At 44.9% G+C, this 70,498-nt stretch overlaps 8 protein-coding genes across 8 annotated transcripts; 4 read left to right on the forward strand and 4 right to left on the reverse strand.

Annotated features, from left to right (window-relative positions):
• Positions 1-2,618: 2,618 nt before the first annotated feature.
• LOC133379389 (histone H4) lies at positions 2,619-3,037 on the reverse strand. Its single transcript, XM_061614532.1, has one exon. The coding sequence runs from the start codon at positions 2,983-2,985 to the stop codon at positions 2,674-2,676; it is 312 nt and encodes a 103-aa protein (XP_061470516.1). The 5' UTR covers positions 2,986-3,037; the 3' UTR covers positions 2,619-2,673.
• Positions 3,038-5,804: 2,767 nt separating this feature from the next.
• LOC133379387 (histone H2B 5) lies at positions 5,805-6,357 on the reverse strand. Its single transcript, XM_061614530.1, has one exon. It carries the CDS (start codon positions 6,240-6,242, stop codon positions 5,862-5,864), a length of 381 nt encoding a protein of 126 aa, XP_061470514.1. The 5' UTR covers positions 6,243-6,357; the 3' UTR covers positions 5,805-5,861.
• Positions 6,358-6,650: 293 nt separating this feature from the next.
• Positions 6,651-7,150, forward strand: LOC133379382 (histone H2A type 2-C). The gene has a single exon (XM_061614525.1). It carries the CDS (start codon positions 6,702-6,704, stop codon positions 7,089-7,091), a length of 390 nt encoding a protein of 129 aa, XP_061470509.1. The 5' UTR covers positions 6,651-6,701; the 3' UTR covers positions 7,092-7,150.
• An 88-nt stretch (positions 7,151-7,238) lies between these two features.
• On the forward strand, positions 7,239-9,305 carry LOC133379381 (histone H3). The gene has a single exon (XM_061614524.1). It carries the CDS (start codon positions 8,831-8,833, stop codon positions 9,239-9,241), a length of 411 nt encoding a protein of 136 aa, XP_061470508.1. The 5' UTR covers positions 7,239-8,830; the 3' UTR covers positions 9,242-9,305.
• A 13,779-nt stretch (positions 9,306-23,084) lies between these two features.
• LOC133379384 (histone H2A type 2-C) lies at positions 23,085-24,163 on the reverse strand. The gene has a single exon (XM_061614526.1). The coding sequence runs from the start codon at positions 24,100-24,102 to the stop codon at positions 23,713-23,715; it is 390 nt and encodes a 129-aa protein (XP_061470510.1). The 5' UTR covers positions 24,103-24,163; the 3' UTR covers positions 23,085-23,712.
• Positions 24,164-28,055: 3,892 nt separating this feature from the next.
• On the forward strand, positions 28,056-28,490 carry LOC133379388 (histone H4). The gene has a single exon (XM_061614531.1). The coding sequence runs from the start codon at positions 28,110-28,112 to the stop codon at positions 28,419-28,421; it is 312 nt and encodes a 103-aa protein (XP_061470515.1). The 5' UTR covers positions 28,056-28,109; the 3' UTR covers positions 28,422-28,490.
• Positions 28,491-28,584: 94 nt separating this feature from the next.
• LOC133379386 (histone H2B 5-like) lies at positions 28,585-30,330 on the forward strand. Its single transcript, XM_061614528.1, has one exon. The coding sequence runs from the start codon at positions 29,893-29,895 to the stop codon at positions 30,271-30,273; it is 381 nt and encodes a 126-aa protein (XP_061470512.1). The 5' UTR covers positions 28,585-29,892; the 3' UTR covers positions 30,274-30,330.
• On the reverse strand, positions 28,801-29,514 carry LOC133379385 (histone H2A type 2-B). Its single transcript, XM_061614527.1, has one exon. The coding sequence runs from the start codon at positions 29,470-29,472 to the stop codon at positions 29,083-29,085; it is 390 nt and encodes a 129-aa protein (XP_061470511.1). The 5' UTR covers positions 29,473-29,514; the 3' UTR covers positions 28,801-29,082.
• Positions 30,331-70,498: the final 40,168 nt, after the last annotated feature.

A 70,498-nucleotide genomic window follows, 5' to 3' on the forward strand; every position in this document is an offset into this window, starting at 1 on the left:
TTTTGTTTCATCGCTCTCAGCTCTGGGGTATACCATGGAGCCGTACGAGCTCTACACAGGAGAGGGTGCTCAGGAGCAATCATGTCAACCGCCCGGGTCATTTCTGTATTCCACAGTTCAACCAGGGTTTCGACAGGAATGCCAGCCCTATCAGCCAGAAAACTCTCCAGAGCCCTTTGGAAACCATCTGGATCCATTAGTCTCTGGGGGCGGACCAACTTAATAGGTCCCCCACCCTTGCAGAGGGTAAAAGCCGCTGTAAGTCTAAACTTCAGCAAGCAGTGATCTGTCCAAGACAGAGGAACTAATGTAAGGCCCCCCACATTCAGATCACCAATGCCATGTCCAGATGCAAAAACCAAATCTAGAGTATGCCCTGCTACATGTGTTGGGCCAATGGCATATTGAAACAGTCACATGGTTGACATGGAGACCATGAAATCCTGAGCCGCCCCGGATAAGGTGGCCTTGGCATGGATGTCGACATTCCCCAGAACCAACAGTCTGGGGGATCTTAGCAGTACACCCGAAACCACCTCCATCAGCTCAGCTAGGGAGTCTGTTGGGCAGCGGGGTGGGCGGTACACCAACAGAATCTCCAGTCTGTTCCGCTGACCCAACATAAGGTGCAAACACTTCAGACCAATAGTCACCTGGACAGGGTACCTGCAGAGGGAGATGGAACTCCTATAGACCACAGCAACCCCCCCTCCCCGACCTTCAGGTCTACCCTGATGCTGGACCAGGTACCCTGGTGGACATAGCTGGGAGAGACTGACTCCCCCCTGCTCACCCACCCAGGTCTCAGTTATACATGCCAGATCGGCTGCCTCATCCACAATTAAATCGTGAATCCCTTAGAATAATAAATAAATAATCTAAGAAACCAAAGAGGAGATTGAAAAAGATGTTCAGTTATTGGAGGCAAGCCTGCCCCTCCCATGACTAGGAAAATTAAAACACATTATGAAAAAGTAGCAATATGAGTATACAGGATAAGAGAAATTACGGTCATTGACTCAATTTGCTCCTGTTTTAAAACAGGAGTACAGGGCTGAGGAACCTGTGGCCCTTCAGATGCTGCTGGATTACAAAACTTTCATCATCCCTAGCCATTGGCTGTGCTGGCTGGGCCAAGGGCAATAGCCAATCAGATATATTCTCATCCAGGATGCTCCATCCTACACCCATACCACTAGTTTCCCGTTTTTCTTTTCCAACTGACAATATCCTTACTGTTCAGAGTTTACTGCCCAGGGCTGTGCATGTGCATGAGAACAAGTGAAAGAGATTTGCTGTACTTCTTGTGGTTCCCTCGATACCTCCCTGGCTCCAGTCTTTTGGCACACACCAGCTGAGTTGCTGTTAGAGGAAGTTTGCCATGTGTTTCTAACATGTATACCCCTACCCATCAATGGCCAATTGGCATTCCCATGCAGTACACATAGACCTGGAGATAACACTGCACAAACAAATAAGCTGTATCTGTATAAACTGGCAGCACTCAGTCCTATCTTTCAGCCTAAGAACAAACTTTGGGAAATAGAAAGCTTGCAAAAAATATATGTATCTCGTGGTAGCACACTAATTTTTATTTTATTTGTTAATTCATTTATTCTTACATTTGTATCCCACCCTTTCTGCCTATGCTGATAAGCAGATCAAAAGACTGGGCTTCTGATGAGGAAGAGTGTGAAACTTGCTACCATGCCTCCAGCTAACCAAGATAAACACTAAGAGAGAATTACTTTGCAAACTAATGTGAAGTCATCCTCTGACAGAGGCTTCTGACAGTGCAATCCTAAACATGTCTACTCAGATGTGAACTCCACTGAACTCAATGGGACCTACTCCCAGGTAAGTGAGCAATGGATTTCAATGGAGGGAGTCCAGGGACATCTCAATGCTTTTCACTGTTTCTTTTGCAAAGGCAGGCATCTTTGGAGATATTGCCCAGGGACTGCCTCAGAACTACTAATCCCAAAGTGCTTTGCGTTTCTAAGCGACAAAATGACACTCAAGTAAAACTGAGTCTTATTGGTCACAGACAGCACCAGGTCACACAGAGGCAAACAAAGGATTTGAGACAAAGGCTGGTGGAAAATAAGGCTTACCATATTTTCTATTGTTCCATAGGTTATATAATGCTGGATGTCAGTGTCAAACAAAACCCACGTTTTAGCTGAGCCCTGGAGAAAACTCTATTCCTGTTTTTAAACCCGCCTGTCTCACAAACCCAACTGAATCCACACAATTTATTTACTTAAATTTATTCACTGCTCCGTGATTAGACACATCTTGGAAACCCTATTCCATAAAAGATGAATGAGGGGAGAAGCACCCTTTTCACAGATGTACAAAAGGTCCAGCAGTTTAACCTAAGCTACTTAGGGCTGTAACTGTATATTTTCTCCTAGAAATCCTGCTGAAAAAAACAAACAGCAATATTCTTACACAAACATGGTTAGAAGGGGGGGTGTCACAAAAGGTCATCAGCTGCTTTTCATTCCATTATTCTACTCTTCATTTGTGTCTATTAAAAATTAAAGTATGGAGAGAGTAAGTTTGCATTTACTAGCATAGAATTAAGAAAGTTCAGCTTTTTTATGAATTAGTGGGTGGCCCTTAAAAGGGCCTTTGGATTTCTTTGTTACGTTGACAGCCTGGATCTATTTAACCGCCAAATCCGTACAAGGTACGGCCTTGGCGCTTCAAGGCATATACCACATCCATGGCAGTCACGGTCTTTCTCTTGGCGTGCTCGGTGTAAGTCACGGCATCCCTGATGACGTTCTCCAGGAAAACCTTCAGCACACCGCGAGTCTCCTCGTAAATCAGCCCAGAGATACGCTTGACTCCTCCACGACGAGCTAAGCGGCGGATAGCAGGCTTAGTAATGCCCTGGATGTTATCCCGCAACACCTTGCGGTGGCGTTTAGCACCTCCTTTCCCAAGCCCCTTCCCGCCTTTACCGCGGCCGGACATTCTTCTACCAGCTCCAAAAGAAAGAACCAATGAAGCAATGAGAAGCAGCAAAGAAATCGGCAGACTTATATAGTGTGAAACCCGACCAGAATGAAAACTGACCGTCTAAGACGTAGGTATTACTACCCACTGTGCCTAAACCTGCTATAGGAAGCTGCGCCTCAGATTCCTCCAATAAACAACGGAAGATTTTCAAACTGGCCAATCAGAAGCCACCGTTTCAAGCTAAAAATTTGGCGCCTTTCCATTCTTTCTGAGTCTGCGTAGAAGATATTCCTTTATGTTGCCCAGATGTCGTATTGTGAAATTACGTTCTTCCCCTACCCACTCAACAAATAAGAGTTGGCTGCTTTGGTATGGTTCACGTTTTAGCGGTTAGCGATATCTCCTCTCCCAAATAGCGTAAGAGAGATCCGAATACAGTCCAAGACGGTAACAATACTAAGTACATGGAAATGGATACAAAACTGACTACTGTACTGGAACTCTTTGGGTCTGTCTCTGTCTCTGTCCCCCACCCCACCCGACCCGATTGTTGTTCCACCTTCTTCGTGCCACTTTGTTACAACAAAACACATTGTAAAACTGTTGCAAGATAAAAATGACTAAGAAAGCCCTTACTGAGAAAATCGGTTTTCTCTTCTTAGCATCATAAATAAAGTTTAGAAATGAGAGCAGCACGGTCATTTCTTAAATGAGCGAACATGTGTTTATGTGATAAATTATTTAACTGGATACATGTAATTATTAACGTATTGAGCCACAAACGCCATCTTGCTGTAAGTGATGCTGTGGTGCACCGAAGAAAACAGACGATTTCTTGCAGGACACCTATGGACATGTTTTCAGTGGACACTGGCATGTGTCAAATTTGAGTTGAAAATGGCCCCCTTTTGACTGCAGTGTGATTGAATCCAAACGTACTTTAGAACATGAATGGAGGAAGGGGAAGCCTTTATGAACCTGATTCCCTCTTGATGCGTCTGGTTTTGGAGACCCAAGTATATTATATAGAATATTAGTTTTGGAATAGCAAGATGCCTATTCAGATCTCCGATCAAGCCTGAAAATCATTTGGTTGCATTGGTAAGACCAAATCTACTTTATAGGGCTATTATAGTAAAATGGGATAACTGCCCACACACTTCCTTAGAAGCCTCAGAAAAGCAGAATACCTTTGAGGTAAAGGCAGATAAAACCATTTTTTGCTTAGATGTCATTGAGAGTGACAGACACTAACAATGAGGACTAGCTTAATTTGGAGGTTTTAGTTCCAGAATTTGAAAGTACTGCTCTATCCTTGTTTTTAATACCATTCTCAGCTTGATGCACACACAGATGCATTACTCAGTAGCAAGAGCAACATACTACACCTTAGTCAAGGTTTTCTTCATCAGATGAATTGGGGAAGGCAAGCAAACCCTCTTATAATTTTATAGAAGCATACTACCAAAACGGTCTTTGGGACTTGCAACTCATCTTTATCATTGAACATCCACCCAGCCAATAGCTTTCACATTAATATAGAAATTTTAGTAGCCTTAGACTTAAGAGTGGAAACATGCACCTGTAATAGGTGAAAAACAAGATATCAAGGCATTTTTCAGTAATAGTTGTGTGTCCAAAATGACACCCAGTGGACACAAAAATTGCCAAAACGAACCAAGAACACAAATGCAGACTGGAAGCAGTTGAAACAGTGACTAGAGATATAATAACTTAGCGAAACTGAGTAGTAACAGTAGAATATAGGGGCACATTGCACAATAATTCTTATCACCAGTCTTTCTGAAAAACTTAACAAAATCTCTGGTTGGATGCCTGGTTCTCTGTATCTTCACTCTTTTTTTCATAAGAATTCTGCTACAGCATGGCATGGATCATAAGCAGCTGTTTTTAATTTAAATTAGCTTTTCGATTCATGTATCTACTGGTGAGTGGGCAGACTAGTACGAGATTTTGCTAGGCTAATAACTTGTGCAAATGCATTTGCAAGGCTGTATATATTCCTTGGAGTTTTGTTATTGTTTCCCTACTTTTTGCCTCAGTCCAAATGTCAGGGCTTATACACGGCAGAGAGGCTTCTACAGGCAAGTCACCTGGATGAAAAAATGGCCACCCAGTAACAATTTCTTCTAAAATGCCTTGCAATATACCCAGAACTGTATATCCCTGTCTATTTAGGACTGCGTCCCATGTATCTGACAAAGTGGGACTGTGATCCACAAAAACTTACACCATAATAAAACGTTAACGCTCTCCAAGATACCACAATTTTGCTACTTCTTGAAATTATTACAGAACAATCACGGTTATAATGTGATGTGCTAAAATAAATATAGCCATTAAGTCACAGACAGCCAGAAGTTGTAGATGACTTTATCAGGAATGTGTTTGTGTGTAAACCAAAGGCCTAGCTATCTAACACAGAACTCAGAAGCTTCTTTATTCACCAGAAACTCCCAAATTGAATGTTTGGCTAAGGCCTTTATTAGGCCTTTATTGGTACTTTAAAACAATGCACGTAACTTTAGGAATTGGGGTACATCTGTGTATTTGGCTTAAGCTGTTTCACCAGAGCATATTGAGTATACCAGTTGTTTCTCCCTGCCATACCTAACAATATCTAACTTTGATTTCACATATTATGGGATTTCACGTTAACATAAATTCTAAATCCAGGCAGAGGGATGCTTAACAAGGAAAAATAGTCTTGAGGAAGGAAACCAGGTAGTTACAAAGTTGAAGTTCAACATTTGAGGATCAACATTCATGTGAACTTAAGACGGAAAGCGACTCAAACTTTTATGAGAAAGTGGGTGGCTCTTAAAAGAGCCTTTGGGTTCTTGGGTTCTTCGCTAAGCAGCACGATCTGCTTACTTGGAGCTGGTGTACTTGGTGACAGCCTTCGTGCCCTCTGAGACAGCATGCTTCGCCAATTCCCCAGGCAGTAAAAGACGCACAGCCGTCTGGATCTCCCGGGAAGTGATGGTGGAGCGCTTGTTGTAATGAGCCAGGCGAGAAGCTTCTCCCGCAATACGTTCAAAGATATCATTCACGAATGAGTTCATGATACCCATCGCTTTGGAAGAAATGCCAGTATCAGGATGAACCTGCTTCAATACCTTGTAGACGTAGATGGAGTAACTCTCCTTCCTGCTCTTGCGGCGCTTCTTGTCTCCCTTTTTCTGGGTTTTAGTTACAGCCTTCTTCGATCCCTTTTTGGGAGCGGGAGCAGACTTAGCTGGCTCAGGCATGCTGAACAACAAAAACGGCTTTAATCGCTAAACAAAAAAATACTCCGATAGCACCTTCTTCAGCTCAAAAAGTAACTAATCTCGATGGAGTGCAAAAAGAAATGCAGTGATGGCAGCCTCAGCCTTTCCTCTATTTAAAGGCCTTCTATGCAAATGAAGGTTGCCAGACTGCAACATTCCTGTTGGCTACTGAGTCTCCTGATATCATCCCCGTTGCGCGCGCACATGCAAATCATAGGACTGTGATATTCCAGTTCCTATTGGAAGGATAAATTTCCACTCCTCTGATTGGTCAGATCGATATTTTTTTTCCATTGGTTGTACACGGCTAATGCCGGATCAACCAATCAGAAATGGAATTTTCAGGTGCTTGGAAGGCATAAAAGGTCCCCTCTTCGGTCTTCAGTAATCAGTGCTGATTTGTTGTTTTGGTGTTCTGCGTGAGTTAGTAACGGCATAATGTCTGGTCGTGGCAAGCAGGGAGGTAAAGCCAGAGCGAAGGCGAAGTCTCGCTCATCTAGAGCCGGTCTCCAGTTCCCCGTTGGCCGTGTTCATCGTCTGCTCCGCAAGGGCAATTATGCTGAGCGCGTGGGGGCTGGGGCGCCAGTCTACTTGGCGGCCGTTTTGGAGTATTTGACCGCCGAAATCCTGGAGCTGGCTGGCAACGCGGCTCGGGACAACAAGAAGACGAGGATCATCCCTCGCCACTTGCAGCTGGCCATCCGCAACGACGAAGAGCTCAATAAACTTCTCGGCAAAGTGACGATCGCTCAAGGGGGTGTCCTGCCCAACATCCAGGCTGTCCTTTTGCCCAAGAAGACGGAAAGCCACAAAGCCAAAGGAAAATAAAATTCGGGCAAAAAAAAAGCACCTTGAACGCCGAACCCAAAGGCTCTTTTCAGAGCCACCCACAATTTCACATAAAGAGCTGAGTCAAAGGCTTTACAACTTTTGAAGCAAACAAAGCTGTGTTGATGTGTAACGAGGCGAAGTTAAACTGACATGCCTAACTCAAGTCCAATATAATTTTAACCCACCCGGATTTGTATTCCGCATATCCTTCAACTCTAGATAAACCACAATTTTTCATGCTAATTTTGTAATGTGTCCCTGTTGAGAAAGGTGTTGCTTAATGGTATGCTAAGAAATTTCCTGGTGATTTTATTTGTTCTCTAATACTATCCCGCTTATATTTCACCTTTTCTCTGAGAAGCTTAATGTGGTACATGGTTTTCCTCCATTTTATCTTCACAACAACCCAGTGAGGCAGGTTAGCTTGAAAGACTGACTGATCCAAGGTCACCCAGTAAGCTTCATAACAGTGGGGATTTGAATTCTGGTCTCCCAGGTCTTAGTCCAACGCAGATCATTACATCACAATGGCTTTCACAACACATTGATGAGCCCAATCCTGGCTATAGAATGGCGACGTACGATGATCAGGCAATCCGAACACACTCCCTTTTTATATTACAACTATGAAGCAGAACCCTTGGGTGCCTCTGCACAGACATGCTGGGGGACGATACGTAATTGGCATGCTATGGCAATGCCTCGTTCCCAGACTATCGGGCTTTAATGAGCCTGAGGAACACTTCTGTGTATCGCGAAAGCTGGCATACAGTATTAATAAGCATTGCTTATTAATTACAAAAGTAGTTTTACTGACCTCGTAAACAAAAGGTTTGCCATTAGAGATGAGGGAGGAGGATTCTTAACCAATCATTGCGTAGCGCGGGATTTTTTAAGCCGCTTTTTTGCCGTTAAGCTCAAAGAAACCTATTCAATTCTGCGTCTCAAAAGCTGTTGCTAGTTTAATTCGTTTTGCAAACGTCCCTTTTATTCATGTCCACTCTGCGGGAACTGATAGCTCCTAATTAGTCTCTATGACTGTAACGCAAAGATGACTTACCCAGGAGCAAGTTCCATCGAGTCTGAGTTCTTTGGGACTTCCGTGTAAAAGTGTACCTTGGGAGATCGTGCTTGTGGAGGAAAGAGATTGCTTTTGACCTCTCAGATAACTAGACTCTTGAGTTATTTAAGTTAGTCTTGATGTTCCAACAAGCAGGTGAGGTATGAATCTTGATGTAAATATGTAAGACCAATGTTTTTTAAAAATAATTTTGGAAAGGGTCTAACTTAGCGCCGCATTTTTAAGCATTTCAAGTCTCCTGAGGGAAACCAAGAACATTTCTTTCAAATAGTTTTTCAGGGTCCTTAAGCACTGACCATTTTCACACACAATTATTTATATGGGGACTATTCAGTTTTATTCTCGCAACAAACCTGGAAGATCGGATAGGCTGAGAGAAGGGGATTGAACCCCCACCCCCGGAACTTCCCAGGCAATGCATTTAGGACAGAAACTGGAGAAGTTTTAACGGCGGAAGTCGTGGGAGTGAGACAATAGCCCTAGCGTCCAATCCCTTCCAAGCGCGGGAAATTCAAACTCTTAAGCCAACACTTTAACCGTCTCGGCCAATCAGGAGGGGAGGATTTTGCTATAAATTCTCTGCCTCCAAGGAACTTTCGTCGTTCAGGCTAGCGCTGGAGAGGTGTACTGCGGTTTGTTTGCGTGAGGAAGGGCCATGGCGCGTACTAAGCAGACGGCTCGCAAGTCCACTGGAGGAAAAGCTCCTCGCAAACAGTTGGCTACCAAGGCTGCCCGGAAAAGCGCCCCTGCCACGGGTGGAGTGAAGAAACCCCATCGCTATCGCCCGGGTACCGTAGCTTTGAGGGAGATCCGTCGCTATCAAAAATCTACTGAACTGCTAATCCGCAAGCTTCCTTTCCAGCGTCTGGTAAGAGAAATCGCCCAGGATTTTAAGACTGATCTGCGCTTCCAAAGTTCCGCTGTCATGGCCTTGCAGGAGGCTAGCGAGGCTTACCTGGTAGGTCTCTTCGAAGACACCAACTTGTGTGCCATCCATGCCAAGAGAGTCACTATTATGCCTAAGGATATTCAGCTGGCACGCCGCATCCGCGGCGAGAGAGCCTGAGGCCCTTCCCACGCTGGTACAGCCGAAAATTACAAAGTAACCCAAAGGCTCTTTTAAGGGCCACCCACAGTCTCGGTAAAAGGAGCCGCTGTTACTTAGTGTCCGGTGTGTCCACAGCATGGACTTTGCACGATGTGTTCACAAGTGGTGTGTGAAGTCAAGCACGTGTGAACAAAGGAAAGGTTATATATGTAACTTTCAATTGCAGTGTGGGTGGGCTTGGCATAAGTCCAGTATATTTTAAAAATAAAATCATCAGGTCAGCCATCCCAAGCCTGGTGCCCTCCAGATGTTGACTACAGATCCCATCAGCCCTAGCTAGCAGGAAAAGGCTCCAGTTTAGCTATGGCAGATGGGAGTTGCAGCCCACTGGAAACTGATTCGTGGACTGCTATCTGTGCTACCGGACATACAGTGCCTGTTCACCTAGAAGCCCCTCTGAGCACAGACTTACTGCCAGATAAATGGGTGTAGGATTTTAGTCTTGGGGAAAGCTTTGAACTGGAAGTTCCCTAGTTTAACTAGCACTTTAAGTGTGTGTGTGTGAAAATAGGATTACTGTTTTTAAAGATGCCCCAGTTTAATCAGGCAGCATACTTCATACTGTCGCTGTTATTAAAAATTAGCTAAGGAAAGGAAGTACTGTACCTCCCCTTCATCTGCTATATATAATTTTGCTAGATCTCTTTGGCACTGTTTATGAGCCCCAAACCTTGCAGCTTTAGATTTTCCATGGACTTGAGCACCTTTGGATCAACAGTCAGTTCCAGGTCAAGGCACTCATTGGAACATTAGAGAACTGGAGGACAGGGGGAGAAAGAATCATATATATACCTTTACTCTACTGGAACAAGGACAGTACCTTTGTCTTATCTTAAATATTTTGTAAGCCCCCCCTGAGAACTTCACTTGGTTGGCGAAGTATAAATACTCCAAAACAATAAATACATGTTTTAAAAATCATAATGATTATAAAAATTGCAGTTGGCAACCAGTGTCTCCTGAAGAAGCATGATCCCTTTTCCTTAGAGAGGAGGGATGCATATTTTGAGATGTATGGCCCCTGTGTACATCCTCTTTAAAGCAGTGCATCTTGCTTAGGGTATACTGTTTGTATCCAAAAGAAAACAGATACAATCTTAAAATCAACAGACTGGCTAAAACGCATATGGTCAACTATAATTTCTTCAGCTGGGTTTCAGCTAGTGTGTTTGTGATTGTGATTCATTTTGCTTTTAGTCCACCTTTCTTCCCCAGCATACATCGGGTTCCCTTACTCAGACACTGACCAGACCCAAACTTGCTTAGCATCTGCTGAATGTTTTCTGACTAAACCCTGGGGCCGTGAACTAATCAGAAGAACTGATTTGTAAATATAATTTTTAATATTGATCATAGCTGTCTCACTACCCTTTTTCCAAGGAGCTAAGATGATTATATAGGAATTATGAGGAAACAAGATAACTGTGATTAGGTTGAGACAGACTGGTCCAAAGCCCCCGTCTTCCACACACACCCCACCTAACTGACTATCTGAACTCTGTCAACTGTTTAATATTGTTGCTTCCTCCCTGCTAGAACAAGATCAACAGAGCATGTCTTGTTTCTGTTATCTGGGCTGATTGTAGGTGTTGCCACCACTCACTGTATGCTCAGAGGCACATGTTACCAAATTCTTCTAAGCTACACAGCAAGTGGATTAGACTGTAAAATACCAACCCAAATTGTGTTTGCATTTTGACAAATTTGTAGGGCAGTACAATATCTCAGAGAGGAGGTCAGGTCTCCTGCTCTCTTGCTCCCCTGGTGCATTCACTATAGCTGCTCAGTTTCCCTGCTTTTTAAAGTTTGATACAAATATCTTTTGGCTATAGGTACATTCTTAAACCACAAGGTTTTTTGCCTATTAGTGAATTTCTTTGCTTTTTATCTGGGAGGTAAGAAATGGGATCCTCTGCAAGTCTGCTGAAAATGTATTGATCATTTGCATGTTTATTGAGTTCAGTGGGATTTACTCCCCTGCAGTCATGCTTAGGATAGGTGAAACTGACCACAGGGGATGGGGAGGAGAGGGAGAGGAATAGGCCAGAGGGGAGGTGGAGGGCAGGTTTGATCATTTGCATGTTTATTGAGTTCAGTGGGATTTACTCCCATGCAATCATGCTTAGGATAGGTAAAACTGACCTGGGGAAGGGGTGAGGAGGGCAGGAATGGGAGGGGAGGGAGGAAGGAAGGGGGAAAGGAGGAGATTGGATGGGTGGGCACTGAGCATAAGGGAAGCCCCTTTCCTTTCCAAAAGGAAAACATTGTGAACTAGGGTTGCTAGGCTCAGGGCCTGAGAATGATCCTGTATCTTTAAGAGAAGAGAAAATTCAACCAAGTGCAGGTTTTCTTACAACAATGTAATGGGAAAAACCACAAGATGGAATTCTCCCTTCCCCCTCCACAATTTTTAAAGGTACAGAAGACCTCTTGGTTGACAGAGAAAATGAGACTGATTCATTTTGGTTCCCCTGCCCCCTCTTTTCCTCAGCTCTTTCTATGTAAATGAGTACTTTGCTTGTAACACTTGAAGAAACAATTTTCAGAATACATAATACGTAGTTTTATTTTTTAATAAGTTTTTAGATGTTTTATTGTTTGTGTTTGCCACCATGGGCTCATTTGGAAGGACGGGCAAGATATAAATGTAATAAGTAAATAAGCATAATGTTGACAATGTCTTCTGTTTTTATTGTGTGGTTTTCCCTGCTCCTCATAAACTGGCAAAACTAAAGAGATGCTATGTTCAGCAGCTTGAACCTCCGTTTATAACAAAAATAAATTTAAAAAGTAAATTCGATTTGTAATTATTGCCTGGGTGAATTGTTCTTCTAATATACCAAATGATAATTGTAGGGGCAAACCAAGGTATTCATAATACATTTTATGTTCCTAAAGTACAAAGTGACTTTTGATCTTTAAAGGGTGCTTAAAAAATAAGTATTGCATATCTTACAAAAAAAAATAGTTTTCCAGGGGGGGGAAATGGGGGGAAACGATTTTCAGAATACATAATAATTTTTTCCTCCATGGCTTCAAAATGTCCAGAAATGTTACATCTCTACTCCTGATTGTCCCACAGTTTGCACACTGGTTTAGCTTTTTCACAAACTAAGGCACTTTCAGTGAAGTGGCAACAGTACTTTAGAACGCTGTATTGAAATCAGACCAGGAACCCCCCATTTTGATATTTCATTGCCTGCTGAAAACTGCTGGAGCTGCTATGAGAATAGTACACCATTTTGCTTCTAAAATACAAACCATTGCTTCAATCTGTAATGTGGGCACCCAAGGCCTTGAATCTGAATGCTGCTCTGGCAACTAGAGGATCAGAGAGCCACTTCAGATTTTTATTTTATTTTAGGCTAAATAGCAGAGAACTGCCAGTCACTAGAAGCCCAGTAAATTTCCACTTATGGCCAAGGAACTACTTGGTTGGTAGCCGGAGGAAAGAACTGCTCTTTGATTAGCAGAAGTTCTCTCTCCAGAGAATTTGAAATGCTCTCCCCCCTCCCCCATGAGCTTTGCATTTCTTGTGTTTGAAGGACTGGAAAACTAAATCGAAAACATCCCATTGGAGACATCCTGTTTTAAATGGAGATCCACGAGGGACTGAACAATTGTAGGCTAGGATGTAATTATTGTTTTGAGACGAATAAAATGGTTGAAGCTGGTAGATACCAGCTTCTTGAATAGATTTGGAAACTTTTACTGTTACCTTCATCTAAAACCATTCCACTGCATATGCAGCCTGAGAGATGAATTTAATACCCTCCCAGCTCCCCCTGCTTCCTGCGAACTATCTCCAGAAAATTGCTGTCTCTTTTGTGTCTGATGTTATTTATTCATTCATTTGTAGAAGTATTTACATACCACCCTTACAGAATTTCAGGGCAGTGTACTGTAATATGAAAACATTTTTTAAAAAATTAACAGTACAGAACAATCATTAAAATGACTGGCTATTCAAAAAGATTTTAAACAACTGCATAGGCCAGTTGGCATTTTAAAAAGTCTTCAAGAGATGCCTGAAAATCCCAAGCAAGGACGGCTGCCAAATCTCTGCTGGAAGAGTGTTCTACCGCATGGGAACAGCAACACTATGGGATTTTAGAGATTACTTCCAAGGTTAGTATACATACATTAGAGAACTTCAGGTTTCAGCCTCCTACCTGAGGTCTCTTTAGATTCTAAAGCAGGTCGCTTGCACAGGTGATCCAACAGGCTTTAGCTCTGCCACCCATCAGGTTGATTGCACACTGGTAGTTGTGTCCCTACCAGACCTACACCTAACATCACATACATCAGGTTTGGGGGAAATGGCTTTGCAGGCCCAATTTGAACCCCTGGAGGGCCAGGTTTAGCCCACAGGTCATGGCTTCCTGCTTTAAAGGTTTAGCCACCTCTTGATACCATATGTTGTGCAGGGCTGGCTAACTAAGAATGATACATGTGATGACTTTTGAGAATGTCTGATATGATATAAATACTAACAGCACAAGCCTAACTATGTCTACTCAGAAGTACGTCCAATCGTACTCACAGGAAAGTGGTGTTAGGATTGCAGCTTAAGTATATTATCATTGTCTCTAGTAACAAATTCAAGTGGCTGAGTACATGCCAGGTGGAAAGCAAAAAAAAAATGTGGCAACGAAAAAATAAAGTAGTGGGATCTACATATTCAGAGGATGCCCTACCTAAGTATGCAGAAGTGCATAGGACTGTGAACAGAAAAAAAATTACATTTTAAAAAAATCCAGAACTGGCTGAAAAGAACCTATGAACTTACAGAATGCTGGTGGCAGTTAAGCCTACAGAGAAGTCTTCCCTAAATTGGTGCCCTCCCGATGTTGTTGGATTCCAACTCCCATCAGCCCCAGACAGCATGGGCAATGATCAGAGATGAAGAGAGTTGTAGTCCAGCAACATCTGAAGGGTACCAGACTGGGAAAGACTGCCAGCGAGAGACAGATAAAAGGTCTAAAGCAGGAATTGAGAGCCCACAGCCCTCAAGAGTTGCTGGACTACAACTCCCTTCCTCTCTGACCATTGGGTTGTGCTGGCTGAGGCTGATGGGAGTCCAGCAACATCTGAAGGACCATCAGTTCCTCAGCCCTGGTCTACAGAAATCAAGCAGATAAGACTGTGAGTCTATCAATGAAGTCTATGGCTGAGCGCAGTTTGGGTCATAGAACAGTTGTGTGTCAACTGAAAACAAAAAGAGAAATGAAGGGCAGAGGAAGACAAAGAGCTGACCTGCATGAGCCCCAACACCTAATTCTAAGTATTCTGGAGGGGGGAAGCATTAGGGCTGCGAGGATGCCTTAGCCATCCTCTGACCCCACACTGTAAAATTTAGGTTGGGGCAAGCAGCTCTCTACCACAGTGTTTTGCAAACAGGCCTTGGCCTCAGTGCCACAGGCCGCCCAGTGCCTTCTCACTTGCCTGCCCCACCCCCTAGCCATGCCATAGCCTTTTGGTTGGATCAAAGGCTTTTGGGAGCGCCAACTTTTCTGCATGCTGAGTAAAGGTGGCCACGAGACAGAGGAGTTAGCAATAAAGTAATAATTTGGAAATAGAAATGAAAGGGTTAAGAGAAGAAAGCTATCCTAAGAAGATGAAAGTGGACCAGGGAGGAGGGGTGACAAACAGGCAGTTTGGGGACAGGTGAAAAAGTACAAGTTGAAAGTGAAAGGAGGATGGGAGAAGAAGAAAGTACAGAAGGTGGGTAAAAACATTTTGAGAAGCATGTGTAGGGGAGAGAAAAATCTGTCTCCACTTAGAGACTCTGCATCAGCAAATTCTGCCTAAGATGGGAGGCTGAGTCATAACTCTTGAGCAAATGTCTGTATTTGGCTTGAGGAAAGGTGAGCTATGGAACTCCTTGCCACTAGGAAAATGCAGTGGTAAAATTTTCCAAAAGTGGATTAGCTATCAGTAAATGCTGGCTGATGATGTGAAGTTCTGCTTCCATCTGCAACATGTTGTGACTGACTTTGGCCCTGCACTTCTATTTCATGACTGGTGGGTCTCTAATTTTCAGCTATCTCAAATGGGCCCTAGGGCAGGGGTGCCAGAAAGTTCCTCCAAGGAACTCAGTGGGAGGAGTATCTATTTTAGTCTTACGAACTATGTTGCAAGGTTGGTTAGGCTGAGAAATGCTGATTGTCCCAAATGTTATGACCAAGTAGGGAAACCCTGTGAGCCTGGCTTTTCACTACTGGAGAGATTCATTAAATATATAAGGGCAGGGGACATAACTCAGCCAAAGCTAAGCATAGTTTTGTACCCCAATAGCATTAACAGAGAAGATTCAAGTGCCTTCCAGATGTTTTTGATTACAACTCCCATGAGCCCCAGCCAGGTGGGATGATGGGAGTTATAGTCCAGAGCATCTGGAAGGTACCAGGTTATAGAAAGCTAGACTAGTTATTTAAACAAATGTTATATACCACTTTCTTGAAAAAATCTACAATATTCATTAAAACATTAAAAACAAGTTACATTTTAAAAATTAAAAAATCAGCTATTTTAAAACAATTATTAATATTGCACGCTAAGATTGCCTGGGTAGGCTTGCTGAAACAAAAAAAAAGTGTTTAGCAGGCACCGAAAAAAGTAAAATGAAGGTGCCAGCCGGATATCAATGGGCAGGGAGTTCTAAAGTGTTGGTGCTGCCACATTACACAATTGTTCATCCGCACTTGCAAAAAATTGTTTTGCAAGTGACAGTTCCACAGATTTAAGTGGTAATTAGCCCCTAATGATTCCAGTGTGTCTTAAAAATATTCTGTCTGAACTTTACTCTGGCTGAATTGGACAATTTGAGCATATGTAAAGCTCCAAAGATGCATCAAGGGTGGGATTCTCCACTCATGCATTTCCCATGACTACCTATGCGCATCAGCTTCTCATACTATATATAGAGGTCAGGTGCTCCCAAAATATCCATGGAAGTAGAAAAGTCAAGAATAGTGACCAGAGGTAAAGGATAAAACAGATGTCCAGGAGAGGGGATTTTTGTGATGGTACAGCTTCTCTCATCCCTGCGCATCTTCTCCCCACCCATTTTAACCGTGCAAGAACCCCTGACCTCTTTTTGCACCTGCTTACCCAATATCACCGAATCTGAAAGACAAACAGTATTTTTATTTTTACAGTTGTAGACTTTATGCCTCAGTGTAGCTTCCTGTATTTTGAAGAGCAGCTCCAATAAAAAGATGCCCTCTTGCTTGATGAATTAGTGTTTGTGCTTCTTTCCCTTCATTCCCATTTGGCCATTTCAATACAAAGCAGTTAAGTAAGGCTAGTAGACGTTTTATTGGTCATACAGCCTCCAGCAGGTTAAACTCAGTGGAATGCCTTTATTACAGTTCCTCCTCGCCCCCAGAGAGCTAGTGTGGCATAGTGGTTAAGGTGTTGGACTACAACCTGGGAGACCAGGGTTTGAATCCCCACACAGCCGTGAAGCTCACTGGGTGACCTTGGGCCAGACACTGCCTCTCAACCTCAAAGGAAGGCAATGGTAAACCACTTCTGAATACCGCTTACCATGAAAGCCCTATTCATAGGGTAGCCATAAGTCAGGATTAACGTGAAGGCAGTCCATTTCCATTTTCCTTGCCCCCAAACCAGTTGCTCATTAACAGCTGTACTTTAAACCCAAAATCGCCTGCTTTCCCAGAGAGGGAGAAAAAGTAGGCTACAGGAAACAAAATATACACACAAACACCTCGCTTTCTCATTAATTTATAAAAGGTCTCTCTAGGCTAGTGTCAGCAGCACCTCCTTTCCCTTGTAAAAGGTGAAATATTCTTCTGCTCCTTTGTGCAAGGGCAATTTCCAAAAAGACCCCTTTGTGTTTGGTTGCATGGGTGTGTCTCTGACTTCACATCTTTTATGCTTATTCAAATTCATGACGCAACCCTTAAGCATAGGATAACCTGTGTAAACACATCCCTGTGGAGAACTCGCAACATTGTAATTTTGATGTTAAGTCAAGAACACTCCAAAGGCGGCGGCTGCTAACCTAGCTCCATCTGAGTAAGGGGATCAGACATATTATAGAGTGGGGGTAACTAGTGAAATACACAGGATTCCTGCCAGCATAAGGGGGGCAGCAACCCAACCCAATTTTCCTTCTTCCTAAATACATTTTCCTAAATGCTTCTCTAGCTAGAAAGTTGACAAACAGTATTCCAATGACAGGAAAAGGTGAAAATGTCTATGGTAGAGGAAGGTTTGCTGCTTACTACATATCAACCTCCACAACTATTTTTGTTTCCTGTATTTATGGGAAGAAGCAACTTTTGGAAAACCTAAATCAGTAGCTTTTTTTTCTACACACACATTTCTGGTTCAGGGTTTGGATAAGACCCCTACCTACCTCACTTCCTCATAAAATACTTTTACTTCAGGAGACTGGTGCTAGTAGCGAAACCTTTGGATGCCATTCCATGTAGTTGACAGAAACAAGTCTATAGCATCAAGGTACCACAGCCCAGCATAACGCATGTTTTGACCTAGCTCCCTTAAAGCCTACCCAAAGAAATCGTGATATGTCAGTTAAGTCTAGAAGTGGTGTGTGATGCGTCCTTCCCTGGCTCTCCCTGTCAGGTTCCTACCTGCTCGTGGTTACTGCCTGTCTCTAGGCACCACCAGGGACTCCACCAGTCCAGACCGCTCTCTCTTATGATTTCTCTCCCCGCTCTAGCACAGATCTCAACAGATCCCCCTGCTAGGCAACCACCAGTAACGTCCCAATACTAGTATTCCCAGAGACTCTGAATACTGGTATTGTTATTCTCTTCACCGCTGCCACCATTTGTTACAGTTCCCCTTCAGCCTTGGTCATTACCTTACCCTCCCTTCTGGTCTGTGAAACCCCAGCCAAGGATCAGGCCTTTGGTAAACCAAATTAAGTATTTATTAAAGATAACAAAGCTAACAAGATTAACAAGATTAACAAGATTTCTTCTTAAGGCACATAAGCATATGGTTTTACTCAATACTAATCCGAACTCCACCTCCCTCCTGGTAAACAACTCTCTAAACCCCACCAAGCAATCCACTCTTTCTCTTCTCCCCCCAGATTCCACAATTTACCACCTCACATTCACCCAGATTTACCTGTCATCCTTTCATTTATACTGTCAGCCATTTTAAACATTCAGCCAATCATCAAGCATTCTATTGCCCGTTCACTCCCCCTCCTCTTTCACTACTTACCATGTATACTCTAAACAGCCAGCACTTACCATATATACACTAATATATAGGAACATCACATTTCCCCCCCCTTAAACAACGGCAGAGTATTATTCCTGTTCCAGGATTTATACGTCGCGTTAACAAATAAAAGTCTCTATGGGGAAAATGTCTTTCTTTGTTCCTCTGTCTGGTCACGTCACTGCAGTCCCAGCCACTCATCGGCCAGTACATTGTCCTTGCCTTTGATGAACTGGAAGTCCACTTGATAGTCCTGTAGGGCCCAGGACCACCTCTGCAGCATAGTGTTATGGTTTTTCATAGTCTGCAACCATAACAAGGCCCGATGATCCGTAGTCACTGTGAATCTTCATCCCCACACGTATGGGCGCAACTTGTTCAGTCCCCACACGACCGCTAGGCACTCCTTCTGGACCGACGAATAGTTTTTCTCCCTCGGCGTCAGCTTGCGACTCAGATACGCCACTGGATGTCTGGTGCCTTCTCTCTCCTGCAGCAAGATGACTCCCAGCGCCAGGTCCGACGCATCTGTAGCCACGATGAATGGTTTCTCATAGTCTGGTGCTATTAATATGGGTCCTTGGCACAAGGCTTGCTTCAGCAGATCAAAAGCCTTCTGACATTCATCCGTCCATACCACACGCTCAGAACACTTCTTCTTGGTCAATTCATGCAAGGGGGTTGCTATTTCCCCAAAATTTCTCACAAACTTCCTATAAAAACCAGCCATACCCAGAAATGCCCTTACTGTTTTTTTGGTTAAGGGGATCGGCCACGCTTGTATTGCCTCCACCTTGCTCCATAAGGGGGTGATTTTCCCACTCCCCACCTTATGTCCTAAATAGATTACTTCCTTTAGTCCAAACTGGCATTTCTTAGCTTTTATTGTGAGGCCTGCTTTTCTTAAGGCCTCCAATACTGTTGTCAGGTGTTGGACATGCTCAGGGACCGACTTGCTAAAAATGGCCACGTCATCGATATAGGCCACTGCAAAATCTGACATGCCTCGCAACACAGTATTGATTAGCCTCTGAAATGAACTTGGTGAGTTCCTTAGTCCCATGGGTAAGGTCACAAACTCATATAACCCATCTGGTGTACTGAAGGCAGTTTTGGCTCTGGATTGCTCATCTAGTTCCATTTGCCAAAATCCTTTACAGAGATCTAGTGTAGAGATAATGGTTGCTGCCCCCAATAACTCTAACATTGCGTCTACCCTAGGCATAGGATACGCATCTGGGACAGTAATTTTATTGATGAGCCGATAATCAATGCAAAACCTTGTCGTTCCATCTTTTTTCGGAACCAGGACAATACTTGAGGCCCAGGGACTGATGGATTCCCTGATCACTCCTAATTCCAGCATATCTTCCACCTTCTTTTTGATCTCATTCAAAACTTTCCCATTCGCACGGTACGGAACAGATCTGATTGGGGCATGATCTCCAGTATCAATGGAATGTATAACTATACTGGTTCAGCCAGGTTTGTTGCTAAAGAGATTCCTATAGGTTTTCAAAACTCTCAGAATCTCTTCTTTTACTTCCTCCTCTACCTCCTCGGACCATTCCACTTGATCTACCCCTCCTTTGTCTTTGCTTTCCTGTACCAAATCTGGAAGTTCAGGCCCACTTCCCTCAGGGAATAAGGTAACTTGCAACACCTGTGCATCCCTGGTATGGTAAGGCTTCAACATATTTACATGAACCACTTTGCTTTTGTTTAATTGGTCTGTGGTGATTACATATGTCACTGTGTCAAGCCTTTCTCTGATGGTATATGGTCCTTCCCAGTTAGCCTGTAATTTGTCATGTTTCCTGGGTATGAACGCCATAACCATATCTCCCACATCATACACACGTTCTCTGGCTGTTCTGTCATACCAGTAACTTTGCTTCTCCTGTGCATGACTCAAATTCTCTTTCACTAGTTCCATCATTTGTTTCACTGGTTCACATTCATCCTTTCTCTCAGCAGGCATCCACAGTCTATATAAAATCCCATTCTCACACACAACTTGATTCCTCAGTTTGTCAGTGAAAGGAATCTGTTGGGTCAGCGCTTGTTCCTTTACCTGCTTCAAACTGATATCTTTATGCAACTCTTCCCTGAATTGCTCTGCTTCTTCCCCAGAGACCACTTTACAGTTTGTCTTCTTCAGCAGGCCTGCTAGTGGTTGCTATGGTGACCTGAGGCTGGTTAACAGATTCCACCCTGTTTGTTTCAACCCCCCTTAATATGGCTTCTTTTTCTCTGCCAATTTGCTGTCTGGTCACTACATAGATCTTTCATTGGGCGCCCATTACATCCCTTCCCAGTATTACTGGTTCTTGTTGCTGGGCATTAATGCCTACTTTATATCGGCCCTCTCAGCCTCTCCAAGTCATTTCCACCAGGGCCACAGGCAAACTTTCTGGTTGACCCCTCACTCCTTGGATAGTCACAGTTTCCTGAGGTAATATTACCTCAGATTTTATTAAATCTGGCCTCAGTAACGTCTGAGCGGCACCAATATCAAGCAATGCCCAATAATTTGCCCCTTGTACACTCACTTCCTCTCTCAGACTTGAATCAAGGTCTGTTACTTCTGTCCAGTTTATCTGGCAAAACTGAACCTTTTTCGCTGTTTCTAAAGCCTTGGGCTCTGTTTTCACTGCCCTTGTCTGAGCAGGATTACTAATGGGGTTGGCAACCTCACATTGAAAACGTAGGTGCCCCGGTCTACCACATTTGTAGCATAATTTCTCCTCCATGTTAGGGTACACAGATCCACTCTGGGGTGTCCTGTGCCCTTCAGATTTTAATGGAGGACTCACTCGCTGTGGTACCACATCCTTTCTGCCACCATTATATGGTTTGGGTTTAAACTCTCTTGATGTTTTCCCCACCCAGCCAGTTCTGTTGGAGGCAAAGTGATCCGCCATCTCTGCGGCCTCCTGCACCGATGTAGGGGAACGGTCTTTGACCAGGAGCCTTATTTCTGGTGGTAACTGATGGTATAATTGATCCAGTATCATGAGGCTTTTCACCTCTTCCACTGACTGAGCTTTGGCACTACTCATCCACTTTCCAAATATATCCATCAACTTTGCTCCCAGTTCCACAAAAGACCTCCCTGTCTGTATCTGGCAATTTCTGAAAAGCTTTCTAAAATAATCAGGCCCCAGTCTGAATCTTTTAAACACTGCTTCTTTGAATTCAGCATAGGTGACGGGCTTGTCTGAGGGGAAATATTGGTATACCTCAGCCAATTCCCCTTTAATCAGGTTTGATAAATACTGCATGTATTTATCTTCAGGTAGCCCCCACAACTGAGCTGCTTTTTCAAAGGTGCTGAGGTAAATTTGAGGATCTTGACCAGGCTCATAGACAGCAAAGTCCTTTGGAGTAATTTTTATTTTTGCTCCATCTCTCTCTTTCCTTGCCTCCTCAGAGTGAAATTTCTCTCTATCAAATTTTAACTTTTCTACTTGTAATTCAGCATCCAATGCTCGTTGCTTCTCCCTCTCCTCAAACCCCAATCTCATTCTCTCAATTTCCAACTCCCTCTGTGTTTCCTTCTCTGCACCTTCCATCCTCAATCTCTCAGCTTCCAACTCCCGCTGTTTATCTTTTTCCTCAGCCTCCATCCTCAATCTCTCAGCTTCCAACTCTCTCTGCTTGTCTTTTTCCTCAGCCTCCATCCTCAATCTCTCAGCTTCCAACTCTCTCTGTTTTTCCTTCTCTGCACCTTCCATCCTCAACTTCTTTCTCAAGTACTCTATATAAGCGGGATTGCTTAAATATCCTTCTGGGGTCTCTTCTCTGACAGGTTGTTTTTGCTGGGCAGTTGCAAATCCTATAAGTGCTACCCTCAATTCATCTACCCCTTTACCCTCATGAGGTAAATTGAATGTTAAGCACTTCTCCACCAGCTCCTCTCTTTTCATTTTTATGTATTCAGCCATGGTGTTTGAGTTCACTCACTCTTTGCCACACACTCTTCTTTGCCAGTCACTCTCACAAGAAATCTTGTTTTGTTATTTCTGTTTGCCACACAACTATTAGGGATTGTCTAGTATTCGTATCTCACTGCTACAGCCAACACCTGTGACGTAGTCTCCTTTGTCACCACGTGTCTTTGGGACTCTCTTTGGTTCGTATCTGGATTCTCTGTTGTTCGTATCCCACCGCTACTGACACCACCTGTGATGCGTCCTTCCCTGGCTCTCCCTGTCAGGTTCCTACCTGCTCGTGGTTACTGCCTGTCTCTAGGCACCACCAGGGACTCCACCAGTCCGGACCGCTCTCTCTTATGATTTCTCTCCCCGCTCTAGCACAGATCTCAACAGATCCCCCTGCTAGGCAACCACCAGTAACGTCCCAATACTAGTATTCCCAGAGACTCTGAATACTGGTATTGTTATTCTCTTCACCGCTGCCACCATTTGTTACAGTTCCCCTTCAGCCTTGGTCATTACCTTACCCTCCCTTCTGGTCTGTGAAACCCCAGCCAAGGATCAGGCCTTTGGTAAACCAAATTAAGTATTTATTAAAGATAACAAAGCTAACAAGATTAACAAGATTTCTTCTTAAGGCACATAAGCATATGGTTTTACTCAATACTAATCCGAACTCCACCTCCCTCCTGGTAAACAACTCTCTAAACCCCACCAAGCAATCCACTCTTTCTTTTCTCCCCCCAGATTCCACAATTTACCACCTCACATTCACCCAGATTTACCTGTCATCCTTTCATTTATACTGTCAGCCATTTTAAACATTCAGCCAATCATCAAGCATTCTATTGCCCATTCACTCCCCCTCCTCTTTCACTACTTACCATGTATACTCTAAACAACCAGCACTTACCATATATACACTAATATATAGGAACATCACATGGTGCTCTGAAACACAACTTTAGAGAACTGCCGTCTTAGAGAACCCTGAATATCAGCAGTAAAAGAATGTTAATGAAAAACAACGCTTTGAGAGTACAGGTACAACATTATAGCAAATCCCAACTCATAGGAGCAAAAGCCCTCACGCTGGTTTAGTCCCCATTTCTTAGATCTAGCACAAAAGGAAAAACAAGAAGAATTGTTAAAGCTTGTAACAATCAGGCGATTGCCAGCTCAATCCTAGAAACTGTGGGCGGCTCTTAAAAGAGCCTTTGATTCAGTTTGGCGAGAGACCTGCTGGGCCCAGGGACAGCAGGCTCACTTGCCTTTGGCTTTGTGGCTTTCCGTCTTCTTGGGCAAAAGGACAGCCTGGATATTGGGCAGGACACCCCCTTGAGCGATCGTCACTTTGCCGAGAAGTTTATTGAGCTCTTCGTCGTTGCGGATGGCCAGCTGCAAGTGGCGAGGGATGATCCTCGTCTTCTTGTTGTCCCGAGCCGCGTTGCCAGCCAGCTCCAGGATTTCGGCGGTCAAATACTCCAAAACGGCCGCCAAGTAGACTGGCGCCCCAGCCCCCACGCGCTCAGCATAATTGCCCTTGCGGAGCAGACGATGAACACGGCCAACGGGGAACTGGAGACCAGCTCTAGATGAGCGAGATTTCGCCTTCGCTCTGGCTTTACCTCCCTGCTTGCCACGACCAGACATTATGCCGTCACTGACTCTGAAAACAGCCTTCCCACACGTACAAAATAACCGAACTACTATGATCTAATCGAGCAAGGGCACTTTATGCCTTCCGAGTTCCTTGAAAGTGACACTTCTGATTGGTTAATTGTGGCGTCAAAAGCCTACAACCAATGGAAAAATAGATTTCTAAGCCTGACCAACCGCAGGAGGAGATGTTGCTCTTATCCAATTGAAACTGGGATATCACAGACCCATCATTTGCATGTGCGCGCGCAACAGGGACGCTCCTGGAGCACTCTCAGCCAATAGGGAACTTGGAACATCAGAGCTTGTATTCGCTCGGGCAGGTTTGTACATGGAATGGACTAGTCGCTTTCCTTATACATACTTTGAGATACCTGATAGAGGTAGCAGTGGGGGATATTTTTCATGCGCGTGGCGCGCTCTGGTGAGCCGCGGGGGTGACACTTTAAAATATGCTAACTTTACAGGAACTCCAGAGCTAAATCATTTAAATTGTGACAGAGAAGCGCTTATTTCTTTCGTCTCTCTGTGTGTGTGTCTCTTGCTTTGCCCTAGTTTTTGTGTCAGCTTTTGACTCGCGGACATCTAGTCAATTACAGATGTGCCAAATATTATTTTGTAAGCTATGGGGAACTAGGATGTGCGATGAAGCTTGGCTCAATGAGAACTGGTGTAATGTTCTGGGAGACTGGAGTTCAAATCCCCACTCAGCCCTGAAGCTCACTACATGACCTTGGACCAGTCACTGCCTCTCAACCTCATCCACCTCACAGGGTTGTTGGGATAAAATGAGGAACCAGGTATACCACCTTGAGCTTGGAGGAAAAGTGGTTTGTAAATGTAAGGAACTATAAGGATGATATAGCTAGAGCCTAGAAGCTCTGTGGTGCATACAGGTAGAACTGCCAGGTGGAATGTGGTATTAAGTGTATGTGTCCCAGGAAAGGGGGGGTCACAATCAAACTAGATTTCTGCAGTACTCTGAATGAAGAGGTACAATTCTGTTCCTGTAGCTGATTAGATCTTACTCTGGCTTTAAGCTGCAGATTCCCAGTGAAACAAGGTAGGGTACTATTAGTTTTGATTAGGGTGACTGTGTTGTAGCATTCTCATATTCATTGAACTGTCGGGTAAATGCCATGAGTGACAATCCTCACAGAATCATAAAGTTGGAAGGGGCCTATAAGGCCATCGAGTCTCCCTGCTCAGTGCAAAAACCCAACTTAAAGCATTCCCGACAGATGGTTGTCCAACTGCCTCTTGAATGCCTCCAGTGTCTGAGAGCCCACCACCTCCATAGGTCATTGGTTCCATTGTGATACCACTCTAACAGTTAGGAAGTTTTTCCTGATGTTCAGTCGAAATCTGGCTTCCTGCAACTTGAGCCCATTATTCCATGTCCTGCACTCTGGGATGCCCAAGAAGAGATCTTGGCCCTCCTCTGTGGCAACCTTTCAAGTACTTGAAGAGTGCTATCATATCTCCCCTCTGTCTACTCAAGGTTAAACATGCCCAGTTTTTCCCATCCCTCCTCACAGGGCTATGTTTCTAGTCCCCTGAGCATCATAGTTGCCCTCCTCTTGTTTTCAGCACAATGCTGCAGCCTTTCAAGATCACTTCGAATTTTGTTTCTCTCTTCCAGGGTATTAGCTATCCCTCCCAATTTTGTGTCATCTACAAATTTAATAAGCATTCCCTGCACCTCCTAATCCAAGTCATTAATAAAAATGTAGAAGAGCGCTGAGCCTACAACTGAGCCCTGTGGTATCCCTCTCATTACCTCCCCCCAGTCTGAGAAGGAACCATTGATAAGCACTCTTTGAGTCTGATTCTGTAGCCAACTGAGGAGCCACCTGACAGTTGTTCCATCCAGCCCACATTTAGCTAGCTTGCTAATCAGACATCATGGGCACTTCATCAAAAGATTTGCTGAAGTCAAGATACTACACTTGATCACAGCATTCCCACAGTCTATCAAGGAGGTTACCCAATCCTCGTCCATCATGTCCTTGTCCACATTTTAGAACTGGTCTGTAGTTCAATGGTAAATCACATGCTGCCTTTGTAAAGGATCTCACGTCTAATCCCTGGTATATTTAGTTAAAAGGAGCAAAGATTTTGAAAGTTTACTAGACAAGACCTTGGAATACCCTCCACCTCTCAGAAGAGATGGTGCTGGGCTAGATGAACCAATGGTCTGATATTATAAAACAGCTTCATATGCATAGACTATACCACTGCAGGTAGTGGTCAAAATTTTCAGTGCCCCTACACAGAGAGATCTCCTTGCATACTGTGAAATAGCACATTTGAGAGAGGGCAATGCTAGACCTTTCTTTCTGGCAGGCATGGGCATGGGCAAAACAGCCATCACAGGTAGATTTCTCAGCATCTAGTAGGATAAATATGATTGGTTGAAAGTATTCTAACAGAGTGATCCTATGCATGTCTGAGGCAATATGCTTCTGGATACCAGTTGCTGGGAATCATAAGTGAGGAGAATGCTGTTGCACTTATGCCGTTTCTGGGCTTCTCTCTGGTTGGCCACTGTGAGAATAGGCTTCTGGATTGGATGGACCTTTAGTCTGATCCAGCAGGGCTCCTTTGTTTACTCAGGAAATCCCACTGTGTTCAATGAGTCTTACTCCCAGGTCATTGTTTACAGGATTGCAGCCCAAGTCATATCACCTACGTTGGTTATTCCAGATTCATCACTACAAAATGTGGTCTTGGGTTCAAATCTTCCCAGTATAAGTTCCTAACTAACATTTTTCTCAGTTTTACTTATCAGATTTGAAACAATGAACCAACCGCTATTATTTGCTGAATATATATTATTAATGATATGAGATATTTCTTAACAAAGTGTTAACTGAATTGTTTAGTGTGGATCCACCCCTTTTTCAGGCCTAGGTGCACCTTCTGGTTGGATCTCATTTTTATTTTTCTGTCATTTCATTTTTTCACAGATGGGTTTGTATTTCAGAACAAAGTAGCCATTTCTAATGCCACTTAATAGCCAAGGAAATAGGTCTAAAGGGGACTGGAGTTGTTGGCTGGTTACACGTGGATACAGTTTAACTTACACATTTTGGATACTGTTTTGCAAAGTAAGAGGCTGTCTTACACAGTCAGATACCTAAGCTCACTGTTGTCTCTCCTCGGAAGGGCAGCAGCTCTCCGAAACCCAGGCATGCTCCTCCCCCAGCCTTGATATCTGAGATCCTTTTGAGATTGCAGGATTATGTAAAGCTTGTGGCCTGCCACCCCCCAATTAATTCCATGTTCTCTTGTTCTGTTTGCTGCGGAAGACTGAGATGTACTGGGGAAACACTGCTTTTTCCAACAGAAAGTGCCTGACCCCGTTTTTGAGGAATGCCTGTATTCTTTGTTACATCACAGAAAAAGCACAGATGGGAAAACCCCAAATTTACAACCTTTCAGGCTTAGAAATTCATACAGTAATTGTAAGACTGCCTAAATCTGTCTCTCTCACATACACAAGCTGATTTCCAAAATGTATGAGAACGAAAAGTCTGAAGCCTACGATTTGGTAGCAAATACGGAGAAAAAGTAAATAGCTTCATCGCATTTGCTACGGTATTGGCTTTGTTGCATTCTTGGACTTGTATTATCTCATAGAAAAGCAGTGACCTGGTTAGCGAAGGGGAAGAGGGGGGAAATTGCATGCCATAAAGCCCAATGAAAAGAATACATTTCTGTGCTTTCTCAAGCGAAGGGGAAAGCGCCAAGGCGCGCTCTCACCGTTATTTTTTTTGCTGCTGCTTTGTCATTGGCTGTTTTGAAAAACTGCTGCGTTTTATTGGAGACGTGTCCATAACATTGACCTATAACATTGTTGCACATATTGTGCTTAAATGTTTTCCCCTCCCACTTTTTTGTCGAAGTTTTCCTTCAGGTCTGCAATCAGACTATATAAGGGGAGGCTGCCAGCGGCTTTTTCCATTCGAAAGGTTTTTGATATTTGAAGAGCTGTGAATATGTCTGGTCGTGGAAAAGGTGGGAAAGGTCTTGGGAAAGGAGGTGCTAAGCGCCACCGCAAGGTGTTGCGGGATAACATCCAGGGCATTACTAAGCCTGCTATCCGCCGCTTAGCTCGTCGTGGAGGAGTCAAGCGTATCTCTGGGCTGATCTATGAGGAGACTCGCGGTGTGCTGAAGGTTTTCCTGGAGAACGTCATCAGGGATGCCGTAACTTACACCGAGCACGCCAAGAGAAAGACCGTGACCGCCATGGATGTGGTATATGCCTTGAAGCGCCAAGGCCGTACCTTGTACGGATTTGGTGGTTAAATTGTCCTGAGCTGCATCAGTACTTTCAGCAGTTTAAAAAAGCTACCCAAAGGCCCTTTTAAGGGCCACCTACATTTTCAACAAAGGGCTGTTTTTGCTATTACAAGTTAGCTATGTATTCAGTTTCTGCTATTTGCAAATGTACTGTAGTTATTTTGTTGCAGCTGTTAAATGTTAAGTGCATTTTGCCTAGTCTCAAGAAAAGCAGATACCAGAACCCTTCCATGTTAAAACTAGTGAGGACTTGAGTTACTTTTGATTCCTGTCATGGTTTAAACTAGGCACATGCATAGATAGCATTTTATTTTCTTTGGAGATGCATCATCAAATGTGTAAAGAAGCATGCTAAGCACACGCATAAGGGTATATGAACTGGCATACAGTTCTAGTGCATTGGGTAGAAGGAGTCATTATAGTCTCCCTCATCTGTAAAATAAGGTGTCACAGGCAAGTGCTTTTACATTTTACCAGATAGCATAATCTTTTTTCAGAAGCTACATCACTGACACATGTGCTGAAGTTTAAATCACACCCATTCATACATGATCACCAGTAGAAGTTGATTCTTTCAGCACTTTTTTTGAATTTGTGGGTGGCTCTTAAAAGAGCCTTTTTGTGTTACACAGATGTTCTTGTTGCAGGGGGCAGGGGACAATTTTCTTCATTTGCCTTTGGGCTTGTGGCTCTCAGTCTTCTTAGGAAGTAACACAGCCTGGATATTGGGCAAGACCCCACCCTGGGCAATAGTGACTCCTCCCAACAGCTTGTTCAATTCCTCATCGTTACGAACCGCCAACTGGAGATGACGGGGGATTATCCTAGTTTTCTTGTTGTCCCGGGCAGCATTGCCAGCCAACTCCAGTATTTCAGCTGTAAGATACTCCAACACTGCAGCCAAGTATACAGGGGCTCCAGCACCAACTCGCTCAGCGTAATTCCCTTTACGGAGAAGGCGGTGGACACGGCCCACAGGAAACTGGAGTCCAGCTCGGGATGATCGGGATTTAGCCTTGGCTCTTGCCTTACCCCCTTGCTTGCCACGACCAGACATCGCAGCCCTGACTCAGCTCTACTCAGACACACAAGAAAAAATAAAATGGCAATTAAGAAAAAAAGAACAACCGGCGCCTTTTATTCCCTCCTTGCATAGGGAAGCATGATTAGTGATTGGTCAAATCTGTCACCAGCATTTTAGAGCCAATAAGAATACTATTTCTAAAGGTGACCAACTGGAATCGGAGGAGCAGTTTCTATCCAATAAAACCCCAGAGGTGACAGCACTCTAATTTGCATGTGCGTGCGCACTACTGACGATATAAAAAAGCTGTCTTCAGCCAATAGAAACGTCAAGCTTTGGAACCCTTCATTTGCATAGAGAGACTATAAATACAGGCGTGAGATGAGTTAGCCTTCTTCACACTTGGTTTTTTTCTTTTTGCTTGAAAGGGAAAGTAGTGAGTCTTCATCCAGGATGCCTGAGCCGGCTAAGTCTGCTCCCGCTCCCAAAAAGGGGTCAAAAAAGGCTGTAACTAAGACCCAGAAGAAGGGAGACAAGAAGCGCCGCAAGAGCAGGAAGGAGAGTTACTCCATCTACGTCTACAAGGTACTGAAGCAGGTTCACCCTGATACTGGCATCTCTTCCAAAGCGATGAGTATCATGAACTCTTTTGTGAATGATATCTTTGAGCGTATTGCTGGGGAGGCTTCTCGCTTGGCTCATTACAACAAGCGCTCCACCATCACTTCCCGGGAGATCCAGACGGCTGTGCGTCTTTTACTGCCTGGGGAATTGGCAAAGCATGCTGTCTCGGAGGGCACGAAGGCTGTCACCAAGTACACCAGCTCCAAGTAAGCAGACTATGCTGCTGAACAAGGCGACCGAGAACCCAAAGGCTCTTTTAAGAGCCACCCACTTTCTCATAAAAGAACTAGAGTCACTGTGTCCAAACTACAGTATTTTACTTTGAACAGTGGTGTTCTTTCTTCAATAAACTGATTTTAAAAGCATCTTTCCCAGGTTATCTTCTGCGTCTAAGCTCTTCTGTTACTGCTGCAACCTATCAAACTCATGCAACATTTCCTTTTTCCCGCCCACTCCATTACATCAGAGTTTCATAAATGGTTTTGCATCTATGCTCTTACAGGTATCATTTTGATGCGCAGAAATTTAACCTATTGTAAATTGGCTGGTTTAGATTAGTGTTGCCTGAGCTTTCTTCCCTCTCCTCTTTAAAATATTGCTCAATTTGAAACAAATGGCGATTGAAATAAATGGGACCTAGATATAAAGCACTTTTCAGCCTGCAGTACATTCTGCGGAGATGATGCAGCTAGTTAAAACACTTGCAACACATTTTAGGCCAGAGCAAAACACAGAATTCCTTAAATTGATGGGGAAATAAATACACCACCTTTTAACCTATATCCACTTCATCAATACTTGAGAAAATATACCAGAAATGACCTAGTCATTGAGAACGTGTTCACTGTTTTTAGTTCCTGATGCACTCATCACAGTATCGGCTCAGCAGGAGGCTTTAATCTAATGAAGCCTTGAGACAATGGGTGTTTTTCATCCGAGTCTCTTGTGGGTCACTTCCCTGGGCTTCAGAGATCCTTGCTAGATGAAAAAAGAAACTGGTGTAGGGTCCTCAATATAATTACTAGCAAAATGGCATGGGGTGGAGCTCACAATGTAACAAGTGCAAGCTGCCTCCATATTAGGAAGATATAATATGATTGATATAAAAGGGGCAGCGCGCTTCCTGTCCTCTTGCTGTTTTGCAGCTCCCTTGTTTGCCGTTCTGTATACCACCACCTAATGGGTATATAGAGTAATACAGAGTTGACTGAAATTTGGTCTGCAGTGGCCACTCTTATTATTGTGGCGCAGGGGACGGTTTCCAGCTCAGTATTTCCTTCATCATGTTGCTTGCTGCTTCTCTTCCCCTAGCTCTGTTACCTTTTCCAAGTTCGAGAGGGGCTGCTTCTCCAGGCTTGATAGGGGCTGGCCTCCCCTCCCCCAAGCATGCAGATATAGTGACCCGTGGGAAGGTATAAGCCTTTCTCTGACCCCACTACCAGCAGCGGCTGGTGCCCATTGAGGCTGGTGGGGCGGAAGACAGTAGTTGGAGTCGGAATCAATGAGAGGCTGAGCCAACTAACTGTAGTTTAGTCCCCATCCTCTTTTCTGCTGAGTTTTACCAGGGCAACACTGAGGAGGACAGGAAAGCCGACAAGCAGGGTTACCCACCTGGACTGATTGTAAATATGAAGGCAGGTGGGGTCTGGCTGAGGGCAGACTGAGGTTGGTGGGGCAGTGCCCCATTTGCCTTAACAGAGCAGCCTCCACTGCCCACTTCCCTTATGGGTTTCTTGTGTGGGAACACCCAGGTAGGTGCACGTTTGGACCTTCCTTTCCCTTTTTAGGAGGTTGTGAGCCTTACTGCAGCCTTCCCTAGCCTGGGGCCCTGCAGATGTTGTTGGACTCTAACTCCCATCATCCCCAGCTAGCATTGCCGGTGGTCAGGAATGATGGGAGTTGTAGTTCAGCAACATCGATTCAAGAGGGTCCTGATTAAGGAAGGCTGCTGCAATGCTTTACCCTGTCAAAACCTGTAAACTCCTTGAGGCCCCAGGATGTTGCTACTTGTGTTGTTCTTTGTATTGTACAAAGGCAAAGAAGACAGTTCCTAAATAGTACAAAAAAATAGGTGGACCTGTGAACAGTACAAAAGGTAATAAATGTAATTGAAAGCTATGACAGTACAATAGTATTCTTTTTATTGTGCTATGTACATTGGTGCAGTACAAATACAGCCCCTGCCCCCCCCCACTGGAAAGAGCTTTCCTGGGGACTGCAGATTAAAATAAGGGCATGGGTCTGTATGTGTTTCTTTTTTAGTTCATTTTTGTTGGATAAAAGTAAAGCTCTGGGAAAGGCCTGTAGCTCAGTGGTAGAGCATCTGCTTTGAATGCTGAAGGTCCAAAGAACAATCCCCAGCATCTCCAGGTAGGGCTGCAAGAGGCCCCTGCCAGAAGCTGTGGAGTCACTGCCAGTCTGTGCAGACAATACTCAGCTAGATGGAGCAATCACCTGTTGTCATCAATTGTTCCTTTGCAACCATGTATTCACCTGCTCCGCACCCAGCATCATATGTCATGGATAGGACTCTTCATTGTGCATTTGACTCATGGACAACCTTCACGCCATGGTTTGAGGGCCAGGGGGGAAATATAAGTGGGACATATGGATGGGAATGGATGCGTGTGTGTGTGTGTTATGTGCCTTCAAGTCGATTACGACATATGGCGACCCTATGAATCAGTGACCTCCAAGAGCATTTGTTATAAACCACCCTGTTCAGATCTTGTAAGTTCAGTCTGTGGCTTCCTTTATGGAATAAATCCATCTCTTGTTGGGTGTTCCTCTTTTTCTACTCCCTGTTGTTTTTCCCAGCATTACTGTCTTTTCTAGTGAATCATGTCTTCTCATGATGTGTCCAAAGTATGATAACCTCAGTTTCATCATTTTAGCTTCTAGTGACAGTTCTGGTTTAATTTGTTCTAACACCCAGGTATTTGTCTTTTTCGCAGTCCATGGTATGCGCAAAGCTCTCCTCCAGCACCACATTTCAAATGAGTTGATTTTTCTCTTACCCGCCTTTTTCACTGTCCAACTCTCACATCCATACATAGAGATCGGGAATACCATGGTCTGAATGATCCTGACTTTATTGTTCAGTGATACATGTTTGCATTTGAGGACCTTTCCTAGTTCTCTCACAGCTGCCCTCCCCAGTCCTAGCCTTCTTCTGATTTCTTGACTATTGTCTCTATTTTGGTTAATAACTGTGCCGAGGTATTGATAATCCTTGACAAGTTCAATGTCCTCATTGTCAACTGTAAAGTTACATAAATCTTCTGTTGTCATTACTTTAGTCTTTTTGACGTTCAGCTGTAGTCCTGCTTTTGTGCTTTCCTCTTTAACTTTCATCAGCATTCATTTCAAATCATTACTGCTTTCTGCTAGTAGTATGGTATCGTCTGCGTATCTTAAATTATTGATATTTCTCCCTCCAATTTTCACACCTCCTTTATCTTGGTCCAATCCCGCTTTCCGTATACGTTCTGCATATAGATTAAATAAATAGGGTGATAAAATACACTCCTGTCTCACACCCTTTCCGATGGGGAACCAGTCAGTTTCTCCATATTCTGTCCTTACAGTAGCCTCTTGTGCAGAATATAGGTTGCGCATCAGGACAATCAGATGCTGTGGCACCCCCATTTCTTTTAAAGCGTTCCATAGTTTTTCATGATCTACAGAGTCAAAGGCTTTGCTGTAATCTATAAAGCACAGGGTGATTTGCTTCTGAAATTCCTTGCTCTGTTCCATTATCCAATGTATGTTTGAGATATGATCTCTTGTACCTCTTCCCTTTCTAAATCCAGCTTGGACATCTGGCATTTCTTGTTCCATATATGATAAGAGCCTTTGTTGTAGAATCTTGAGCATTACTTTACTTGCATGGGATATGAAGGCAATAGTTCAATAATTACTGCATTCCCTGGGATCCCCTTTCTTTGGAATTGGGATGTATATGGAACGCTTCCAGTCTGTGGGCCATTTTTTTATTTTCCATATTTGTTGACAATTTTTGGTCAAAATTTGGACAGTCTCAGTAACTTGTAACAACTCTATTGGCATGCCATCTATTCTTGTTTCTTCCTAATATTTTAAGAGCAGCTTTCACCTCACATTCTAAAATTTCTGGTTCATCATACAGTTCCTTCATGAATGAATCTGCCATCCTTGCATCTCTTTTATAGAATTCTTCAGTGTATTGCTTCCATCTTCCTTTTATTTCATCTTGGTTAGTCAGTGCGCTCCCCTGTTGATTATTCCACATCCCTACTCTTGGTTTAAATTTCCCTTTAATTTCTCTAATATTTTGGAGTAGGGCTCTTGTTCTACCCTTTTTGTTGTCCTCTTCTATTTCTATACAATAACTATTGTAATAGTTCTCTTTGTCCCTATGTACTAGTCACTATATTATTGCATTTAGGGTTCCGACCGTGTTTCTAGCTCCTTTTGCTTTTGCTTTCCTTCTCTCTTTAACCATGTTAAGAGTTTCATCAGTCATCCATTGAGGGCTTTCTCTCTTTTTAACAAGAGGTATTGTCTTTTTGCATTCTTCCCTGATAATATCTCTGGTTTCAATCCAGAGTTCTTCTGGTTCTCTATCAACAAAGTTTGTTCCTGATTTGATCTTTATATTATTCAGGGATATTATTTAAATTGTATTTTGGCATTATGATTGCTTTGTTGTTGTTCTTTAGCTTTACTCTGATCTTCAATATTACCAGTTCATGATCTGTGCCGCAGTCTGCTCCTGGTCTTGTTTTCACAGAAAGTATGGAACTTCTCCAATTATATAATCAATTTGATTCCTATATTGACCATTTTTAAAATGAGAAAAATGAGACCTCCAAAATGAGAGGGAAGCAGCCAGAGCAGCGCAAGGGGGAGCAGCTAGGACAACGTGAGAGGGCACGGAGGGCACCTTGTGCAAGGGCCCCTTTACACCAGGTAGCAATACTTGAAACCTAGCTACTCTCTGCATCTGCCTTTAAAAGCCGCACATCAAGCCAAAATTGAGCAGATGTCATGGAAGGCACATGAATCAAGAAGCGAGATAAGTACTCTGTTGTCACTCTGCAACAAGAGCAGAACACACCCAGGAGGCCCCTGTCTCTACCCACCTACAAGTCCAGAGTCCCCTAGAGATTAAACTATATGATGACATTATCTACACAGTTGACACATTTTTTCATAGCAGGCAGATGCAATGATGAGGAAAAACTTCCAACTGCTAAATCACTCTTTGTCGTGTTCCTGTTTATAATACAGGAGCTCTGTCCGGGGGGGGGGGGGAGTTAGCAAGTTTAAGCAGACTAAGAGAACTATGAAATTGGTGAAAGTGCTATACAATGGAGTCTCTTTCCCCCCCCAGATACTACTTTATAATGCACTTTAAAAGTTGGGCAAGGCCCACAAAGCCACAAAGAAGATTTCAATGTGATAGAGAGCCAGTTCTGGGGTAGCGAGCAGAGTGTTGGATTAGGACCCTGGAGACCAGGGTTCAGATCTCCACTCAGCCACTGTGTGTCCTTGGACCAGTTACTGACGCTCAGCCTAACTTACCTCACAGGGTTGTTGTGAGGATAAAACGGAGAGGAGGAGAATCATGTATACTGCCCTGTAAGCCATTATTATTCTACTAATAAAAATATATAATGGAGGTTATTCTAACAGTGAACTTGACCTACCTTCACCCTGCTTGAGCAGAAATCCATTGCTCCAGCATGTGCAAGCACGCAGCCAGTGATTCTCCAAAACAAATGCAGCCCACTAGTCCTGAATGGTGGCCTGTCTGGGACTCGATCAGCTTGTTGGTGTGTGTGTGTTTGCTGCTGGAGAAAGCACCTGGCATGCCACAATAACTGGCAGCAGGTGAGCTATGATGCTTTGGTTGGTAGCCAATTGTGCTGCTCCAGCAATTAAAGCAGAAAGACTGCAGGTGGGTGGGAAGTGTAGGAACATGAAGATTTCCAAGTCCAGTGAAGGAGCATTGTGGCGCATTGTTTTGTTGTTTTCAGGTTGTAAACTACTCCAGCAGGAAGTTGGCAACAAAGGTAATTCCAGAATGAAATTTTAGCCAAGAGCTTGACAGGTTGGCTTGCACGAGGCTTCCTCTTTTTATCCTTGTGACAACCCTATCATGCTGGTTAGCTCTACGATAGGAGCAGGGAGCATGTGGTCCTCTAGCTGTTGTTGGTCTCCACCTCCCATCATGCTGGCTGTGGCTGATGGGAGGTGGAGTCTGACAACAGCTGGAGGGCCACAGGCTGCCCTATCCCTCAGCTAAGAGATAGCAACTAGGCCATGGTCACCCAGTGACCCTCAAGGCTAAGCAGCAATTTGAACAGGTCTCCCTGGTTCAATCCAGTACTCTGCTACAAGGGTAGCCAGCGTGGTGCCTTCCAGATGTTGGTGGACTACAACTTCTATGATTTCTGACCACTGGCTAGGGCTGATGGGAGTTGTAGTTCAACAATACCTGGAGAGCACTACACTGGCTAGCCCTGGTCTGCTACATGCACGCTGCTTGGCTTACCTCAATACTGTTTCCATCTGAGGAGCAGGTGCTGGTCACGCACATCAGCTTGGTTTTGTTTTCCTCCCCTAACTGTGGAGCCTCAGAGATGTGTGTTTCTTCACCACTGTCGTTTAAAAGGAAAGCTCTTGCTCTCAGTTGCCTAACAGAGCTTGCGCATTAGAGCAGAGGTGATGAACTGCCAGCCTGCAGGCCAGAGCTCCCCGCTCCAAGGATGCTTGCTAGCTTGCCAGACACCTACTGAATTTGGCAGTGGAGGCATCGGGAGTATCATAATCTGCTGCAGCAGCAGCGTTGGCAGCAGGAACAAGGGCAGTGCTGCTAATAACAAAAAGCTGAAAATGAAATCTAGCAGTCGTGGCCGGGAGAGTTCCTGCTCTGGGGTGTTTTCCTCCCTCTTTAAGGAGCATTTCATACCATCTGTTACTGGCTGCGGTGTTTTTCCATGCTCACCCAAGAGACCTACGTGCAACAGACTCTGAAAGACTCTTTTAATGCCTCCTGGCCGAAACTGGTCCTAGAAAATATTGTTTCGGTAGGGCTTTCCCCAGCGGAACTGTTGAAAATGGAGCTTAGCATGGCCAAGGCAATGGTGAAACGTCGCCTAGTGGACATAGACAACCAAGAGCTTTCTCTAGCAGCTTCAGGCCCATGCTCTCCTCGGGCTGTAGGTCTGGTCGTATCCCCCAGTAATGATGGGATGCGATACTTACACTGGCATACTGTCCCCAAATATAGGCGGGCCTACTCGTTGGCTCGCTTTGAAGCCCTACCCTCGAAATTATTGGAGGGTAGGTACAATAAGACCCCGAGAATGCTCAGGTACTGTCCCTGCGATACACATGAGGTGGAACCGGTTTTGCACGTTCTTTTTAAATGTAAATTTTATGAGGGAGTTAGAAGTGACCTTTTAATCCCTGTTCTTTCAAATATACCAGGTCTTCAGGGCTCTGACGAAGCAATTACCATGACAGTGGCTAAATACTTAAATCAGGCCATGATGATTTGGAAGGTCGTGAGTATTTATAATTGCGAATTTATAATTGCTAATTGTTTTTCTTATGTGTCCATTCCTGTATTCTGTGTGTTTGCGATGGTCTGTAGACTTTGCAATAAAGTATTATAGTACCCAGTAAATTTTTTTTAAAAAAGGGGGGGGGGAAGGAGCGTTTCTCGAGCACTTGGGAGGAGTGTTGGAGCGTATCAGAGGCCCCGGGCAACCCACCTCCTCTAATCTACTCTAATGATTCACAAGCACTCCAGGGAAGAGCAGAAGGGCACTATTTTCCTCCTCGTTGCGGGGCTGGCCAGGGCAGAGAGGTTCAAATCTCTCCGTCTAGCCCAGTGAGGAGATGAGGAGGAAACTATCCCCTGCTCCACTACTGACCAACCCAGATCAGTTGAGGAAGGCTCCTCTGTCCCCATCTGTGCATGCCTGTGTGTCTTCTTGCACTTGTGTGTGTGTGTGTGTGTGTGTGTGTGTGTGTGTGTGTGCCCGTGCGTGCATGCATGTGCTCTGATATGTGGTGTGTCATCCAGTGCACACATGAATGTGCAAGGGTCTGGGTGGCCACACCCCTTTTTGCCACACCCACTACTACTGATATATGCCCCCTGCGGAGGGATCGCAATGTGGTCCTCAGATTGAAAAAGGTTAGGCACATTAGAGCAGGTGTATAAAACTCATATGGGTCAGAAGACAGATATCCTTTTAAAAAGTAAGGAAAAAGATGTGTCCATACTTTTCCACCAAAATGTTTCTGCTGACTGGGTGACCTTGGGCCAGTCACTGTCTCTCAGCCTAACCCATCTCACAGGGTTGTTGTTGTAAGGATAAAATGAGGAGACAGAGAACCATGTATACCAACTTGAGCTCCTTGGAAGAAAGGTGAGATATCAATGTAATAAATAAATACATAAAACTGTTTTTCAGTTTGTGCTGATCCATGAGCTGCATGTGCCATGCCTCTAACAGCCACTGGACGTCTAAGCAATCATTCTGGCTTCTAAGAGTCGAACAGACATTTACTAAATCAAGCATATTTTTTGTAACCATAAGGCGGTGGTGGCAGAGCACACTTTCTACATGCAAATGGTCCCAGGTCCAATTCTGGCATACAATTGAGAAGGAACAGGTAGCAGGTATTGGGAAAGGCTTCTCTGTTCCTGACATTCTGGACTGAATGGACAAACGCTCTGTCCTGGTATAAGGCAGCTTCCTATGCATAAAAGCTACTAACCTGGGGCACAGTTAATTCTTCCTCTTTCCTTCCTCACTGGTAGAATATGATCCCATAATATACAGGCCACATCCATGCTACTGGATGCTTGTACATGCCTCTTATATGCTCACATACACACACAATTTTTTAAACTTATATTAAGTCATCTTCATGAAGTTTACAGACCTTATCACTGTAAGATGTTGATCCAACTAGGCTACTCTAACTTCAGAGGTGGGGAATTTGTGGTCTTTCCACTGTTGTTGGACTCCCAACTCTCATCAGCCCCAGCCCCCAGACCAAACAGTCAGGGGTGATAGGAGTTGTCCCTGCCTTAGTCGGATCTACACATAGGCTTCCCATATTGTAATGTCTATACACCCTGATGAGAGCTGGCAGAAAAGAGGTAGGGAAAGGGAAGAGAAAGGCTCCGTTGCAGCTGCGTTGCACAGTCTGGTGAACCATGCCCTCACAAAGCGTGGGTCAAAATGCAAAATAATCATGCCCAAGGTCATCATTATCTGGTTTGGAATAGAACCTAAGAACCTAAGAAGAGCCTGGTGGATAAGGCCCAGTGCCCCATCTAGTCCAGCATCCTGTTCCCACAGTGGCCAACCAGATGCCCCTGTGGGAAGCCTGCAAGCAGGACCTGGGTGCAACAGCACTCTCCCTGCTTGTGATTCCCCCGTAACTGGTATTCAGAGACATACTACCTCTGACAGCAGAGGCAGAGCATAGCCATCGTGGGCAGAAATCTGCCTGACTTGATTAGGGCACTGATATATAAACAGAGTGCCCTTTCCCTTTGTCCAGGTCAAGAGATTGTTCTCAGGAGGGTTCACATGCCCACAACTAATGATTAAAGGATATCCTCCTGAAATGGATGGATGGACCGTCCTCCGGTAAAGTCAAAAGGACATGCAATATGTGAGAAGGGGTTGTGTGATGCACAGGAAGGGTAAGCCACTTCAGCAGCATTGTCAACGAAAGGAACAAAAAAGATACTGATCTGCATAACATTTCCATATGCTTACGCATAGCTGCAAATTTACAAATAATAACTGTTATTTAAATAGAAAGACAATGCGTCACATGATAATGGGGAAGACTGTGAGCAGGTGACTTGTGAGCCTATTCAATCTTTCTGTTGATAGGCAACTTCAAGGCCTCTCTTGCTCCCCCTTCTTTGCGTTCTTCATCTTTAATTGGGACCTGGACCAAACTTTCCATCAAACGGAGGGCTGTTCTCTGGCTGCTCTTCACATAAAGGACGGTCCTCTGTGAAGGAGGATAACAAAAGTCCCACGGCGATTGGCAAATGGCGACGGGGGCAGGACTGTGAAATCCAGAAGCCCCTTGTCATGGTCTGGTACATCTGCAGTGGATACAGATTCAGACGGATCCATTGTTAAAGGCTATATTTTGGAAGACAATCTTACTTGGTCACGAGTGATCGCCAAGAAGAAGAAGATACTGTGGAGAGCATTCGTGGTCCTGCTATAATGTGTTTCAATTTGGGTTGAAGTCCCTGAGAGACTCTTTAAAAAAAATCCCCAAGGGAAAGAAGCAGGGCTGGCTCTAACGTTAGGCAAAATGAGGCACCCATCTCAACTGGCAGTGGCAGCAGCCCCTTGCCTGTTTCTCCTACTATCCCCTGGCCATTTCCCCCTTTTGGAGGATGGAGTTGCATGCCCCCCAGCATGTCTTTGCTCCCCTGTTGTCTCAAGTGTTGTAGATGCCAATGTCTCATCACCAGTGCTCAGTAACGATGCAACTGCCCGTCCAGTCGGCTTCTGTACGTGGAATGTGAGGGGGCGCCATCTTTGCCTCTCAGGCAGCAAAATGTCCTGGGCCAGCCCTGAAAGTGAGAATGCTTGAAAGATACACCCTGCTTGTCCCAAGTATTCCTCTGGTTCAGTTCAGCTGTCTGTCCACTGGAGGGCACTGTGCCACTTCAGAAACCATCAAAACTTTAATTCAGGAATGACTCTTCTTGTCCTCTAGGGCAAAGGGCTCAACGAACTCCAGTGGTCCATCATGTTTCACAGATAAATTGCTGAGTTTGGTCAATGCTGCTGAGTCCAATCATCATCAAGCAGCATCTGGATGGACATAAGCAGCATTGTGCATGCATATAAAACCTATGAACCAAAGCAACCCAAATTATGTGCCCAGAAGTATGTGGCCTGCATAAAGCATGTAAATTTTCATAATTTATTCTGTTTTCAGGTATGGGGCGAAGCAAAGAGATACATGGACCACTAAAGCCTCCCCCCTCCTCTTGTTCCTCAGACAGTTGGGAACTCTATTCAGCCCTGTTCTGGCACCTCAGATTTCAGTCAACATTCCTCATACATTTTCAGGCCTAAACTTGCAGCCACCATAAGGTCTGGAAACTTGCTTTTAAGAAGCAAAAAAAAAAAAAAACCTTAGATTTTCAGAATGTTGGATTCTGCACCCAGTATAAAGTTTGACAAACATACAGAATTGCAGACTATCCACAACTAAAGCACAAGTGAAGTGGAACTAAGATCACTTCCTAGGAACTGTCAGAGCTAGTAGCCACCTTCCCACCCCTGCAACCCTATTGTTCTAACAGCGCAATCCTATAAATGTCTACCCCAAAGGAAGCCCCACTGAGTTAAATGAGACTTTCTCTGGTTGTGTATGTAATTGTGTAGGATTGCAGACGAAGAGCTTGTTCTTGCTTCCTTGCCACCACTCTATAGCAAAAAAGCTGCTAGGAGCTGTGCTTCCATCTCCTCGTCCAGGATGATTAGCAGCAAATTAACTCCCCTTCCTCTTTGGTTTCCCATTCCCCACGACCTCTTCAAATCCTTTTCAGAGTGCAGGGGAGCAGAAAATTGGCCTGCTCAATAGATTGGCGTGCCATCTGCTTCTGCCTTCATGGCCAGGTAACTACATGCTTAGGCTGCTGCCAAGGATGATACTTGGACATATTAGGGCCTATCAAGGTTAGCGTGGCATACAGTCTCCGACAGTTGCCAATACTTTTGCAACCAGTAAAAGTATTCCACAAAATAGCAAAAACAGCCTGGTCTGCTCCTGTACCTTTAAGAGCAACCTGATCTCCAGACTTTAGCGGAGCAGGCAGGGGATGCTTACCTCCATCTCATGAAAAACTCCAGCTCCTGGTTTCTGCAGCTCAAACTACCCTTAAAGGCTGTTTTTGTTGTTTTGCCGACCACTAGCAAATGCCTTCCCTTTTGTTGCTGCTCCTGGCACTCAAGTGGGTGCTGTACAGCAGAGGGGATTGACTAAAACAGCCTTGCGGGAATGGCCTTGCGATTCCATCTTGCTGGGGGACAACGGGCTACTTCCTTCGGGGGTGAGGAACCTGCTGGTCTCTTACCAAGGAACCTACAGAATCCTGGGGCTGGTCCTGTCTCTGTCCCTTCTATGTGCTACTCTGGCTTTGATCCTTCTTTAATTAATGTCTCATACTTAGTGGCTCTTGGTTCTTCTGAATTTAGGAGACTGACATATCCCTAAGGCCAGAACCTGATAGGAAAGGAGATATCTACAGGACCACTGCTAGAGGGGTGGTCAGGGGGTCCTGAGCCCCAGGTCTTTTCCCCCGGGCCTCAGATCTCCTGCCTCCTTCTCCCCTTATTCATTCATTCATTTTTGTTAAATTGCTTACAAGGCTGCGGGGCACAGTGGGTACAGCGCTCAGACACTATGGTGCAAAGCGGTATATAGGTGGTAAAAAGATATAAATGAGCAACGTGGATGAGTTCCCAGACACGCTAGGATATGCAAAATGTATGCAAATTTGTGTCATGAACCTGTGCCCCAAGTCTTTTTTTAGTGCCTAGCAACGCCCCTGGCTCTCTGAAGGGACTTGAATTAGAAAATGGGAAGTAGAAGCGGCCTAATCTTGTAACAATAGCTCAGTGTGGAGTAACCTCTTTCCCAAGCTGCTGCAGACAGTGGAAGTTTGAGAGGCCTTCTTGAGGCTCGCTTCCGTCTGAAGATGCCGCAGGAGCCTCATGGCATCTTTATTTTGTTCTTTTATTTCAGTTTGGGGGGAAAGATTTTTTTCCCCTTCTTTCTTATGGGAACATGGTTACTGGTGGTAGAGCAATCTGCAGCCAAGACAGAGGAAAGGAAGAGGCTGCCTGGTAAATGCAGACAATTTGTAAAGTGTCTGACTCTGGGCTTCCCTTGTGACCTCTGAATAACAAACCTGCAAAAAATTTCCCCTTCTGGTTAGATTTCCTCCTTGGTAAAGAATATGTACAGTACTTAGATTATTGGGAGGGTTAATAAATCCCACTCCTCTGGACTCCCCCTGATTTTAGTCAAACCAACTCCCCTTGTAAAAACAGCAATTAAGGGGGCAGTTCAAAAGATCGCCAACCCAGCTGTGCACCTCCTTATCATTCAAGCATTGACAGTCTTCAGCATATATTTAAAGTGTATCCAATGCAAGTTTATAGCACATGACTTCCCCCAAAGAATCATGGGAACTGTAGTTTGTTGAGGGTGCATGGAATGTGTAACTCTGTGAGGGGGGAAACACGGCTCCCAGGATTCTTTGGGGGATGTCATGTGCTTTAAAAGTTCGTTGGATGTGCTTTAATTGTATGGCGCAGAGCTGCTAACTCAAACAATTAAAACCACAGGGCTGAGCGTAAGCTACTGTCTTGTGCATGCTCAGCAACAGAATTCAACCTCCTGAGAATATTGGCTGAGAATATTTTGAAAAAGTTTTATTTTAAGATGTTTTTAAGTCTTTTGTTTTTAAGATGTTTTGAAGTGTTTTCAGTGTTTTTGTTTGCCGCTCTGGGCTCCTTTTAGGAGGAAGGGTCAGCTATAAATTAAATTAAATAAATAAAATCTAAAGAACACCCCCCCTACACACACACACGGTAAGACTATTCTGTTGAGAGTCTAAATTTATTAAACTGTACCATGTGAAAACTCCTCACAACTGGTCAACCTGAAGAAGGAATTGGACACTGGTGGTGGAGGAGAAAACAGAGAGATGCAGGGACTTTCTGTCTTCTACAACCCTCTTGCCTCCTTTCTCCTTCCTTACAGCAGAAAGGAGCCTCTCTTCCCATCTATTTCAACCTCCTGTCCTGGCTGCCTCTTTGTCTCTACTCAGTCTGCTTCAGAATTCTCTAGAGTTACTGCTCAGACCAGAGACTGTCAACTGGTGGCCTGTATGTCACAATGGCCTCCGACCCCCCCCCCCACATTTCTCCAGCATCTCTCAGTTCAGAAGTGGTTTCTTGCTGCCTCAACTCAAGCAACATCACTTAGCTCACCCACACTACACCCCACCAATCTTCCTCCTTTGTGGTGCTGAGAGAGACACCTTCAGAGGACCCAACAGAGCTTGGAAAGCGGAGGGGTGGGTGTCCCAGCTCATGTGCCTCTCAAGTGAGCTTCCACCCTGCACCACTGCCGAAGCAAGTTCTCAGGAAACAGCAGCAGCTGAATAGAGCACATCTCATCTGAATCCTGCCCCTGACTCGAGGCAGGCTTCCCACAGCACTGAGGCTGCTGAGCTATAGTCCTCCTGGGGAAGGGACCAGAGCCCTGTGGTAGAGCTTGCAGAAGGCTCCTAGTTATTTTCCTTAGATCAGGGCTGGGGCAGCTGGGGCCCTTCCAGATGTTATTGGACTCTTTAATTCCGATCATCCCTCACCACTCTGAGTGGGGTTGATGAGAGTCAATGTCCAACAACACCTGGAGGGCCACAGGTCCCCCATCCCTGCTTCAAGTCATGGCTTCTCAAATGCTCAAATTCTCAAATTCCCAAGGGAATAAGCTTTTGACCCTCAGCTACCTTAGTGAGTAGCTAGTGTACAGAGGTGCCCACGAGGTCTTGGTACACATTCCCAGGCAACCATTTTGTGAAGTTCCTTTTTCACCCAAGCCTTTGACTGGGGTGCAACTCTACTCTACTTTAACCACAAAGAGCTCTTCTCCACCAAGCTAGTGCAGTAAACATGAGGAGGACTCCATTGATAAGACCCCCCCCCAAAAAATAATGGAATGAATACAAAAAGAAGAGATGATAATGCAGCGAGGCTCAGTAAACTGACCTCAAAAACACAGCTCCTGGATATCTGTCTGAGTTCACTGTCTGTCAGGCCCACAGCATCCCACATCTTGCACGTCCACATGCAGATTTTGATGAGATCCCGAAGGCTCCTGGTTTCTTATCTGCAGAAGCAAAGCCTTCCCCACCCTCTGAGATTAGAGAGACATTCAACTGTCTTCCAACTGCTCTGATACAGAGCATTGCCTTAGAGTTCCAAGAGGGTAGAGTAGGGGGAGGCAGGCAGAGAGCGTAGCTTGGTGTGAATAAACCTCTCCCTTGCATTTTTAGATGTGACAACTTGGATCAGCAAGCCCAGATGAAGTGTTCCCACCTGAGGGCAAGTTCACACATTGCCTGCTTTCGTCACTTGATGGCTATGATATCTTTGTCAATTAAAATGCATTCAATCAATCAGTCAATCAAATCTGCATGTAACTCTTGAAGAAACAAACACACTTTTGCTTTGTTTTGCTTTTTAGACAGAGCATATGTCACAGCAGGGGCCATCTCAGAAGGGAAAAGATTTTGCAGCCTGAGGCAAAGGACAAGATGGTGCCCCCCCCCACACTCCTGGGGTGGGGACTATTTGGGCCCCACTTCAGGCAGCAAAACGGTGCAAGCACTGCCAAGTGATCATGTGTACTCTGGGTGGGGAGGGGGGATGGCTGAACATATGAAATTAGCCGTGTTAGCCGTTGATTGCCTCTAACTGTCTCATTAGCTGCCACTTGCAGGCAGCCAAGGAAATACGGTGATTTTGATGATGTCACAAAAGGCATCCCAACTATATCTTATCAGGAAGACACAGAGGGAGATATGAGTCAGAGGTGCCCACATTTCATTTGTAATTCCTTCATGTGAAAATAACAATCAGAGTGGCTTATAATAAAAAAAGGCAATATAATAACCCATTCACTGAAAACAACAATGACAAGAGGCAAGCATATAAAATGACAAGACTTCAACGGAACATCATTAAGTAGTAGCTTGTTAATTAAATGCTGTCCTGAAGGGTAAGATCAACAAAGCGGGATCCTAGCACACCTCCCCTGGGAAAGGAGTTCCACAGCCGTGGCAGCAGCATCTCAGGTAAGGTCCTGTCTCAACCCGTCTACTTGATGATATTTATTTATTTATTTATTTATTGCACTTGTATACCGCCCCATAGCCGAAGCTCCCTGGGCGGTGTACAGCAACCAAAAATATTAAAACAAATATACAATTTAAAACACATTTTAAAAACAATTTAAAACACAATTTTAAAATTTAAAACAATATAAAAACAATTTAAAACACATGCTTCGCAAGTCATTTTCCATAACATGCTGGCCAGGCACCAAGCAGAGACAGGGAACCTGAGATTTTGCTAGGCTATAACTCCCATCACCCCTGACCTTTGACCCAGCGCTGATGGGAGTTGTTATTCCACATATGTATAAACCACTGGACAACCTGAAGCCATCGAAGCAGTGCACAAGATAAAAATGAAATAAAACACAAAAAGTACAAGTTCTTAAAAAAATCCATTTCTACAAACTCTTAAAAAAAGACACCATTCCTACAAAATGTTTTAAAATTCTCTCCATAAATATTCCATAAATGACTGGATCACACCTCAGCGAAAGCCTTTGTAAGTGGAAATGGCTTCAGTAAGCACTTAAACATCACGGTGCTAGGCACTTGTGTAATGTCAGCTGGTAACTGACTGCAGAGTTGGAGCACAGCAACACCTGGAGGGCCACAGGTTCCCCACCCCTGGCAAGCAGGTCCCCACATCCATTGCAGTTGAGCTCTGAAGTGGCACATGTGTGCCTGTCCCTCATCCTAGTACCTTTGCTTTGGAGCGCTGGAAGGTAGAAACACGTTTGCTTCTTAGTGAGCAACAGGGTCAAATGCTGCTTGCAGGGTCAGCCTCATCAGGCAACTGCCGAGGCCCATTGCTTCAGTGATCCCTTGGGTCTTCCTGTTACTGTTACATGCTCACCCACTCTGAGCTCCAGCCAGAAACACGTATGAGCAGGACAGCTCCCCCCTGCAAGTTCACGAGCAAGTGGGTGACAGCAGGGAGAAGGAGAGCCCCCCCAAAAAACCTGGAATCAGTACTCACTGCTTGCATGCATTCCCTTATATCTGACATCATCATCTCAGATAAGAGGCTTGTAATATATACCTGAGGGAGCTAGACTCCCACAGCCCCCCTCCGCGTCTGGCTACATTAAGAAATGTTCTTACTGAAACGACTGCATAGGCGAGAGGCATGGAAGACCTGTAGCTCACTGGTGGAATAAGTGTGTTCCTCAGTTCAGTCCCACTGCTGGATCTCAGACAGTGGATCTGAGAGTCCTCTAGAAAGCCACTGTCAGTCAGAGCAGAGCAGTTCTGGACTAGACGGAGGAACGCCCGGTCCTCTACAGCTTCATACATTCAAGCAGCCGGCATTTTCAGATGCATGAATTGATATGTGACCCAGAGCTTGGAAAAGTTACTTTTTTGAACTACAACTCCCATCAGCCCCAGCCAGCATGGCCACTGGATTGGGCTGATGGGCATTGTAGTTCAAAAAAGTAACTTTTCCAAGCTCTGGATATGTCCCCTGTTTCATCCTGTTCCCATCATGTCTGATACACTTCTTCCCTGGCTTTGAAACACACACCTTTCCTCTCCCCACCCCACTCAGTTGTGCTATAAGGGCAGGATTTGGGGGCAGAGATCTAGGTCCCCACTCAGCAGAATGAGAAGGAGGGGTCCCAAATACAGCAAGAACGTGACACCTTACCGTTTGAAGTGCCCCCTTTGTCAAACCAGCCAGTCCATGTCTAAAATTGTCTACCTACACCACTGCACCTCCCCTTCACTCCCCCTCTTCCTTTGGGGTCTTTTCATCTCTGGCTTGACTGTAGGAACATAGGAAGGTGCCTTCTACCATGTCAGAGACTGTTGGTCCATCTCGCTTGGTCTCATCTACGTTGGCCAGCAGGGGCCCTCCCACCCCTACCTGGAGATGCCATTGGGGATTGAACCCTGGGACCTTCTGCCTGCAAAACAGCTGCTCTGCCACTGAGCTGCAGCCCTTCCCCAAGGAACCACTGCTTCATTTCCGGGCTTGTGGTGGGCTTCATGTCAGGCTTCATTTGCAGCTCAGGCAGCAGAAAAGTTTTTGGGAGTTTCCCCCCTCCCCCTTTGGCCTCTGAGTTCTGGAATGAGGGAGTGATGCTGCAGATTATGAAGCAGAGCTGGGATGAGCCCCAAGACCAGGCCGTGGGAAAGTGCATGGGGATTAGCAATGTTTGTGATTAACTAATCCAGCTCAGAGCATGACTAGAAACCAGATCTTCCAGGCCTTGTGGGCGATTGGGTATCATCCCGGCATTGCCAAGAGAGCTGCAGACCGCAGACTGCTGTAAGCCGTTTACACACCCACACAGCTACTTAGGACAACATAGGCCGAGATATAAATATGTGCACACACTTCAAGAGGAGCGTGTTGTTGAGCACACAAACCTGTGTGTGATATCACACACACACACAGAGCATGTCCTCATACTTTATGTATTTATTATACTTATATCTTCCCTTTCCTCTAAGGCAGGAACCGGAAGCCCTGCAGCTCTCCAGATGTTGCTGGACCACAGCTCCCATCATCCTTAACAGCTGAACAGCATCTGGAGGGCACCAAGGTTCCTCGCTGTGGCATTGATGGGTCTCCTCTCCCATTTTGTCCTCACAACAACCCTGTGAGGTAGATTAGATTGAGAGAGCATAACTGGCGCAAGATCACATAGAGGGCTTCTTGACGGGGCAAGGATTTGAACCCTTAGAGAATCTTAAGTAGCTGGGCCAGCACAGTTCTTTCCTTGAAATATTTGGGCAGCAGAGCTTGATAATATTGAACTAGATCAGTGTGTGGTTGTTGGACCTAAGACCTGGGAGACCAGGGTTCAAACCCCTACTCTGGCATGAAGCTCTCTAGGTGATCTTAGCCCAATCACTATATCTTAGCCTAGCTTCTCCCCCATAGGGTTGTCATGAAATTAATGTGGGGAGGGGCTTCTTGGAGGAAAGGTGGGATATCATTTAAATAATAAATAAATAGAACAGCAGTCATCAACAACTTGTTCAGAAGTTGTCTAACATCTTTTAATACTGCTCACTTTGAACTAAGAGAGCAAGGACACAGACCTCTGATTTTTTTTCCAGGTTCCGAATGTCGATCTTTCTCTGCAGAAGGATCAAAACAGCACTCGATAAAAACAGTGCATTCTCAAGCTGGATTAAGCATTCTGAAATTGGATTCCTGCACTGAGGAGAGGGTTGGACTCAATGGCCTTATAGGCCCCTTCCAATTCTACGATTCTAAGCTGAAAACAGAAAATAGTTTACTGAAGAGACTTGACATGCTTTGAGAAGGCCTTTGTGTTCCATATTGTATACACCCATTTTCTTTTGTCCTACAGCCTTTAGAGCAGGGGTAAGAGACCTGCAACCCTGCAGATATTGTTGGGCTGTAACTCCCATCACCCTCCAGCAAGACTGGCCAAAGGTGAGGTCAGGGATAATGGGAGTTGTAGTCCAACAATATCTGGAGGGCCATTGATTTCCCAGTCCTGCTTTAGAAGTCAGCAATGCAGAAACCTGTAAGCCCAAAAGGGCCAGAAGAGAGCATCAGGTGACAGTAAGCAACCTCTCTTTCAAAGTGCTTTCATTCCTTTCAGTTGTTCAGTTGGAACAACCACTGCCACACACACAGAGAGAGAGAGAGAGAGAGAGAGAGACCACAGTGGTAGAGTGAACCTAGCTTTTGCAACTGAAGTGTTGTCTTCAGGAAAAAAGCTAGGGTAAGACTGATGAGCCACACAGGTCACCTGCTCACAGTCTTCTCTCTCCCCCCACCCCCGCCCTTGCCCCTGAGAGATGTATTGTATTTCTATTTAAATTACAGTACTTATTTTTAAGTTTGCATATTTTAGATCCTCTTTGTTGGTGATGTATAAGTGGCCACTCTTTCTAGAGACCAGCCCTGAGAAGCCGAGCTCAGTTGACAGCCCTGCTGGAAATAGAAGAAGCTGCCTTATGCTGGGTCAGACCATCTATCCACTCAGCCAGTTATTACCTACTGTGACTGGCACCGGCAGCAGCACTCTACATTTTGGACAGAAAGGTGGGTCTTTGCCATCACGTCATAACCGGAGATGCGAGGGACTGAACCTGGGACATTCTGCATGCAGAGTACGTACCCTGTGGCCACTAAGCTATGGTCCCTGCCCAAAATGTTGGTGTAAATGGGACTTTTAAAAAAAATGTGATGAACAGCTGAAAAGATTCTGCCTGGGCAAAGGATTCTTCATAGAGATAATTCTCTCCAAACCCCACTCCCAGTCTGTCTGTGATCTGTCTACTCTTGGTCACGACAAAAGCCTCTGAGCGAGACTTCCTTCCTGCCAAAAAGTTTGGTTTGGTTTGGCCAAAGTCCTATCCAGAAAAGGGAAATGCTCTTTGTGTCAATGGTTCATCTGAGATTCCGTCTTTGTGGCCCAGGATCCTCAACTATCCCTGGCTTAGCTAAGTCCAATTTCTTTTGTGGATTCACTTATACACACAAACGGAATAATAATCATCATAATCATAATACCACAAAGCAGCTATGCAAAGCATGAGTAAGGACTGCTACAATCCTCGTGTGTCATCTTGCCAAACCCCTAAACCCAAGAATGGAAATGCACTTAATGATCCTACATTCTCTGCAAACAAGCCTGCCAAATAACTATTATCCTCATTGCCAGCTCATATGTTCCCCTATAATCCCACATACATTAGCTGCCACTTTTATCATTGCAAACCACATCGCAGTTATTTGCTCTGATCCTGCCTCTAAACCAGAGGAACTACGAGTTCAACAGAGGGAGCTTCAAGAGAACAGGACAAATCTCTCAAAATGTAATTAGGAACTAGGGTTCTTTGCAGCCCAGCTGGATTTGTACAAGTGCAGCCAGACTTTGTTTCTCTTAGCTTGTTGTGAGAACTAGAACTAAAAGATGTATTAGACCTGGGCCAGAAAACTGGACCTGTCCAAGGCATATTGCTGCCTGAGGCAGAGCAGAAAATGCCCCCTTGCACAGCACCAAAAAAAAGGTCACACATTTGCAAAAAATGGCAAAGACTAATTTATAGATGGATGCAAATTTAGAAATACTTACTCTAAGTTAAATGGAAGTATACTACAAACATTGTTACCTGTTGTTACCTGTGTACCAGGCTGCCAACTCAGTCTGCTCTCCAGGTGCTGCTAAGTGTTAATGAGGAATTTCAAGGTCCCTTCTCTCCCAACCTAAGGTTCTACATCAACCAGACCAGACAGCTCGTCAAATAGCAGTGTTGGGGAGCCTGTGGGCATCTAGATGCTGTTTGACTATGTGACGTCCTTCCCTGGTTCTCCCTGTCAGGTTCCTGTCATGAATCCCCGCCGTCAAGGCTCAAGGATCATGCATCAGACCCAATTCCCACCCTTAGGGTAATTGATCTGGAACCAAAATATACCAATTCACCCTTGCCAAGGCTGTGTGTCCAACGCCAACCCTGCAAGGTAGAATAGTAGGCTGCCACCACCCCTTTTACTGGTTCCACTCAGAGTCAGGGGATCTCTGAGCCCAGACACTAGGTAAACCAAGGTCCAAAAAGACAAGAGCCAAACTTACACTCCTTGTCAGGAAACCTCTGGTAAAACCCACAAAACAGAATTAAGCTTTTAACTTCCTTTTCTCTCTTTGGTAGTTACGTGACTGAGAATGGTCAAGGTGCTGAATTCAGAACCACCCTTTCTCTCAATGAACACACCAGGTTAAATAGAAGTAGCTTTATTAAAATAGATAAGTGCACATCAATATATGTAGCAGCAAGTAATCCTTTAAGACCATACACCCAAACAGGGGTTTAGGTACATACAAGAGAGTTCATACACACAACAGGAAAATAACAACCTTTTCTAATCTAATACTTACACATGAGGTAGATGGTTGAAGTGGCATCTCTCCTAAGAGAGAATGATGTTAACCACAAAGCAATGGAACCAGGCATAGGTTACCTCCCATAGGCAACACCGTGGAACCACAACAGGTAGAAAGCTATGGAACTCTGGAACCGAGGCAGCAGAGAACAAAGGCTATGGGCCCCCAGCCCTATACTTAAGGGAAAGAATCCTAACGGTCCAGGATTCAAGAACCAATCAGAAAATGTCTGATGTAACCCCTTCTAGATGTTTCTCACTCTTTCGCACCTTCCAGGGCCCCCTCCCAACCGGTGTTTCACTGTACAGGCCAAGAATGACCTTGAGTGCCAGGCACTTGTTAATCAGCATAGATAGCCAGGTGTTTCTTGTTTAGGCTTCTTCTTAACCGTCCTCAGCTGGAAACCGAAACCTAAGTGGGATTCTATCAGAGGCCTGTCTTTCTTAACATTTAGACTCCCAGAGTTCTTTGCTTGAACCAAGATGTTCCCTTTATGGATTTTAATAACTCATGAACATATACAGGTTCATGACAGTTCCCACCTGCTTGTGGCTACTGCCTTTCACTAGGCACCACCAGGGATACTGTGATGTTCCTGTATTAATGTATATACGGTAAGTGCTGTTTGTGATGCGTCCTTCCCTGGCTCTCCCTGTCAGGTTCCTACCTGCTCGTGGTTACTGCCTGTCACTAGGCACCACCAGGGACTCCACCAGTCCGGACCGCTCTCTCTTATGGTTTCTCTCCCCGCTCTAGCACAGATCTCAACAGATCCCCCTGCTAGGCAACCACCAGTAACATCCCAATGCTAGTATTCCCAGAGACTCTGAATACTGGTATTGTTAGTCTCTTCACCGCTGCCACCATTTGTTACAGTTCCCCTTCAGCCTTGGTCATTACCTTACCCTCCCTTCTGGTCTGTGAAACCCCAGCCAAGGATCAGGCCTTTGGTAAACCAAATTAAGTATTTATTACAGATAACAAAGCTAACAAGATTAACAAGATTTCTTCTTAAGGCACATAAGCATATGGTTTTACTCAATACTAATCCGAACTCCACCTCCCTCCTTCTCCACTCTCTCCTGTCAAACAACTCTCTAAACCCCACCAAGCAACCCACTCAGTTCTCTTCTCCCCCGATTCCACTCTCACTCTTCCTTTTATACATTCAGCCATTTTAAACACTCAGCCAATCATCTCACATTCTACTGCCCATTCACTCCCCCTCTTTCACTCCACTTACCATGTATCTTCTAAACAACCAACACTTACCATATATACATTAATATAGGAACATCACACTGTTTGTATAGAAGATATGTGGTAAGTGGAATGAAAGAGGAGGGGGGAGTAAATGAGCAGTAGAATGCTGGATGATTGGCTGAGTGTTTGGATGGCTGAGAGTATAAATGGAAGGATGACAGTTGAATCTGGGTGGACGTTAGTGGGTTGTTTGAGAGGTGTTTGGGTGGACGTGAGTGGGTTGTTTTGGTGGAGTTGGGAGGTGGGTGTGAGTTGGTGTATGTCAGGAGAGTGTGGAGAAAGAGGGAGGTGGAGTTCGGATTAGTAATAAGTCAAATATCACAGTAATAGATGAAACCATAAGCTTGTAGATCATTATCAAAGTTATCTTGTTATTAATGTTATTTAATAAATACTATTTTGGTTTACTGAAGGCCTGATCCTTGGCTGGGGTTTCACAGACCAGAAGGGAGGGTAAGGTAATGACCAAGGCTGAAGGGAAACAGTAACAAATGGTGGCAGCGGTGAAGAGGAGAAGATAACATTATAAGTATCCAGAGCAACCCCGAGTTATGAGTTATCTGCATTGATACAAGGGGGTTGGGAACAGCATAGGCACGCAGTCATGAATGTAACTGGATAGAGAGACTCAGGCAAGGTCTCTGGGAACATTGGTTGTAGAATGTGACTGGTGGTGCTGCCTAGCAGGGGGATCTATTGAGATCTGTGCTAGAGCAGAGAGAGAAACCATAAAAAAGGACAGTCCAGACTGGTGGAGTCCCTGGTGGTGCCTAGTGAAAGGCAGTAGCCATGAGCAGGTAGGAACCTGACAGGGAGAGCCAGGGAAGGGCGTTACAGGTGTTGGCTGTAGCGGTGGGATACGAACAACAGAGAATCCAGATTCGAATACTAGAGAGTTCCTAACAGTGGTGTGGCAAACAGAAATAACAAATAAAGATTACTTGTGAGAGTGACTGGCAAAGAGTATGTGGAAAAGAGTGAGTGAACTCCAACACCATGGCTGAATATATAAAAATGAAAAGAGAGGAGCTGGTGGAGAAGTGCATAACATTCAATTTACCTCACGAGGGTAAAGGGGTAGATGAACTGAGGGTAGCACTAATAGCTTTTGCAACTGCCCAGCAAAAACAACCTGTCAGGGAAGAGACCCCAGAAGGATACTCAAGCAATCCCGCTTATATAGAGTATTTGAGATAAAAGTTGAGATGGGAGGCTGAGGAAAAAGATAAACAGCGAGAGTTAGAAACTGAGAAGTTGAGGATGGAAACTGAGAGATTGAGGATGGAAGCTGATGAGAAGGAAAAACAGCGGGAGTTGGAAATTGAGAGAATGAGAATGGGGTTTGAGGAGAGGAAGAAGCAACGAGCATTGGATGCTGAATTACAGGTGGAAAAGTTAAAGTTTGAAAGAGAGAAGTTTCATTCTGAGGAAACAAGAAAGGACAGAAATGAAACTAAAATAAAGGTTACACCGAAAGATTTTGCAATGTTTGAGCCTGGACAAGATCCACAGATTTACCTCAGCACTTTTGAAAAAGCGGCTCAAATGTGGGGGCTACCAGAGGATAAATATATGCAATATTTATCAAACCTGATCAAAGGGGAATTGGCAGAGGTATACCAATATTTCCCCTCAGACAAGCCCGTCACATATGCCGAGTTTAAAGAGGCAGTATACAAAAGGTTCAGACTGGGACCTGACTATTTTAGAAAGTTATTCCGAAACTGTCAGATCCAAGCAGGGAGGTCTTTTGTTGAACTGGGAGCAAAGTTGATGGATATATTTGGAAAGTGGATGAGTACTGCCAAAGCTCAGTCAGTGGAAGAGGTGAAAAGCCTCATGATACTGGATCAATTATTCCATCAGTTACCACCAGAAATAAGGCTCCTTGCCAAAGACCGTTCCCCTACATCGGTGCAGGAGGCTGCAGAGATGGCGGATCACTTTGCCTCCAACAGAACTGGCTGGGTGGGGAAAACATCAAGAGAGTTTAAACCCAGACCATATAATGGTGGCAGAAAGGATGTGGTACCACAGCGAGTGAGTCCTCCAGTAAAATCTGAAGGGCACAGGACACCCCAGAGTGGATCTGTGTACCCTAACATGGAGGAGAAATTATGCTATAAATGTGGTAGACCGGGGCACCTACGTTTTCAATGTGAGGTTGCCAACCCCATTAGTAATCCTGCTCAGTCAAGGGCAGTAAAAACAGAACCAAAAGATCTAACAACGAAAAAGGTTCAGTTCTGCCAGATAAACTGGACAGAAGTAAAAGACTTGGATTCAAGTCTGAGAGAGGAAGTGAGTGTACAAGGGGCAAATTACTGGGCATTGTTTGATACTGGTGCCGCTCAGACGTTACTGAGGCCAGATTTAATAAAATCTGAGGAAATATTACCTCAGGAAATGGTGACTATCCAAGGAGTGAGGGGTCAACCAGAAAGCTTACCCATGGCCCTAGTGAAAATGCAGTGGAGAGGCCGAGAGGGAAAATATAAAGTAGGTATTAATGCCCAACAACAAGAACAGTGATACTGGGAAGAGATGTAATGGGGGCACAAGGAAAAATATATGTGGTAACCAGACAACAACTTGGCAGAGAAACAGAAGCCATGTTAAAAGGGGCTGAAGGAAACAGGGTGGAACCTGTTTTCGAGCCTACGGTCACCATAGCAACCCCTGGAAGGCCTGCTGAAAGAAACAACTTGTATCAAACGGTCTCCAGTCAAGAAGCAGAGCAGTTCAGAGAAGAACTGAATAGGGATACAAGTTTGAAGCAAATAAAGGAACAAGCCCTGACACAAAAGATTCCCTTTACTGACAAGCTGAGGAATCAAATTGTGTGTGAGAATGGGATTTTATATAGACTGTGGATGCCTGCTGAGAGAGAGAGTGAATGCGAACCAGTGAAGCAATTGATAGTTCCTAGCAAATACAGAACCAGATTGCTAGAGGTAGCCCACGATGTCCCATGTGCAGGACATCTGGGAATAAAAAAGACCAAGAGGAGATTGGCTGCACACTATTATTGGCCAAATATCTCCAAAGATGTAAAACAACATTGTCTATCTTGTGGTATATGCCAAAAGGTGGGAAAAAGTGGAGTAAAGACCAAGGCACCCTTAAAGCCCCTTCCTATAATTGGACAACCCTTTTATAGAGTGGGAGTAGATTTGGTGGGCCCTTTTTCCAAACCCACAAGGCATGGCAAGAAATATCTATTGGTGGTGGTGGATTTTGCCACCAGGTACCCAGACGCGGAAGCATTAAGATCCGTAGAAGCCCCTGTAGTGGCAGAGGCTTTGTTAAAAATCTTTATGAGGCTGGGTTTCCCTCATGAAGTGCTGACGGATCAAGGCAGTGTATTCATGGGAGAAGTGATGATTGTATGTGGAAGTGTTGTGGTCTAAAACATCTAAAGACCACCACTTACCATCCAGCCACTAACGGATTGACTGAGAGATTTAATGGGGTTCTGAAGGGCATGATAAGAAGTTATGTTCAAGATCACCCACAAGACTGGGATGAACGTTTGGGATGCTTCTTATTCGCGTACAGAGAAGTCCCTCAGGAGTCAACAGGCTTCTTACCCTTTGAACTGATGTTCACTAGAAAAGTGAGGGGACCTTTGGAACTGTTAAAAAATTCATGGGAAGGAACCCTGGGAGAGTACAAAACATCTGTAGTTGATTTTGTATTAGACTTCCGCAGCAAATTAACATCAATGATGGAAGTTGTGCAAAAGAATTTGAGTCAAGCACAGGAGAAGCAAAGTTACTGGTATGACAGAACAGCCAGGGAACGTGTGTATGATGTGGGAGATATGGTTATGGCATTCATACCCAGGAAACATGACAAATTACAGGCTAACTGGGAGGGACCATATACCATAAGAGAAAAGCTTGACACAGTGACGTATGTAATTACCACAGACCAATTAAACAAAAGCAAAGTGGTTCATGTAAATATGTTAAAGCCTTACCATACCAGGGATGCAAAGGTGTTGCCAGTTACCTTATTCCCTGAGGGAAGTGGGCCTGAACTTCCAGATTTGGTACAGGAAAACAAAGACAAGGGAGGGGTAGATCAATTGGAATGGTCGGAGGAGGTGAAAGAAGAAGTAAAGGAAGAGATCCTGAGAGTTTTGAAAAACTATGGGAATCTCTTTAGCAATAAACCTGGCCGAACCAGTATAGCCAAACATTCCATTGATACTGGAGATCATGCCCCAATCAGATCTGTGCCGTACCGTGCGAATGGGAAAGTTGTGAGTGAAGTAATCTATTTAGGACATAAGGTGGGGAGTGGGAAAATAACCCCCTTATGGAGCAAAGTTGAGGCAATACAATCGTGGCCTATCCCCTTAACAAAGAAACAAGTTAGGGCATTTCTAGGTGTGGCTGGTTTTTATAGAAAGTTTGTGAAAGATTTTGGGGAAATAGCAACCCCCTTGCATGAGTTGACAAAGAAAAAGTGTTCTCCACGTGTGGTATGGACAGATGAATGTCAGAAGGCTTTTGATCTGCTGAAGCAAGCCTTGTGCCAAGGACCCATATTAATAGCACCAGACTATGAGCAACCATACATCGTGGCTACGGATGCGTTGGACCTCGCGCTGGGAGTCATCTTGCTGCAGGAGAGAGAAGGCACCAGACATCCAGTGGCGTATCTGAGTCGCAAGCTGACGTCGAGGGAGAAAAACTATTCGTCGGTCCAAAAGGAGTGCCTAGCGGTCGTGTGGGGACTGAGCAAGTTGCGCCCATATGTGTGGGCACGAAGATTTACGGTGACGACTGACCATCGGGCCTTGTTATGGTTACAGACTATGAAAAACCATAACACTATGCTGCAGAGGTGGTCCTGGGCCCTACAAGACCATCAAGTGGACTTCCAGTTCATAAAAGGCAAGGACAATGTATTGGCCGATGGACTGTCAAGGCAGGTGGCTGGGACTGCAGTGACGTGACGCAGACGTAGGAACAAAAAAGACATTTTCCCCATAAAGACTTCGTTTTATTGTTAACGCGGCGTATGAATCCTAGAGCAGGAATAATACTCTGCCGTTATTTTTAAGGGGGGGGGAATGTGATGTTCCTGTATTAATGTATATATGGTAAGTGCTGTTTGTATAGAAGATATGTGGTAAGTGGAATGAAAGAGGAGGGGGGAGTAAATGAGCAGTAGAATGCTGGATGATTGGCTGAGTGTTTGGATGGCTGAGAGTATAAATGGAAGGATGACAGCTGAATCTGGGTGGACGTTAGTGGGTTGTTTGAGAGGTGTTTGGGTGGACGTGAGTGGGTTGTTTTGGTGGAGTTGGGAGGTGGGTGTGAGTTGGTGTATGTCAGGAGAATGTGGAGAAAGAGGGAGGTGGAGTTTGGATTAGTAATAAGTCAAATATCACAGTAATAGATGAAACCATAAGCTTGTAGATCATTATCAAAGTTATCTTGTTATTAATGTTATTTAATAAATACTATTTTGGTTTACCGAAGGCCTGATCCTTGGCTGGGGTTTCACAGACCAGAAGGAAGGGTAAGGTAATGACCAAGGCTGAAGGGAAACAGTAACAAATGGTGGCAGCGGTGAAGAGGAGAAGATAACATTATAAGTATCCAGAGCAACCCCGAGTTATGAGTTATCTGCATTGATACAAGGGGGTTGGGAACAGCATAGGCACGCAGTCACGAATGTAACCGGATAGAGAGACTCAGGCAAGGTCTCTGGGAACATTGGTTGTAGAACGTGACTGGTGGTGCTGCCTAGCAGGGGGATCTATTGAGATCTGTGCTAGAGCGGAGAGAGAAACCATAAAAAAGGACAGTCCGGACTGGTGGAGTCCCTGGTGGTGCCTAGTGAAAGGCAGTAGCCACGAGCAGGTAGGAACCTGACAGGGAGAGCCAGGGAAGGGCGTCACAGATACCACCAGTCCGGACCGTCCTTTATATGGTTTCTCACTCTGCTCTAGCACAGATCTCACTAGATCCCCCTGCTAGGCAGCACCACAAGTCACGTCCTATAACCAATACTCCTAGATACTTTGCCTGAGTTTCTCTCTAGCTGGTTACTTTTGTGACTGCGTGCTTATGCTGTTCCCAACCCCCTTGTATCTTTATAGATAACGCATACAACTCTGGGTTGCTCTGGATACTTGAATTGTTATTATCCCTCCCTTCACCGCTGCCACCATTAGATACTGTTTCTGTTCAGCCTTGGTAATTACCTTGCCCTCCCTTCTGGTATGTATATTCCCCAGCCAAGGATCAGGCCTTTGGTAAACCAAATAAGTATTTATTAAATATCAGAAATAACAAGATTAGTTTTAGAATGCTTCACAAGTGTATGGTTTCATCTATTCCTGTTTTGTACTTGACTTATTATTAATCAGAACTCCAACTCCCTCTTTCTCCACACTCCTGACCTCCACCCTCAAACACCTCTTTCTTCACACTCCCAACATCCATCCACCAAACACCTTCTTCTCCACCCTACTAACATCCACCCAGATTCAACTGTCATTCTTCCATTTATACTCCCAGCCACTCAAACGCTCAGCCAATCATCCAGCATTCTACTGCTCATGTACTCCCCCCTCCTCTTTCACTCCACTTACCATATGTCTTCTATATAAACAGCACTTACCATATTTACCCTACAAGCAGGAACATCACAGACTACAACTCCCATCATCCCCAGTGTGGCCAATGGTCAGGGAAGCTGGGAGTTGTAGTCCAATGACATCTGGAAGGCCAGAGGTTCCCCTACACCTGAAAGAGGGGATGCCTTCAAACAGAGCAGGCGTGAGGAATATTTGACCCACCAGATGTTGTTGAACTACAACTCCCATCATCCCTGACCATTGACCATGCTTGCCAGGGCTGATGGGAGTTATTGTTCAACAACATCTGGAGAGCCAACGGTTCCTCACCCCTGAAATAAAGGACTGCCCCCTGTAAAGTAGGACACATAGCCACCCTACTCACAAGTCAAGGTGTATAGTACCTAAGGCCTGGGACACCTGAGGCAGAAAATGCCACAAGCAGCTGTCCCAGGAAAAATACAACAATAATAAATCATATAACTAACCGTTGCCTATCCTCTCTCAACACCCAATCAGCTGCCTGAGAGGGTCCCATCACTCTGCCAAATGGTAGGGCTGGCCTCTTCTATTTTTTTTTTCTTGTCCTTTTCCTTTTGTTGAATCAACGAGGAGAATCATGACATCACTGTATCCAATGCTAGTCCTACTTAGAGTAGACCCATTGAAATGAACAGAGATAACTAACTTTGGGTCAATAATTTTACTGACTCTGCTCTGAGTAGGACTAGCAGTGGGTTCAACGCTAACAGATTTATTGTGGCATAAGCTTATGTGAGCCAGAGACCACTTCATCAGATGCATGAAGTGGCCATAAACAAGTAAGTGTGGTGAGGAGAGAGAGAAGTTTTGTTTCTTTGGGCAGGTCCACGCCACACATTTAAAGCACATGACCTCCCCCAAACAATCATGGAAACTGTAGTTGAAGGGTGCTGGTGATTTGTAGTCCTGCTTTAAATATATGGTCATTTTCTTTTTCTGGATAGGACTTCGGGCAATCCAAAATGTCAAGCAATACAATTACAAATGAATTCAGTATCCAATCAAGTGACCACAAGATCCAATCAGCATAGGTGTGGAGCAAGATCAATAGTGTAAATAAATACCTAAAGAGGGTCAATCATTTTCTGCAGTAATCTAGGGTTTTGTTTTGTTTCATTTACTGCAAAAAAGATTAACAGGAGTCTACTTACTCTTGGATTTGCTTTTTTGGCCAAGGGCCAAAGTCAGCATTACAATAAACAGGCTTTTAAAAAAGTGAGCTTAAACTGGCCAGTTTAATTCTGAAGGGAAGGAAAGGGGGAAAAATAGTTGTAGGACCATGATCTGGAACATGCTCCCAATACAATCAGGGCTTTTACACCAGTTTTCTTTTTTAATGGAAAATTGCCACTCACTGTTTTTTGCCCCTGAAGATGCTATTTCCAGTAAAATGTGTTTTATTCTACTGTATTGACTTTTCATTGCATTTATATATCTACCTTTCCTACAAAGGAAATGTACAGTGAGCTGTACATGCTTTCTCCTTTCTCCCATTTCATCCTCACAACAACCCTGTGAGGAAAGTTAGGCTGAGAGATAGTGACCAGCCCAAGGTCAGTCAGCGAACATTAGAGAGGCATGGGGATTTGAATCTCCTCCACCGTCCATCCCAATCTTAGTCCAACATTCTAGTCCAACACTGGCTCTGACCCCTCAATAAAGTAAACAAAGGCAAACATACAATGAAAAAACTTATTTGGATCTGCTGCTTTAGAAGGCTACAAACAATTGAGATACAGTCCATGACCAAGAGGCAAACATCCCCTTTTTAGACAAGGTGCTCAAGAAGGTGATGGTAGTCCAACTTCAAGCATGCTTGGAGGAAACTGATTACTTGGATACGTCCCAGTCTGGCTTCAGCCCTGGCCATAACACTGAAACTGCTTTGGTCGCCCTGGTTGATGACATCTGTAGGGACTCAGGAGAGAGATTAAAAGAATGGACTCCTGCTCATACTCCTCGATCTTTCAGTGGCTTTCTATACTGTTGACCATGGTATCCTTCTGGAGCGCCTGAGAGGTGGGGGTTGGGGGCACCATGCTTCAGTGATTCAGCTCATACCTCCAGGGTGCTTCCAAAACGTAGTTATGGGAGGCTACTGTTTGTCACCATGGAAGCTATCCTATAGTGTTCTGTAGGGTTCCATCTTGTCCCCATTTATTTATTTATTTATTGGATTTCTTAGTCTCCCATCTGGCTGGCTAACCAGTCACTCTGGGCAACGTACAAAATAAGCAAAATAGCACAAAATGACACATCAATACAATAACATTAAAATCTAAAAGCAATGATGTTAAAATCTAGCTGTTTAACGTCTACAGTGCCTTGCAAAAGTAATCAGACCCCTGACAATGCTCTCATATTACTGAATTACAAATGGTACACTGTAATTTTGTTCAGTATGATATTTTATTTTGAAACACTGAAACTCAAAATCACTTATTGTAAGGTGACATTGGTTTTATGTTGGGAAATATTTGTAAGAAACATAAAAAACTAAAACATGTTGCTTGCATAAGTATTCACCCCCACACATTAATATTTGGTAGAGCCACCTTTCACTGCAATAACAGCTTTAAGTCTTTTGGAGTAAGTATGTACCAGCTTTGCACACAGTGTTGGGGGGATTTTGGCCCATTCTCCTTGGCAGATTCACTCTAGATCGTTCTGGTTCGTTGGACGTCGCTTGTGGACCACAATTTTCAAAGAGCGCCACAGATTTTCAATGAGATTGAGATCAGGGCTTTGACTGGGCCACTGTAGGACATTTACCTTTTTGTTCTTGAGCCACACCAAAGTTGCTTTGGCCTTGTGCTTGGGAACATTGCCCTGCTGAAAAGTGAATTTCCTGCCCAGCTTCAGTTTTTTAGCGGACTGAAGCAGGTTCTCTTGCAGTATTTCCCTTTATTTTGCTCCATCCATTCTTCCTTCAATTTGAACAAGATGCCCAGACCCTGCTGATGAGAAGCATCCCCACAGCCTGATGCTGCCACCACCATACTTCACTGTTGGGATGGAGTGCCTTGAGGGATGGGCAGTGCTAGGTTTGTGCCACACATAGTGCTTTGAGTAATTCAGTAATATGAGAGCATTGGTCAGGGGTCTGATTACTTTTGCAAGGCACTGTATATGAAGCCACTGGGAGCTGTCATCAGGAGATGTGGAGAGAGGTGCCACCAATAAGCAGATGATTTCACTCTACCTCTCTATTCCATCTGGATCAGGAGAAGCAGTTGAGGTGTTGGACCAGTGCTTGGAGGTGGTGATGGGCTGGAAGTTGGCCAATAAATTGAGTCTGAATCCTGAAAAGACAGAGGTGTTATGTGTCCAGAGTTCTCGTGTCCAGGAGGTGGGAAGATGGTGTGTTCTGGATGGGGTTGCACTTTCCTGGATGGAGCAGGTCCACACCTGGGGTACTCCTGAATCTAACATTGTCTCTGAAGGCTCAGGTAGCTTCAGTGGCTAGGACCAGCTTTTTCTAGCTCCAGCCCCTTTTGCATAGAGATGACTTGGCCACAGGACTGCATGCTCTGGTAACTTCCAGACTGGATTATGGCAATGTGCTCTATGTGGGTCTGCCCTTGAAAATGACTCAAAAACTTCAACTGGTCCAACATGCAGTGGCCAGATTTCTGGCTGGGGTTCCCTTTAGAACTCATATGACCCCTGTTCTAAAACAACTGCGTTGGTTTCCAGTTCGTTTCTGGGGCTAATTTAAGGTGCTTACCTTAGCGTTTAAAGCCTTAAAGGACTTAAGTCCCAAATATCTGAAAGACCGGCTATGTCCCTACAAACCTTCTTGGGTGTTGAGATCAAAAGAGAGGGTCCTTTTGGTAGTTCTGCCACCCTCTAAAGCTTGGGGGTGTGGCCCAAAAGAGGACTTTCTCTGTGGCAGCCCCTTAATTGTGGAACACCCTCCCCTCAGAGGTGTGCCTAGCAATTTCACTGTACAGTTTCTGATGAATGCTGAAGACACACCTCAATAATAATGATGATGATGATGACGATAATCATCATCATCTCTGTTGAACGGTCCAAATGGGGAAAGACAAGAGAGGAATATTTTGTTAATGACATAATGCAGATACTCTGTAAAAAGTAAGTAAATAAAGCATAGCTATCCCACAGTAAGCATCCAGTGTGGAAGCAGCCAAAAGCACAGGAATCCTGCCATTAAAAAAAAAAATGAAAAGAAATTGGCAACCCACCTCCTGAGCAGAGATCACATTTGTGTCAGGAGCAGTGGGATTTTGACTGAGCTATTTGTGGAGTTATTCAGAAAACTGATGCTGGCTAGCCAATGAAATCCTAAAAGATGCTTCACAGCACACACAGACCAATTTCCCAAGACTGCAGGCTATCTTGATCACTTATCAGAATTGCTGGCATACTTCCATGCTACCTAGAAGGGTGATACACAGAGAATATATGGGACCCTGCTTACTAGAAAAGTTTGGAAATGGGGCGTGTGTGTGTTTCCCTCAAACATGGTGATGCTGCCAAAAATAGCAGGCATGGAATACAAATTTTCCCAGCTCACAATGCCCAGGTGTATTCAGAGGAGAGCTCCCTTGTCCTGAAACTCTTCCTCAGAGCTTGGAAAAGTTACTTTTTTAAACTACAGCTCCCATCAGCCCCAGCCAACATGGCCACTGGATTGGGCTGATGGGAGTTGTAGTTCAAAAAAGTAAAGCTAGCATGGTCACACGGTAATGTGAGAAGTGCCATGACCAGCCCCACCAGAGGTTGGGGGGGGAAGTTGTCTAGGAAGGAGGCTCCCTCTCTGCAATCCATGCCACCATCGGGTCACTGAGAGGGAGCTACCCTCACCGAGGCCCAGCAGCAGGGGCCCCTCTCAGCCACAGGGCCCCTTGGCCAGCACCCAGTCTGGCTGCCCACTGGCCCTGGGTCTGAAAGAGAGGGAAAGGTCTGGCCCCATTCACCCTTGGTTCTGGCCCCAGCCACTTTTTACTCTGGTCCCACCCACTATCACTTTACAGCTCTGGCAGATTACCCCCAAAATAATTTATATTTATTTTATTATTGCATTTATATACCACCTTTCCTCCAAGGAGCTCACGGTGCTATGTATGCTTCTCCCCTTCTCCATTTTATCCTCACAACTCTTTGAGGTCAGTTAAAAGCTGAGAGGCAGTGACTGGTCCAGGGTCACCCAGTAAGCTTCAGTGGGGTGCCTCCAAAGCAGACAACACCAAAGGGTGTATCTCCTTTGTGTCTCTCCTTCAGGGTGATGAGGGTGAGGGCATTGCCCCATGGGTGATTTGCTGTGGACGGGATTGCTCCGGGAGGAGAGATTGGAGTAGCCAATGGTGTTCATCGCATTGGAGGCCTCTGGGCCCCAAAGTGGTATATAAACAAACTATAACATAACAAGTCTGGTCTGGGGAGAGAGGGGTATTAACAGTAGCAGTGAGGAGCCCATCTATGTCAACTGAATTTCCCTTGTATATATGCGTACACTTCCTGAGCAGGCCACGTTTTGTGTTTGTACAATGGGATAAACTCCTGACCCATGGCTCGCTAGGCCTGCAATTCTGCCTGACCCTTCATTCCTTGTCTCTCCCGGTTTCTGAAATATCTCTGTAGCCATTGCAGAGCTGAAATGATAGCCATTCCCGGATATTCTTCCCACAGTGGAAAAATACTTAATCTACTACATTTCCTCACACAAACCCCTGTATATCCTATCCTTTGTGAAGCAGTAGAAGTGGGGGGAGAGAGATGGGAAGTGGGAGAGAAAGCTTGCATGCTTTCTCAGAGTACGCTGCCTAAACCACGTGTGACAACTCATTTGGTGGCAGCAGGCACCACTCCTTCAGAAGAGCTGACAGGTTGAAATGATATATTTTCAGAACCAGAACTGATCCAAGCTCACAGTCCCGTCAGAGTCAGACAACAGTCCACTCCTGGCTAGCTTTCTTATTTCAGTAGCCTAATACAAAGTGGTTTTGTCGTTGCTATTGTTAAACGTTTGGGAGCCCAAAACCCTCACCAATGTACCACACAGAGATTTATCAGTAGATCCTGATCTATCTTCTGCTCATCCCTGTCTGTCCTAAATAGCACTGCCAGCTGTTCAGGAAAACAAAACCATCCTGGCTAGGTGTGCCCCCGCCCAGCTTTGGGGGGGGGTGTCAGTGACCAGAAAAGCAAAGAGCATTGTTATTCCCCCCTCCCTCTGCATCTTTATCAAACAAACAGCTTTTGAATTGGGTTCCCCTTTCAAACTCACCCAAAGTTTTATTCCAAGGAGTTCAAGGCAGCATGCTTAGCTTCACACCCCACCATTTTATCATTATAGCAACAACCCTATGAGGTAGGTTAGGCTCAGAAGGAATGACTGGGCCAGTGAACTTCATAGTTAACTGGGAATTTGAGGCCAGTCTTCCCTATCCAACACTCTGACATAGGAAGCTGTCTTATTCCGAGTCCGACCATTGGTCCATCTAATTCAGTATTGTCCACACTGACTGGCAGCGGCTCTCCGGGGTTTCAGGCAGCAGTCTCTCCCAGCCCTACCTGGTGATGCCACTGGGGATTGAACCTGGGACCTTCTCCATGTAAGGCAGTGCTCTGCCACTGAGATACGGTCCTTCCCTAACTCGAGCAACTCTGCACTCCCTTGATTTGCAAAAACAAAAAACACAAAAATACTTTGGGCTCCACCACCACCAACGAGCTTCACCATGATGGTCTCGCTGGCCTGCACCCCCAGACCCCTCCCAATAGATACCGGCTTTCCCCCTTCCCTTATTTTTATTTTGAGAGTTAGCAACCCTAACTCTAGAACTCAGCTCCCTACAAGGCTCATCATCTCTGACCGTCAGCCAGGGTGTCCAGAGCTGGTGTCCAAAAACATCTGGAGGGCACCACATTGGCCAACCTGAAATTAAAGAGCTCAATGTTTGGCTTTGCCCCCCAGCTGGATCTTTCTTCTCTAGTTGTCTACAAAATGAGGTGTTAAACGGACATGCCGCCTCCTTCTGCAGCAAGGGTCTCAGGTGTTAGAAGCCTGGAGGGGAAGAAAACGTGAGGGTGAGGGCACAAAGGCAGGCTGTCTCTGCACCTGTGACTGGCATGGGAAACGCGGTTTGCCTTCTGATCTGATAAGCGCCCACAGTGCAGGTGCTGAGCGGGAAAAGTGAGATGCCGGGTTGGGGTTTTTGCACTTTCTCTTCCATATAACTGCTTCCTGCATCAGTTTTTTCCTTTAACCCTCACAGCACCAAGGAGGTAAAGATGTAGTCTGTACTCTCCATGCTCTGCGGGCCAGAGTTAAAAACATAAGAAGAGCCCTGCTGGATCAGGTCCAGGGTCCATCTAGTCCAGCAACCTCTGTCCAAACTTGTCTGTCAGATACTTCCATGAAGCCCACAGATGGGGCACAGAGGCAAAAAGCCTTTCCCTATGGTTTGCCCTCAGCATTTGGTATCAGATATACAGTCTTTGAGCAAGGAAGATCCATCTAGAGCTGTCCTCCAGGATTTGTCTAACATTTTTGTTATTGTTGTTAAAGCCATCTGGGATAAGGGCAATCAGCACATCTTGTGGCAGAGAATTTCATGAGCTAATAATAAATTGTGCAAAGAAGTACATCAGGATGTTTCTCCTGAATTGACTGCAGCCTTTGCAAACCTGGTGCCCTCCAGATGCTGTTGCCCAAACATCTGGAGGGCACCAGGTTGGCAAAGGATGACCTACTGCCTATCATGTTCTGGTGTCAGATCCAGCTCCAGATATTTTTTTTTTGCAGGGGGGGTTTAGGCAAGACATCCATCGTCAGGCCCCCTCCCTCCAAGAGTCTATCTCTTCCCTGCCATTGTTGCCAGCTGCTGCTGCTGCTCTGCCTCACCACTGCTTTCCAGACACAGCCAAGGAGCAAGCAGGCAGTGCAGGCTTCTCCTCCTCCTTTGCACCACAGCTGGTTGCTTGCAAGAGTAAGAGGCAGGTGAACAAGCAGGTTGCTATGGTGAAGAGGAGGCGCAGGTCAAGTGGGACTCTTCTCAGTGAGTCTCCTGCCAGGTGTGGGCCCTTGGCCTTACCATGCCAGTCCTTGATGCTGGCCATGTCTGTTACTAGGGATGAGGAAGCTTCCTCTCTACCCACTTTCTCCCCACCATTCATAGTTTTGGAAATATTGATAATCTCCACTCATTGTCATCCTCTTTTCTTCTCAGACTGGGAGATGTGCCAGGGATGTTGTAAGGCAGAACAAGAGAAGGGAACTGACAGAGCTGCGCTTGGTTACTCAGAAGTAAGTCCCACTAACGTCAGCGAAACTTGCTCCTTAGTGTGTTTAGGATTGCAGCCTTAGTATGTATATGACCCCTTTTTAAGCTTCTGGAAGGGGCCAAGAGTTAAACCAAGTATTCTGAAGCCTCCCGCCTCCTTCACCCCTCTTTGAGTGGGTGAGCAAAACTGCTACTATTTTCCTGGCCCTGCTCCAGTGCCTTTCATGGCAGCCTGAGACACAGAAATGTAGGAAGTGAGAAGCATTTTCCATCACATACTAGGGCAGTCAGGTTGATTTCTAGAGTCCACTTTGCTGATTGTTCCATCTGCATCAGCCACATCATTGTTTCATCTGCACCAACTTCTGATTCATTTCCAGTTACAATTCAAAGGGCTGGTTACCTATAAAATGGCTGGGGACCAGGATATTTAAAAGATCACCTCTTCCCATATAATCCTGTCCATCAACTGTGTTCAAACATCAGAGGCCTTGCTATCATATCTAATCATCAAAGGTGATGATTGGCTGGGACACAAGACCCGGACCTTTCTGTTGTGATGCCAATGTTATGTAACTCCCTCACTAGAGGAGGTCAGTTGGCTCCCTCTCTTTAGGCAAGTTGTGAAGACTTCTTTAAGAACAATAGTGAGGAATCTGTTACCCACCAGATGTTGTTGGACTCCAACTCCAATCAGCCCCAACTAGCATGACCAATGGTCAAGGATGATGGGAGCTGGAGTCCTTCAACAACTGGAGAGCCACAGGTTCCCCTTTCCTGCTTTTAAAACTGTTTACCTAGTCATTTAGTTTGGTCAGAAACTTTTACTCCCCTGTTGACTATGCTTTCTCCTTTATTCTGCTCTTGTTTTTTGTTGTTTTGTATCAAATGCTTTATCCTGAGCAGCTTTGATTATTCTTTTTTAGAGCCCCTAAGCTGTCTGTTTGTTTGTATTTAATAACCCACTCTTTGCCATGCTGCCCCAGGGCAGGTTACATACAGCTAACTACCATGTAACAATATATCTCTGTGTTGCTATGTAGAGAAGCTCAAAGCAAAGCCCAAAGTTACCTGCCAGTTGGATAGAGGTACTTTGGACAAAATTGAGACTTGGGCATCCAAGGTCTAGAAGAATCCCTTAATCTATATCCCTGTGTCTTCAAAGGGAGTGCTACTCCAGCCAGCACAGGCTGAACCCCAGTTTCTGGACTGGCACTTCTAATTACCAGGAGCACCTCTGTTTTGTCTAGATTGAGATGCCCCTTTGTTAGACCTCATACAGACTGTTACTAACTCCACACACTGGTCAGAACTTCCACAGATTCCCTGGAATGTGACAGAAAGCGGGGGGGGGGAGAGAGAGAGAACTAGAAAAAGAGAGAGCTGTCATCTGCATACGGATGGCACCAAGCCAACCTCCAATCTCCAAACAACTTCTCCCAGAGGTTTCCTGTAGATGTTAAACAGTATGGAGAACAGTCCAGAGTAGAACCTGTAATCCTCCAGATATGGTTGGACTCTAGCTCCCATCAGCCCCAGCCAAGAAAGCCAACAGTCAGGGATAATGGGAGTTCTACTCCAGCAACATCTGGAGGGCCCACAGGGTTCCCCAGCCCTGCCAAGGGGGCTCCGATGGTGACCCTAGCTCTTCAGTCACCATCCAGCTCACTCCCCAGGTTTCCCTCTCCATCTGCCCAGACACCACCACGTGCACACTGCAGCTCACAACTCAGAAGTTTTTGTGGGTCTTTTCTTTGTTTAGGGGGAAATCACAAAGGCAGCAGCACACAGAAAGCAGAAGTTCAAAGCTGAATAAGAGGGAAGGGAAAGTGACTGCGAAGAAATACTCCGGCACCTGCTCCTTGGAGAGGAGAGTGCTTTTGAAATGGTGGGGTGGAAGAGATATTGATAAGAGGCTTTGTCCGGGGGCTTCTCCATTCAAACCCTCCGGACACGGTGGAATCATCGGAGGCCCACTGTAATCAGTTTGCCGATCACTTCCAGAATAAGATCTCATGTATCCGCCAGGACCTAGACTCTCAAGTTATAGCAGTAGATCCTAGTGAGATGTCCGGAGCACAGTCTTGTCCTGTTTTGTTGGATGAGCTTCAGTTGGTTCAACTCGAGGATGTGGACAAGGTGCTTGGACAGGTACGTGCAACCACTTCGGTACTGGATCCTTGCCCCTCCTGGCTGATAAAAACTAGTAGGAATGGAACAGGTAGCTGGCCCAAGGAAGTGATAAATGCCTCTTTACGAGAGGGAGTGGTCCCGGGCTATCTGAAAGAGGCAGTGGTGAGACCACTCCTGAAAAAGCCTTCCTTGGACCCAGACAATTTTAACAGCTACAGGCCAGTGGCGAATGTTCCATTCCTGGGCAAGGTCTTGGAACGGGTGGTTGCTGGCCAGCTCCAGGCGCTATTGGATGAAACTGATTATC

The sequence above is a fragment of the Rhineura floridana genome, chromosome 3 (assembly GCF_030035675.1).
Source record: "Rhineura floridana isolate rRhiFlo1 chromosome 3, rRhiFlo1.hap2, whole genome shotgun sequence".
In the NCBI taxonomy this organism is placed as follows: domain Eukaryota; kingdom Metazoa; phylum Chordata; class Lepidosauria; order Squamata; family Rhineuridae; genus Rhineura; species Rhineura floridana.

Coding starts and splice junctions, on each gene's coding strand:
- LOC133379387 (XM_061614530.1), bottom strand. CDS start 6,242: ATGCCTGAGCCAGCTAAGTCTGCTCCCGCTCCCAAAAAGGGATCGAAG.
- LOC133379382 (XM_061614525.1), top strand. CDS start 6,702: ATGTCTGGTCGTGGCAAGCAGGGAGGTAAAGCCAGAGCGAAGGCGAAG.
- LOC133379388 (XM_061614531.1), top strand. CDS start 28,110: ATGTCTGGTCGTGGAAAAGGTGGGAAAGGTCTTGGGAAAGGAGGTGCT.
- LOC133379385 (XM_061614527.1), bottom strand. CDS start 29,472: ATGTCTGGTCGTGGCAAGCAAGGGGGTAAGGCAAGAGCCAAGGCTAAA.
- LOC133379389 (XM_061614532.1), bottom strand. CDS start 2,985: ATGTCCGGCCGCGGTAAAGGCGGGAAGGGGCTTGGGAAAGGAGGTGCT.
- LOC133379384 (XM_061614526.1), bottom strand. CDS start 24,102: ATGTCTGGTCGTGGCAAGCAGGGAGGTAAAGCCAGAGCGAAGGCGAAA.
- LOC133379386 (XM_061614528.1), top strand. CDS start 29,893: ATGCCTGAGCCGGCTAAGTCTGCTCCCGCTCCCAAAAAGGGGTCAAAA.
- LOC133379381 (XM_061614524.1), top strand. CDS start 8,831: ATGGCGCGTACTAAGCAGACGGCTCGCAAGTCCACTGGAGGAAAAGCT.